At 47.3% G+C, this 72,089-nt stretch overlaps 1 protein-coding gene across 4 annotated transcripts; it reads right to left on the bottom strand.

The window, feature by feature from the left end:
• Positions 1–31,301: 31,301 nt before the first annotated feature.
• LOC149352193 (uncharacterized) lies at positions 31,302–71,607 on the bottom strand. 4 transcript variants are annotated; one of them, XM_089581334.1, is made up of 6 exons: positions 70,750–71,607; positions 60,960–61,082; positions 43,767–45,650; positions 38,462–38,707; positions 35,637–35,748; positions 31,302–31,593 (listed from the first exon to the last, which is right to left on the bottom strand). In XM_089581334.1, the coding sequence occupies exons 2-6, from the start codon at positions 61,004–61,006 to the stop codon at positions 31,402–31,404; spliced, it is 2,481 nt and encodes an 826-aa protein (XP_089437460.1). In that variant the 5' UTR covers positions 61,007–61,082; positions 70,750–71,607; the 3' UTR covers positions 31,302–31,401. The 4 variants fall into 4 exon arrangements, with proteins under 4 accessions (XP_089437460.1, XP_089437461.1, XP_089437462.1 ...); XM_089581335.1 differs by lacking the exon at positions 31,302–31,593 and adding an exon at positions 35,177–35,222; XM_089581337.1 differs by lacking the exons at positions 31,302–31,593; positions 35,637–35,748; positions 38,462–38,707; positions 43,767–45,650; positions 70,750–71,607 and adding exons at positions 49,641–49,904; positions 51,088–51,333; positions 56,460–58,126; positions 58,205–58,343; positions 68,991–70,559.
• Positions 71,608–72,089: the final 482 nt, after the last annotated feature.

Genomic DNA, 72,089 nt, shown 5'->3' with positions numbered 1-72,089 from the left:
GACCGTAAACTCTAAGGCCTATTAAACAACTCGAGGGCAGAATGAATGAGGGCAGAATGAGGGCACGCGGATAGATGCGTTTTAATGAAATGATTGAGAATAAATATAGAAGCAATCTGAGAACTTTTCGTTTCGCGGTGATGAAGCTTGCTTATGAAAGAAAAATTAAATGTTTTGAATGAGTACTTACGAGTGTCAGTAGAACCTCTTGTACCGCTCGTAGAACGAAGGGCTCAGAAATTGCAGAATCCAGAGGAAATAGAGCGTCGACATCATAACGAGCATGATCCACTTCAGGGTGTGAAATAGGTCCATTCTGCGCTGGCGAGTACAAAAATGAAAATTAAACGCGTCGGTTTTGAAATAGCTCCCACACATACGAACTGAAACGCCGGAGGCGTTTGATAAAAGCACCCATGTTCGTCATTTCAGCGACACAGAAGATCTCTATCTCCTCATCCGGAGAATGTCGAGTGCAGTAGACGCACTCGAACCAATTAATTGAGGCCTATCATCCAAAGATACACCCAAGCGCCGGTAAGTAATCTCGCAAGCGACTTCATGAGGTCGCTGCGTATACGACCGTCTGTTTCAAGACTGGCAGAAATGACAGCAGTTTTGTATTAATTTAAGAAATGAACTGAATAAACGCATGAACTTAAGATAGTTATGCGGTTTCATCTACGTTACACGGACCTCGGCACAGGAATCTAGCAAGAAGCTCTAACTTCGTCTGCAAAGTTCAAACACAACGCTCGAACAGTTCGCTAAACAGCGATACCGAACTTGCCGATTCGCAGGAACCCAGAAGTAATTAGTGCGAGAAGTTGGACGAGTAATTGGGTTACGGAAAGCTAGAGGCGAAACACCCGAAGTCCGGACGCGCAGTGCCTTCCCGTATACCTCTGAGTCCGCGCAGGAAAGCCTGAGCGCTAAGGCGAGGACTATGTACGCGCGTTCTGAGCCAGCTCAGCGCGGGAGTTCTTATAGCGTCTCGTAAGAAGCCGTACAAGCAGCCCGTCCGAAAGCACCGGGAAGGCTTCAGTCTGCTGTGGGTGCTGCTAAGCCGGTCTTCGATCGCCTCCAGCGACCGGTGCGTATTTATACTATACAGTCGCTGCGCGTCTGATTCGACATCGGGTCCAGCCGCCTCCACCTATGCGTGCGTGCCGACGACCCCGGCTAGCGAGAACAAAAACAAAAATCAAAGAAAGCACTATTCCACGTGCGACTTATACACCGAAGCTGCTGCCGGCTGTCCGAGGCGCTGTAACGGGAAGATCTCGGTTCCTAACTCGAACCGGACGAGTCGGTATTTGCGTGCATAAATTTTAATCAAAACCACGGCACGCAGACCATCGCGAATTTCGCATATCTAAATGTGGGTGAACCCTGGAACTCTCCTTAAGACGAATGTATGGATTCACTTTTGTTATCAGAAATCCGATGCGTATTGGCAATGATGAGCCATCAGTACTTGTGCGTTCTTGGCTAACATCGACCACTGTGATCTTCAGCGAATTCAGCGCGCATGTTAGCAAGCGCTTCCCCATAGTACGTATACTTTTGTAACCAAAAAAGTATGACCAATAAAGCGGGGTGAATTGCTTGAGAAATGACCCCGCTTTGTGTAGACGCAAACACCTTGTGCCATGGCGCTCTTCGGCCAAAGCTGCCCTTGCGCCATAAAAATAAAACAATCATCATCACAAATTAATACGCCGCTACGGTGGCTCAGTGATTATGGTGCTCGGCTGCTGACCCGAAACACGCGGGCTCGATCACGGCCGCGGTGGTCGCATTTCTACGGAGGCGAAATGCTAGAGGCCCGTGTACTCTGCGATGTCAGTTAAGAACCCCAGGGGGTCGAAACTATCCGAAGCCCCTCCTCTACGGCGTCCCTCATAGACTGAGTCGCTTCGGGATGTTAAAGCCCATAAAACCAATAAAACCAAACAAATTAATACGTCGACAGTGTGACTCGCATCACTGCCGTCCTTTCCAGACAAAGGTTTCCTGACCGGTGCCTTTACGAGCATGGCCTTCAACTGTTAACCAGGAGGTAGTGGGCTCAATTCCAGCAGCAGCGGCCGCATTTCGACTGAGGCGAAATGCAACCGTGTTCGCGTACTGAATCTCGGGGCTCACTAAAGAATATCCGGAGGTCGAAGTTAATCCGAGGCCCTCCATTATGGCGTGCCTTATGGACTATTCCTAAGCTTTGACGCATGAAAGTTCAATAATTATGATTAAATTTCTCAACTTAACACTCGTGTTCACTATTGGGTGTGGATAGCTTTGATCCGTATGGGGTAAGTCGGCGTGATATTATCGGACACTAAGTTATAAAAAGCAGCCTGGATCATTCTGATTGTTCCATCTGATGGCCATGCGCAGGATCACATTTTATGAATTTATTCTCTGGTTGACACTAGACTAAACGTCACGACCTTGTCAAAAGAATAATGATACTTTAGACAGCACTTCACATTTCACCGTTGCAGTGCCTCGGTGGACATGGCGATCAGCTGCTGAGTCTAAGGTCGCGAGTTCAGTTTCGGCCACGGCCACTTGATTTATGTGGAGGCGAAAAAAAAGCGCTAAAACGCTAGCGCACAGAGGTTTCAGTTCATGCTAGAGAACCCCAGGTGGTCTACAGTAATGTGGTCCCAGGTGTAGGATTTCTTTTTCCTGCCTCCTCTATTCGCAGAAAAAGGGGATCAGTGTAGTTTTTAAACTGACAATTTCTCACCTCCGCAGTTTTAAACTTGCCCCAGGCCGCAGGCAACATGCACTACGGTGTATTTTTTTTAAACAAACGAGTAAAAATTAAAAGCTTTCTTACATAATTCGTAGCATGCTTTGAATGTGGTATTTTTAATGCGATTTATAAAGCGAGTCATCATACCAAAACCCTGCGGATGTCGGAGACTAAATTCACTGAATGATTGAGAGAGGTCACGTGACTTTGGGACGCTAGCACAGCGCGCCATGATGGGTCAGCCTGATTGGTCAAGAGAGGTCACGTGACCCTGTGATGACATCACAACCTGCCCACTGTGGCCGGCGGCAACCTGGCCACCGGGTTGTGAGCAACCTGCCCACCATGGCAAGTGGCAATGAAATTAATGACTGGGCGAAGAGGTCACGTGACATTGTGACGTCATCACAACCTGCACACCAGGTTGTGGGCAACCTTGCTTATAGACAGCTACCTAGATAGAGAATTAAATCAAAAATCAGAAAAAGTCTGATATATGCCAACGTCAGCACCATCACAGCATGGTCGATACCTGCTACTGCAGCTAGCGCTTTAAGTATGACGGTTGATGGACCGAGATTTACAGAGAAACTGGCGGAAACGCACTCAGAAGTTGCAACAGAAGTTGCGACTGTTACGAAATCTAATGCTGTCGCATTCCACTCTTAAGGGGATTTAAGCGTCCCCATAGTTTTAGTTCTCATTCTTATCCGAATTGCGAAGTGCCTGCAGCAACTGCTTGCTCCTGCCCTGTACAACAGCACATGGACATAGTGAAACCAAGTTTGTGGCTTTTTGTCGCGGTCCTCAGCAGCGTTATAAAAATATGGAATTGAAAGGATACTCTGTGCTTACCTTCACCACATGCCACTATACTGTATGCGCCCAGAGGCTTCACCAAAATCTTAGATAGTGGTTTTGTGTTTTCTAGTGTTCGCGAGACAAACTTCCTGACTCATGAGTCATGACGCGTGACCTATATGGTATACGTCGGTGCGACACCGCTGTCGCACAAGTATGCCAAAAGAAACATGGTGGTCACAGAGGCGCTGTGAAACGTCTGTGTTTCCTACATGGGTACCAAAACTCACAACGTTTTGTTCCTTTGTTTTGCGCTAAGATATGTTGCCCGTCACTGTTGTCTACTGCATGTCTGTTCACTGCTGAAAGGCAGCCCCTATTTCTTGAAGCAATCTGCTGTTTATCGATACGACTTTGCAGTGCAACTTATTACATTAGCACTCGTAGATGAGCTGTTCGCTAAGCCTTCATTCTAGCGAGTGGTGCTAGCAGTCATTGTAGGACAGTAATTTTTGTAATCTTTCACAGGGTCAATGGAATGAAAGCTCAGCGCCACACACAAACGGATATAAGAGAAAGACAGTCACTGAGTGTGCAAGCACTAAAACCGGTAGCGTAACTGCGATCCCTCTAAAACACAAACAAGCGCACTGAAATTCAATAGGAGATGTACTGAAAGCAGGAAGTCGGTAGTGTGGCAACGAATATTTTTGAAAAGCACAAAATGCGCTGCAACGTGATAGCTTCAGGGTGGATATGACGCACCGACCGAAGCGGTGGGTATGGCGGAGGTGCGGTGTTCGATCCCCAGTGCCGCCAGGTGTATACACCCACCGGTTTTCCAGTGGTTATATGTTTTCTCCTGGCCCGGTGCTGGGCTTCTCTGGGGTGAAATGCTTGGGAAAATGAGTAAGCGATTACACCTCGGGTAGCTCTTGGGTCAAGCTGCCCGTGTGCAATAAAAAAATAAAATCACCATCATTATTAAGAATGACGCACCGTGTACACATACTACACATTGTCGGCCACGCCCACTGCACAGTTGGAGACCAGCACAAACGCTGCTCACGATTATGCTTTGCTGTACCCCAAGCCTCGCAACGTGAAAACTATAGCAGTATTGGTGGTATATACCCTCACGACACGCCCAACCTGCGACTTGCATTAACGGCCCCTGTAGAAACCAAGTTGTTTCATTTCGATGGATTCCTGGCCACATCGGAATACCTGAAAAAGTACGCGAGCGGACTGAACAGCAGAAGTGGCCCGCGGCAACATTTACAATGCGATGCTTAACCCTACCTTTATTTATTCTTTATTCACAGATACCCCTCTTTGCCCAAGGGCGTGTAAGCAGTAGGGGTGTTACAACTTGGAGAAAAAATTGCTGGAGGTTTAGCATTGCTAAGCACGAAATATTACGCGAAAACCATCTTTTTGCGGATGAACACCACCGCCGTATACCTGAGAGCGCGATTCAGGTGTCCACTGACCCATGGAGCCAGTTATGCGCGTCTTCAACTTTTCCATCGTCAATGACAATTTACCCAATGCACGCCGGCGGCATATGCTCTAGTGCCGTGTTTCTGCCACAATGTTGTCCGCGACAAAGCATGCAGCGCACATGCATGTTCTCTGTCACTACCGCCACATAGCTCAAAACGCGAATATTAGTTTGATAGTAGTGTTAGTTGATGAAGAAGGCGATGTGCAATGCACCGCGAGAGAGTGTGCTGCAGTTAACACGAGGTGTGTTCGGCTGTGGCGATAGCCTAGCTCTCGCGCAGTGCCCAGCAAAGCTGATCTGTTTTATTTATTTCACTTGGCACGAACCCACAAGCACCAAAAGCATACAAACATCGCAAGATCTTGTTCGGGATTTACCCATCTGAATAGTACTTTCGCACAAAAAACAGATCTTCATTAGCACAGCACACCTGGTTAAAAGACATTCAATTCCACTCTCTTATGGTTCTCTAAAAAAATGAATTAGTATAAAAGTTCGTTCTATTTCGATATTCTCGAATTTTAAAGTCATGCTCAGTTCTTTTAGATATATAGTGCGGTTGTTTAAGATAGGGTCTCCCTGTTATATGTATATTCGAAATAACAATTTTAAGCGCATTTTTCTTCAGGGATAGGAGAGCGTTTCCCATTACAGCTCACTTTTCATTTCAGTGCAGCTTTCTCCTCGCTTGTATACCGCCCCAGATGGAACCTTGTCGCTCTACTCTGTATTCTCACCTCCAGAAACTGGTTCAGGAAACCACCACCTGCACACTGCTCATTCCCAGCTAGCAATTGTCCCTGTTCTGTATTCTATCCAAGTGTAAACTTCCAGTCTACCTCTCCTCTTCGGCGTCTAGTGAACGTTTCGGCATCTCCTTCTCCTAGACATACACTGCAAGGCTGAATAGACGATATGCGAAACCGCTTGGTGGTCTGGCAACACCGCGCCCACAGCCTCCGGTTTCCATCTTGGTGTGGTCGAGCTGGTGGGTCGTCTGCTATGGGTACTTCCTTGATACTGGTGCAGCTGTCATGAATCTTGCGAGTGGAATTTCAAAAACCAAGCTTCAGCTGCTGCGCTGCCTGCACTGCTCATATTTTACCAAATGCAGGCTCTTTCAGTATGCACCAGCATGCTCCTGCCGCGTCCTCAGCTTCGCTTGAAGTTTGACGCTGACGATGGCAAGAAAGGGCACTGGGAAATGGGTTGGAAGGTTGAAGCCTGTGCCGTTGTCGTTTTAATGCGCGAATTTAAGCACCGGATCGAACATCGCGTATTATCGTCGCTATTTGATTTTCAAGTGGATGCAAATTCATCTCGTAAGGGTAGCAAGCGGTTATTTTGCGCTGAGTGCACAGATGTGTTGACCAACTTCTGTGACGGTGCGAACTATCGTTCGCGCCGACGCTAGCAGCTGTGTGCATTGCAGTATGATCCCACGAGGCACCCTCGACCAGCTGCGTAATGTCATTCCTTTACTGCAATATGCAATGCACATCCACGGCTTTTAACGTCACCAATTCAGAGCCCGGCGCCGGTGCTTGATTTTCTCCACACTTTCAACGAGGCAATCGCCCCGTTGAAACCGCGTCTTGCGTAAGACGCAGTTGGAGCGAATGTCGCGTTGTTAGCAGTCGATATTAACAAGAGGATAGTAGTCTTATATAATTCAAAATATTGCGAGCAAAGACGCGTTTTTTTGTTGTTTCACATTTCGTACTCGCGATATTAAATTGAATTATATCGTTATTTTGCGACAAGATGTTGCGAGGAAAGCCAGGAAAAAAGCTGTATAAATAGCTAGCTTGAGAGGTCCTGAATTCCTCTTTACACAAGAACATTGAAGGTAGCGCAGACCCTTCCCTGCTGCCATGAAGGGCGCGCTTGATTACAGTAAGAGCCTATAGAGCAGTACGTGCATATGCACGGACTCGATGCGCCGGTCAAGCTGTGAGTGCAGGTGTGAAATTCGCATGTCTGGTTGCTTCCGAAACTTAACTGGCTTGCTCCCGAAGCTGGACAAGTGGCTTTGTCGCGTAGCAAGCTGTTGCAGCTTGTCACAACGATAACATAATTTTCAAAGCACACCATCGGACGTACTTTGTAGCCTAGAAATGCGTCCCCCCTTCACGATAAGATAGCTAAATTATTCACTTTTTGAACAGACTTTCATCGCCGCGGATATCGATTGTAGGAATCCTGAAAAAAAATAAAACATTCACACATCAGTTTTTGTACATAGTGTGCATTGCATCACAAAGACGCATTAAGCATAACATACGCGGGCGCGATCGCACGACATTAGAGGAAAACAGTGCGTGGGACCTTGCAACAACTCCACGCTCGAGAGAGCTGTCTAGCCCTTCTAAAACTTACTGAACACGAGAAAAACTCGGTTGAACACGTGGGAAACTAAGAAGTAATCGGCGTATGGTTCTTTGACTACACTTAGTTCGCGATCGACGGCGTGATCGATCGAGATTTGTAGATGGAGCGCACTGGATAGTGTCTTCGCATAGTGCACAGTGCATCGACATTCTAAGTTTCAAACGAGGCGCAGCAGTTTTAACCCTACGCTGGGCAGCGATTTCATTTTCTGTACCGAACCAACATGGAGGGCGTAGTTCTCGTATCGCCTAGAGATGGCGCTGCGCATTTCGCATATCGTCTATTGCTGCACCGTATTAATGCGGATGTCCCAAGCTGAACATGAGGACATAAGATGAAGGATGTCGCCCATCTCCTGCCTGAATGTATCCGCTACGCGAGTGAACGACAGAGCTTGAGGTGGCGGCGTCAACGACTTTCAGAGCTGCCTTCATCTCTTCCTGTGCTCCGGGACCAGTGGGATGACCAGCATTCGGAGTGTGAAGCTTGTCTTGCTCTTGATGACTTTCTCTTCACTATAAAAATTTGTGATCCTTACTGACTGCCGTCTCCTTCGTATGTAGCGCGGACGATGATTACGGACTGCGCATGCAATGGACACACTGCGACTTGAGCGTTCGTGGTCTTTTTGTTGTGATGCAATCAACGAAGGAAACGCGATAATGCGTGTTCGTGTCTTTCGGTACATTCTGCGGCAGATGAAGGGTACATGCGCAGGGAGGTGCTCAAAACATTCACGACACTCACACCTTCCATTTGAAGCCTTGCTTGAGTGAAACATTACTCGACACACCATCACAACGAAAGGGAACACGGAAGCGCGTGGCAGAGAGCGTCGAGCCGACTCGAGCTTTACTTGTGGCGATACGCGGCGGCTGCTTTCAGAAACATAATGGAAAGAGAGGAGCGGCCCAGACGGCAAAACCCTTTCCGTCATGTTGTGCGGCCGTCCCGTGTCACCACGAGTAGGGTTCGAGGCTGTGTGCCACACACTGCCGTGTTCCCTATCGTAAAGTGTTCGACTGTACATCTCATACCACGCACTCGGATTACCGCGTTTTATTCGTTGATGACTGCATACACTCTACACAGCCTGCATAGCTTGAACAGTGTTGGTGGTAGTTCTAGCGCAGCCTGCCTTTGATGATGGATTCCAAGAAAACTCGTAATGTTTCTGTATAAGTAATTCGTATGATCCCCCCCCTTTTTTTTTTCAGAGCGACACATGAAAGGCATTGGTTGCTTTCTATATGCTGGGGAACCCTTTGTGCACAGCTGTATTGTGCTGGCGTTCTCTTTCAATTTCAATGCATTGACTCAATCGTTTCACTAGTGTGAAGGAAAACAGTTGCGTATCTGAGTTTGTGGAAGAAAATTTGCATCCCGAAGTAACTTGCGGCAACCTGTTCAAGAAATTTCTCATTCCTTGTCCAGAATGGCTTCAGACGATTTTGGCTGAATGACTATGACGTGTTTCAATAAATAAATAAATAAATAAATAAATAAATAAATAAATAAATAAATAAATAAATAAATAAATAAATAAATAAATAAATAAATAAATAAATAAATAAATAAATAAACAAACAAATAAATAAAGAGATAAATAAATAAATAAATAAATAAATAAATAAATAAATAAATAAATAAATAAATAAATAAATAAATAAATAAATAAATAAATAAATAAATAAATAAATAAATAAATTTGGTGCTGCAGAGCAGGTTCGGTCCGCCGCGGTGGCTCAGTGCATCGTTTATAGATCCTTTCTCTTCAGTGGTTATGGTGCTCGGCTGCTGACCCGAAAGACGCGGGTTCGACCCCGGCCGCGGCGGTCGAATTTCTATGGAGGCGAAATTCTAGAGGCCCGTGTTCTGTGTGATGTCAGTGCACGTTAAAGAACCCCAGCTGGTCGAAATTTCCGGAGCCCTTCACTACGGCGTCCCTCATAGCCTGAGTCGCTTTGGGACGTTAAACCCCATAAGGCAAGGCAAGGCAGAGCGGGTCCGATCCGGACGCGGCCCATCTCGATGAAGTTTAAAATGTGCACGTTGTGAAGTTTCAGTGCACGCTGAAGAGCCTCACATAGTCTTTCTCACTTGGGATACTTTCACTACGGCGCGCTAGCTTCGGCACATTGAAACTCATCAGTAATTAACACTTGGAGAATACAGATCAGAGCATAATTCATCAATATTTGACCTGAGGTTAAAAGCATTGTATCTATACTGTTTTTTGCCGTGCGTCACATATCCACACGGTGATCAAAATCTACGCACACGTTACAGCCAGCAAATAACATCATGACCGGAAACGTCCACGTTGTACACGCTGCTGGTTTAGATGGCAAGTCACTTAAAGCTGACAATGTGCCAGAGCTCAAGGAATCCCCAGTATCACCTTGTATTTCTTCAGCCAAGACGCACCGCGTTTGTGCGTGTCACGAACGGACGTCGTCACACACAATGTAAGGAAGCGCACATCGAAGTCTTGTATAGTCAGGTGCAAATTAAGGTGAGCTAATCTCTTGGTCTGCATATCCATTGAACGGGGCAGAAAGGTGGGAATTTAGTTACCATTTGCTCTATATTGAGCGACCCGAGTGCGCACGCGCTGCTGCCGTTTTGCTCGTTCGAGACTCCCGTGGGGTGCCCGCGAGCGGCATGCGGGCAGCCGTGGTGCTTGTCCTCCTTCTCAAGGGAAACGCTACCGAGAACTGCTGTCAGTGGCCCTCCCTTTTCTCAGCATTCCTGCTTTCCCTTCCGCTTCGAGAAATCGACCATTAGTGGCCCTTTTACGAGACCAGAGAAGGGAGCCGGGAGCACAGCAAAAAGAAAGAAAGGAAGGAAAGCGGAGAAAGAGGAGTTAAGAAACTGCGGTACTTTGAAAACAGTCATTATACCAGACTGAAGACACTCACCTGCGAGCCGATATATAACTCCCATTCTCGTGTTGCATCAAAGCGCAAGGACATCGTCTGGTTGAAGAAGCCATAGACGAAAGTTTGGCCGAGTGTAGCCGCAAGTATAATTCTACCTTTGCGTTAGTAGATGGTGTATTTGCCGGTATAAATAAAACTAGTTGCGAGTTAAGACGCTTCGATTGGTATGCGGATCTCATAGAAGCGCCGAAGAAATCTACCCTTTATAATCAACTGTCCTGCATGCGTGACTCGTGCACTCGTAACTTGACAGAGCCAGGCGTGCACGTCGAAAGGCGGAGTACGGTTCGCGGCATCTATAGCAGGTACGAGATCCTAAACCTGAAGACAATACGCGGGCTCTGAAGCCGGCTAAATGTGGTGAACGCTTCCAAATAAATGAATGAAATAATGATAAATTTAGGCATTTCTGCCATTCGACCCTGCCGAAATGTTAATATGACTATATCATGGCCGGGATCGAACCAACGCCTGGTACGTATCGACATTAAAACACCTTAGACATCGCGCTAACTCGATGAGTAGCATAGTGAGCGCTTTTCGCGCGAGCCACGAATAGTCAAATGAAGAAGAGTGTGACGCATTACGCCAGTTATCCAGTTATTTCCCTACATATCCCTGCACCCCCCTCCTCTTGTTTTTGTACTTTATTTCTTAATTAGAACCTTTTTCTAATTGCGCACACTCATTAGCATACATCAACAGGCATTCCAAACCACATGATACACCACAAGACACACAAGGTCTTCCTTTAGCAAAGTCGAACGAACATGTCTGACCCGCAACCCAAGGGTCATGGGTTCGATTCTAAACTAATTATCCCAATTTTCTTTCGAGGTAATTAATTTACATCCTTACATGTCACGATACGACTTCATAACCACAATTTAACTCGTTTTAATTATTTTCATTCCAGACCTCAACGTGTGACGTCACGGCCCTATCTACCAATCGAGATTTTCTCCGCACGACGACGCCAACATCCACGCTGTTTTCTGCGTTGAACGGGAGCTTAACGCTGTCGCGTTAAGAAGAGTACTTACCTGCCAAAACAAACTATGGGGCTAGTTGGTAGCACTTTTAATCTTACGGCGCAAAAAAAAAAAAGGACACGGGACAAATTTGAAGGACGACGAGCACACAACGTTGAGCCCGTCTAGGGGCGCTTATGCATGCGCGGGGCCAGCAGAGGCACACATGTAGCGATCCGAGGAGCGATACTAAAGCGACAGTGGTGCAGATGCACTCAGCGCAGGCAAAGCTGGCCAGTCCCATTACCAAGCACCGATAGGCCCCGTACTCCTGATTGCGGATTCCGAGCGATATGCGTAAGACCCCTTTCTGCGGCGGAAAATTTCGAACTCCGCGAGTTGAGAACAACGAATCCGCGAAATCACGCGGGAGACATCAAATAACGCTTCATAACGCACCTAGATTTATATTCTGAATCAAGGAACGAATACAGGGTCAATTTTTTTTTATTTTTTGCCGAGCTTTTCAAGACAGCTAAAGCGGCCTACGCCACCCGGCGTTGAAAGCCGCCAGGGGAAGCCAGCTTTTTGTTGCGAAAGCAACACTACGCGAGTCGCCGAGCCATTTCACAGATCTGAGGAAAGGCCATACTGCGCATGCGGGAGGCGCAGTGGCGTCACACGGCGCACAGCTGCCGCGCGCTCTCCATCGCCTCTCTCTCTCTCTCTCCTCGTTGCTTTCGCAATCCTCCAGGTTTAACCAGAGCTAAACCACTGCCAATTTTTTAATCACCTTGGAGCAAAGCACGCAGCGTGTAAGTGCGAAAAAGAAGGTGGCTATGGATACGGAAAGAAGTTGGTGTGGGTCGTGAGATAGAGAAGGCCCTGAAAGAGTTGAGTGGACTAGGGAGAGCAGTAAAGGGAAAACGGACACTGGACTGGGCAGCTCGAAACAGCAGCGGGGCAGGGCGGTGATGGTGGCTGCTGCTGTGTGGGAGGCTGCGTGGAGACTTTGGTTCGCTCTATTGTAGCGCGCGCATCTGAAGCATTGCCTCGTAAATAACGACGACGTATCCGTCCCTAGCGTATCTTAGCCTGCAGTCGGCGTTTCTTTGGAGGACCCTCGGCATTGCATGAATAGTTTGATTGCGTTATAACTGAAATAATATTTATCTAAAAATTCTCCTGTGTTGTCAAATTTCCATCTCGCGTTATATGCATATATAAATAGGTAAAAAATGGCTGGCGGTTTAGCATTGCTAAGCAGGAAATACTGTGTGAACGCAGTGTTTTGCCAGTGGACAGCACCGCCGCGAACGTGAAAGCGCGACATCTGTCCCAGGGAGCCAGTTATGCGCATCTTCAACTTTCTCATCGGCAGTGCCAATCTACAACGCCGGCGGCCTATGCTCCAGTGCCGCGTTTCTGCAGCACTGTTGTCAACGTCAACGCGTATTGCTCTAGTGCCGTGTTTCTGCCACAGCCTTGTACACGACAACGCATGCAGCGCACATCTCTCTGTCGCTACCGCCACAAGCTCAAATCGCGAAGGTTAGCTTGATAGTAGCGCATTAGCTGATGAAGACGATTATGTGCAATGCACAGCGCAAGAGTGCGTTGTAGTTTAACAGGAGGCGTGGTCGGCTGTGACGATAGCCTAGTGCTCTTGCGCAGTGGCCAGCGAAGCTCATCTGTTCTCGCCGCCGCGCTTTCGAATCCCAGTCACAGGTGTTTATTTGATTTATTTTTATTTACTTATTTCACTTGGCACAAACCCACTAACATCACAGGATGTTATTCAGGGTTTACCCACCGGAATAGTGCTTTCGCACTAATAGTCATTTTTCGATATACTGCCGTTCCTTCTGATGTCCAAAACAGCACTAGCATAAAAAAAAATGAGAATGTGACTGCTAACACACAATTCCACGAAAAATGCTAAAATCCGCGATTTTTCGCGGAATCGCAGGACACAAGGAGCCTCAGATATGCGGCGATCAAGCGCCTACACCAGTTCCTAGCTGCCCTGCAAATCCTTTCCACCGTACACTGTTAACAGAAAAACACCCAAAAGGGAGTAAATGGCTTGTCCTCTAACGCACACCCAAAAGGAGGTTTTTTTACTCCATATGTATGGTGTTTTTTATTTACTACCTTATATAAGGGAGTTATTTTGGAGTATAAAGGGAGTTATTCTGGAGTGAAAAGGGAGTAAATTTTTTACGACCCACAGAGATAGAGCCCAAAAATGGCGTCATGTTTATCCTCATTCAGACTCATTCTTACAGCAGTGACAGCGGCGGAAACGGGCAGTAGCTCTGCGGGCCGCCGGCAACCCAACTTGGGAAACTGCGCTGCCCTAACGTGACCCCGCGTCACGCATTCTTTCCGCCGTCTGCTAGCTCAGCGGCGGCATACGCGGCAGGAGTCGTCTGCTTGTCGTCTCTTTTTACTGTACGAGCTCGTTTCGTTGGCCATGTTCGTAGGTAAAGGGATGTAACATTATAATCAGTAGTTCAAAACTGAAAAGGAGACGCTGGGTAGTTTCCACGGTCATGCACAACGCTATATTTGACTCAAAACCAGAGCAGAAAAGATGAAAACACCCCTGATGGTAGTTTGGAATGGCAGTGTTTGCTTTCATATTCACTTCATTAAGGCTTGGATTTTAAACATGGCTGAAGAAAAATGTGGCCTCATGAGCTCAATCAAGAGCTCAGCGTTGACACTATGTTCTATCACAGTTCCATATTCATGAAACACATAATCTGCTGCAACACATTGCGAGAACCACACTGAAAAAAGCCTGTGAGAATTAGGCCTAAGCGGGGTGGCGACACAAACAAAGGAGTCAGGTATCGTTAGAGCACTGGAGGCTTCACAGGAGCAATACAGTTATGTAACGTACTGTAGCGGAAAACGGCGACAAGTCGATATCTTGTACCGCGGCAGGCGCCCGTGAAGGAGCAGAAGTCAGCAGAGATCCAGCGACGATGGTAACCAAGCGGTCGTCACTCATCGCCATTATCCGACAACTGACCAGAAGCAGACGAGACGCTAGGCGGCGGGGCGGATTGCACAAAATGGTGTTTTTTACTCCATTTCGGCACTGGTGGAGTATTTGGCACAATTAACTCCCTTTATAGACTGGAGTAAATTGTGGTAAATCCTCATTTTTACTCCATTATTCCCTCATGGGAGTAAAATGGAGGACAGTCCACCTTTTTACTCCCCACTCATGGAGTAAATGTTTTCACAAATGAAGTAAAAAGGGTGGCCGCCACCATTTTTACTACCTTTTGGGTATATTTTCGTTTACAGTGTAGCAGTAAGCACAAGTGAGGTCAGCACAACGTTGGGATAGCGTGCACGCAGCATGCCTGATACCCGCTCACGTCGCCTCTGAGCCTGGCAACCATTTAGAGCTCGAGAGATGCTGCTGTTGCTCCTGGGAAGTTGCGACCGGCCAGAAGCAGATCTTTGTGAGTATACCGCAGAGGTTTACAGCACTGGAGCAGCAACAAGTTTTATGCCTTCGGGCGGAGAATAAGTGCTTTTAACTGCGGCTGCGTGCCGGAAGCCGTTGTCACGAAAAAGAGCAACGTGTATAGCGACGTTCTTCATCGTCTAAGCATAGCGGTCTCTAACGCAACTGCAACGAACTCAGCATCACACAGCGCCAGAACGTGGACACTGGCGCTTCAACATACATGCTAAGCAAGCTGTTATACAGGGGGATTTTTTAAAACCATTTACAGATTTTTATATTAAACACTGTAACTCTGTGAGTGACACCTCGGTCTGGTCAGTGCAAGTGGACTGTACTGCAAGGCGGACATAAAGTGCTAGATAAGAGCTCAACATTTGCACTATTAATTAAGTAAAATTACCTAATCAACCTTTCATTTTAGAGCTTATGGGGTAAGGTTATATATTGCGCAACTGAAGGTTGTCAACACCGAAGGTTAACCCTGCTTTTAAATCTTCTTATTCGGCGATGTGGTTCGAAATGTCGAACGTCAAAAATACCCATTTCAAAGCTCGATGAGTTGGCTTTTCGTCTTCGCATATTTGTAAAATGGCATCGTTTCAAGTGGTGTCGACGCCGAATTCAAGGTACCTTCTTCTACATCATCAAATACACAAATGGCGTTCGTGCATGGTGCAATAAAAATTCGAGCGAAGGCATTTTAAATATGTGCAATGCGGGAGAGGCAACTCAACGAGCTCTCAAATGCGCATTTTTGGGGTTTGATAATTCGAATCACACTGTCGATTAAGAAAATATAAAACAAGGCTCACCTTCACGTTAACGACCTTAAATTTCGCACTATAACCATGACCCCTAAAATATTGCCACATGCATGGTGCGAACTGTGTCGGTGGTATCGGTGTTGCTCCCTCGCTGGAAGTCGAAGTGTGTGTGTGCACGCATACCATGTCACCTTTACTTTTTAACATCCTCATGCGAGACATACCTATTCAGGGTGATATCGAAGTTTATGCAGATGACATAGCCTTTTTTTGCATCTGTTAGAGATATTCATTCACTGTACCAGTTATTGCAAGCCTACCTCAATGCCCTGGAAGCAATCACGCCGTCCGTGGCGTTCGTGTCGCTGCGACGCTGGCACCCTCCATTGTTGGTTAAGGTAACTAATTGGGAAGACGCATCGCGGGGAAGCAAACCACAAGGGACAAGCGGGGCATGCCCCCACAGCCTGGAGTGGCTCCTCCCATTTTTTTTTTTGACACACCCAGCTTTGTTTCTAAATAAACATTGGCCGCAATACAAGCTGCTTCAATTTGTGTTTACAGAGTACATGTTATCTAGAATTGCAATCTCGCTTAGGTCCGTGCAATGCGTTAGCAATGTGCAGGCTGCTCCTGCTCTTTGCTTTGACCATACGCTGCCTCAATATGCAAAGAACTTCACTGTCAATGTGCTAAATGGTTTCCTGGAGTAATATCTGTTCCAGTATTCGAGCCACGCAGTTATTTTCACAGATGCCTCTCAACATGGCAAAAAGAAGCAGTAGAAGTTTATTCCTGGGCACTAGATTGGAGTTATCTCCGGGTCCCAAATTATACGCCAATTTTTGCTGCTGAATTTCTCGCTATTGGTTTGGCCCTCCATAAAGGTTCCCGTTCTATTTCTCACGTAATCATTCTCCCGGACTGTCTCTCAGTCTTGGCAGCGCTTGAAAACTCGGGGACTAGTCTCTTGTACCGATCCCTAATGTTCTTTGTGACCCTTTATATGCAAGAAGTGTCCTTTCAGTGGATTCCAGGGCACTGTGGCATTACTCAAATTCGATGGCCGATCTCTTAGCGAATTCAGCCATCAATGGGCCTGTTGCCCACGTCGTTCCAAACCCTACCCTGCTGACTGTGTCTCGTTTTGAACTTTTCCAATGACATCACAACCTAAGCCATGAGCCCACCCTGACTACGAACAATTAAAATTCCCATGGAGCGTTCGCTCATGTGCTTCCAGGCAGTGTGAGGTTTCCATGACGCTATTGCACTGCAGGATTCCTCGTCTCAGTCTATTTATGCCGTTCTGGGTTCACGCCATCGAATCTTTGTGCGTCATGCGATGACGTTGAATCCTTAGATCATTTCATCTTCTCCTGTCGACGGTTCGCACGGCAAAAAATAAGTATTTGCAAATTCCCCCCGCTCGATTAGGGATACCGTCTGCTATTCCCGTCCTCCTTTCCTTAGGTGCAACCGTCAAAGGGCATGCCCTTAAGCTGGTGTGACAGCTTCTTCACAAGCATATGTTATCGAGACCGGGAGCTTTTTGTGTTAACACTTCTTTTCCTTTACTTTTATCTCAAAACTTTGTTATTATTACTTTAAAATTATTTATTTTAACTCTGACCTATTTTGCTCCCTCGAATTTCATTCCTGTCTCCTCAAAATTTCTAAAAATTTGTTATTCGCTTTCCCAGATTCCTCAATTTTTGTTTATCAACAGTATGAGTCAATTCTGGATCATTTCAGCGGTTATGGTGCTCGGCTGCTGACCCAAAAGACGCGGGTTCGATCCCGGCCGCGGCGGCTAGAATTTCTTTGGAGGAGAAATTCTAGAGGCCCGTGTAGTGTGCGATGTCAGTGCACTTTAAAGAACCCAAGGTGGTCGAAATTTCCGGAGCCCTCCACTACGGCGTCTCTCATAGCCTTAGTCGCTTTGGGACGTTAAACCCCATAAACCAAACCAAACCATTTTTTTTTCCTGTTTGCATCTGCACCAAACTCTGGCCAATCCTCCAACGTGGGTGCGTGCCATTGCTTCAGAGTCAAAAACATCAACAACTTAGGAAATAATAACGACTACTGCCTAGCCGGCTGGCTGTGATCCCATATTTTACTCGTGACAAATTGGTACAGGTGTCGGGTAGATTCATGCAATTTGCCCCGGACGAAACAGAGCAGCGCAGGGACGATACAACCGAGCCTACAGCTCCCATATTTCACCCGTGACAATTAAAGTAAAAAAAGTTGATCAGTTAATTTTAGTTAATTAATCATACTTCTACATGACATACATTACATTAGAGGAATGTCTAATGCATGGAAAGTAGGAAAGGTAGGCCGGAGTAACACGTGTCTGGCCTGCTACTCCACCCTAAGGGAAAGTATAGGGCGGGGAAAGGGCAGAAATAGAGAGAAAGTGGAGATTAGAGGTGTTGATTGCAGAACACAGTGAGCTTTACACGTGGTATACCTGATCAACTGATGAAGCATCCTTTCGGTTTGGTCATCTGCTGACGCAGGGGCGGATGATCTTCAGCCCTATATTAGTACGCACGCGACGGCAGAGGAGGCCGCGCCGAATAGTTCAGATTAATGCTCGCCAGTCATCATCATCATCATCATTTATTTACCCTTAAGGGCCCTTGGCTTAGGGCATTACATAAGGGGGGGAAAGGTCGTTTCATAATCAGTGGTCAGTGAAATCAACAAGAAATACAAAGTACAGGGTACATGGTCAACATTAACATTTTCAAAATATTAACATGAGAAAGACACAGCAGCTCAAGAACAACTTGAGATAAGAAAAAAAAAAACAAAAAAAAAAACAAAAAAAACACATGCACACACTCAAAAACACGACAAAATAACTCAGCCCTTGAAATGTGATGATAATAACTGCCTGAATTTAATGGGTTCTGTTTCAATAACTATGAAATCGGGTAAGTCATTCCACAGTGTAATGGAGCTAGGTAAAAAAGATTTATTAAATGAGTTTGTGGAGCCGTGAATGCGCTGCAGACTTAAAGAGTTAAAAAGTCGTCGTGAGGTGCGAAGCGGCGGGTGCAATACAGAGTTTCTTAGCTGTGGGAAGGTGTAGTACAATTTGTGAAACAAACAGAGCTGTGAAATGTTACGCCGGAGTGCCAGGGGTTGCAGATCAAGGGATGCCTTGATGAGAGTTACACTGTGTTGTCTGCCGTACTGCGATGTGATAAAACGGGCCGCGCGATTTTGGATGGCTTCAAGCTGATCGATTAGATATTTTTGATGGGGATTCCAGATCGCCGAGGCATATTCGAGTTTGGAACGGATGAATGTTACGTAGGCGAGCTGTCGGACAGAATGGGGTGAAAAAGCAAGGGATCGTCTGATAAACCCAAGCATTTTGGAAGCGTCTGTACAAATTTTTGCAATGTGCTCACACCAGGTTAGTTTGTTGTTTATGATGATTCCAAGATACCGGTATGATTCTGTTTCGGAGAGTGATGTGGAACTTAATGAATACTGATAGCTGAGGTTATTTCGCTTTCTCGATACATGCATGAATTTGCATTTCGAAATGTTCAGTTGCATGAGCCATAATGTGCATGAGCCATAATGTGAGCCATAAGGGGGCACTTCACCGCTCAGAACACGGTCATGATTTCGCCCCTTCTTACGCAGGCTTTTATTCTACTTTGCATCACCGCACCGCCTTCCTGCTTCAACAAACCCCCCGGATTCTTCGACTTCATCGACTTACCTTGGTACCCTTCCGCCACCGACCACGAAGAACTCGAAACCTGCCTTGCACCGCCGTTCCCGCCCCCTGTCAAGTATAACGCCTGGCAACCTGGTGGAACTATCAGCGCGGGAGATACGCATCGACTAGAAAAGACGCATCTGCTCTGGAGCCACTTGGGGCACTTCACCGCTCAGAACACGGTCATGATTTCGCCCCTTCTTACGCAGGCTTTTATTCTACTTTGCATCACCGCACCGCCTTCCTGCTTCAACAAACCCCCCGGATTCTTCGACTTCATCGACTTACCTTGGTACCCTTCCGCCACCGACCACGAAGAACTCGAAACCTGCCTTGCACCGCCGTTCCCGCCCCCTGTCAAGTATAACGCCTGGCAACCTGGTGGAACTATCAGCGCGGGAGATACGCATCGACTAGAAAAGACGCATCTGCTCTGGAGCCACTTGGGGCACTTCACCGCTCAGAACACGGTCATGATTTCGCCCCTTCTTACGCAGGCTTTTATTCTACTTTGCATCACCGCACCGCCTTCCTGCTTCAACAAACCCCCCGGATTCTTCGACTTCATCGACTTACCTTGGTACCCTTCCGCCACCGACCACGAAGAACTCGAAACCTGCCTTGCACCGCCGTTCCCGCCCCCTGTCAAGTATAACGCCTGGCAACCTGGTGGAACTATCAGCGCGGGAGATACGCATCGACTAGAAAAGACGCATCTGCTCTGGAGCCACTTGGGGCACTTCACCGCTCAGAACACGGTCATGATTTCGCCCCTTCTTACGCAGGTTAGTTACCTGCCGTCCTCGGCATACTTCCGTTCAAATGACCCGTTCTTACTCGCGGTGTCGTGCCCCCCTGAAATGCTTGATTGTGTTCGCCGGATACTGCGCCTTTCATGTTTCCACTACTTTAATGCATTCCTTGTCTTTTTGATGCTCGTCCAGTCAGGTGATATTGAACTTAATCCTGGGCCCTCTGTATCATTAGAGTCTATTTCTGAAGCATTCGCTCGCCTCGAACAAACTCACGCCACAATAATTGCTGAGTTGTCAGCTATTCGCGGTGCCCAGTCTAACATACTAGAATCTGTGAATCATCTGTCTCTGCGTGTCGATGGCATTATGGCATTATGGAACCCAAAGCTTTGGCACAGCAGTGTGTTTAACTCGTTCTTCCGTAGCTTGTACAATGGCGGAGGTCGAGCTGCTTTGTCGCCACGGCGAAGAGTCCAGATTCATGTCATAACACGCCGCGACGGCTTATAGTGGCTATGGCACTCGGCAAGGTCGCGAGATCGAATTCCGTTCGCGGCGACCGCATTTCGATCAAGGTGAAATGCAAATAAGCCCATATGCTGTGCGATGTCCGCGCACATTAAAATGAGGTAGTCGAAATTATTCCCTAGCCATGTGCAGCTTGGGACATTAAACCGCTCATACCATACCGACTAAAAAACACCGCCGCTTGGTACCTGCCAAAGTAAGTGAGAGCCTTAAGGCACGCCGTTGTGGAATAATCGGGATTATTCCAGACCGCATGAGACTTTAACGTGGTCCAGAATCTCAGCACACGGGCGTTTTTCAATTACGCCTCCATTAAAATGCGGTCGCCGCGGCCGGGAATCGAACCTGAACCTTTGTGCTCAGAAGCCGAATGCCATTACTACTGCGGAGCTCTCCATAACGATGCATATCTCCATAGCAAGGGTGCAGCTCTGGTACGTAAAATGCGTTATATTTTTTTTATTCCGCGAACACTTCGGAAGCGCCTTCTATGTTTTCTCCTACCACGCTGCATTTATCGCGCACTTGCTCCATCGCCCGCTGCGACCACTATAAGCCGGTGTATGCACAGCGCCAGATCCCATGTTTCTGGGCTGTGGCGTTCTGAGGACATGCCTCGAAAGCGCTTTATCTCTGAACGTTTCGTTGATAGCGACTGCACGGGCACGTGCCCTTCATTGCTTCCCGGTTGACTGCCGCACAGCTATGAACGCGTATCAGCGGATCTCAGCAAAGAGCAAGGCGGCAGAAGTAGCACACAGCTCTCTTTCTACTGACTGTCGGCGAAGGTAGAAAGCGCACGACGATGCTCACAAAAACACAGGGCGCGACGTCCAGGCTGAAGCCATGGCCACATGGAGGTGCCAACATATGTACACCTTTCGTGTTGACGCTACGGTATGGGATATTGTTGAAGAGTAAGAAATACACGCGCTGACCACGGGCACGTTTTCTCACTTAGATGACACTTGATGCCGACTGAGCTTGCTCATCCGAGGTCGGGCTTGCCGACCGACAAAAGCAGTTTTTGTTATTGTAGGGTGGACCAGACAAGTACCCGTGCCAAGTGCGTTACAGTAGAAAGCAGATCTCAAAATGAAATGAAATAAAAATTGGTTTTGTGGAAAGGAAATTACGCAGTAAGTGTCTCGCATACCTCGGTGGACACCCGAATCGCGCTGTTAGGGAAGGTATAAAGGAGGGAGTGAGAGAAGAAAGGAAGAAATAGGTGCCGCAGTGGAGGTCTCCGGAATAATTTCGACCACCTGGGGATCTTTAATGTGCACTGACCGCACAGCACATGGGCGCCTTTTGCATTTCGCCTCCATCGAAACGCGGCCGCCGCGGTCGGGTTCGAACGCAGGAATTCCAGCTCAGTAGCCTTAACCACTGAGCCCCCGCGGCCCCTCCGTGTGAAATCTGAACCAACTCTGTACGAAGTAGAATTTTTTTATAGGTATGGAGATAAATTCGTCGTACGCTAAGGAGCGCTTGCGTAACACAATGGTATACCAGCATCACTCAGTGTAAGCACATATGTTTTGCATATGCATGTTATCCTGTACAAAGGTATCAGGAGTTACGTGACCACAAGTTAGAGCAAGGCTTCAAAAGGCGGCGAGCATTCTTACGGCATACGTCCGCCTGCAAAGCCTGGAGATTTCTGCTGATAAATGTTCCCTTGTTGCCTCTACACGCAAGAGCATGTCTCAATACCCCGTATGTATAAATGGCTCAACAATACCCTACGAAAGAAGCCATCGCTCCCTTCTGGTAATCATCGATCGTAATCTATCATGGAGCCCACACGTCTCGTACACGAAAAGGCGACTGACATCGATTGTTCACGTTCTCTTCATTCTCGGAGGGAAGTCGTGCCTGTCGATGCTCCAGCTGTACACCGCATTATTCATGGGATTCCTTCGGTGCAATTCTCCCTGCACTTGGAAACTTGAGGAAGACGAACATACAGTGTCTAAAAAGCATTCAAGCTCAAGCTCTCCGGACGTTCCTAGGACTGCCAAAATTAGCGTCTACAGCCGCAGCAGTACTCATCGCCCAGGAGAATCCAATGACTACCTATATTATAACAATCAACGCCTTGAGAGCGCATATTCGACAACTCTCTCGGATTCCCGCTCACCATCGTGCCAGTCTATCTGCTAACCGGCCGCGTACTTCTTTTGCGAAAATCATTGATGCCCATCGCGACTTCATACCACCATCCCAGCCTCTAGACCGCCCTCTCCATTACGGAGCCTGCGCCAACCTTGTGTGCTTCTTTCCATACTCGGCATCAAAAAGAAGGCTGATTTATCGCCGACAGCATTAAAACAGACCACTCTTGAATATTTGCATGAGAAGCACGGACACCGATTGCTCAGTGACCCCCTCCAGTTCCTCGGGCTCCGTGGTCATCCCCGTAAAGACCATAGTTAAGAAAGTGAAAACATCACACCAGACTTCATCGGCTGCTGCAGAACTTACTGCTATTCGCGTCGCCATTGAGCATATCAGTGAAGAAACACCCCAGCAATGGTCTGTATTCACTTCAAAAGCAGCCCTCCAAGTCTTACAATCTGCTCTTCGTCATGGGTCTCATGAACAACTGGTCGCGGAAATCCGAGAGCTACCACCGTCATCAATAAAGGGTACGGTATTGTCTACCAATGGCTGTCTGCCAGAACACAGCGGCATCGCAGGCAACCACCGCCCGGTCGAGGCCCGCGAACTGGTCACCACGAGGGCGATTTTGTGTCCATCCCCATCTCGAGAGCCGACGTAGCAAGTAGGCTTCGAACACTGGCGCGAGAAATCACGCTTGCCTTGTGGAATTCCGGCCAGTTTTCGGACCCGCATCTATTATCCCTGGATCCTGACTTGAAGCTACGGCTTCCATCCGGCCTACCACGACGTGAGGCAACTTTGCTGTGTCGCCCGTGGCTTGGTGTTGCATTCGCAAACCATTACTATACTATACTGAGATCGGCATGGCTGATAACCCTGCATGTGACATCTGTGACCGCGATGAGACCATATCTCATATTCTTTGTGAATGCCCAGCGTACAGTTCTGAAAGGCATTTTCAACGCCGTGCGCTGGAACACATCGATTCACGCCCGCTAACGGAGTTCAAGATTTATGGACACTGGCCGTGGCAATCGTCGGCTGTGAGGGCCTGCCAGGCCCTCCTGCGGTTCTTAAAGGGACTATGCAATAAATTAATTGAGATTATGTAAAGCAGACGAGAGGTAGGCATTCCATCACTCGTCACCTCAGCGCAAGAATTTTTTAGCTAACGTCAATAACAACGAAGATATAGACGGCTAAAAATTACGCCCTCCTCTCCCCCCTCAACTCGTACACGCGGGGCGCCAGAAAAAAATGAAGAAAACAGCTCTGAGACTGGGCCCCGCCCATGAATACGTCATACGCTGACGTTCGGTTTGCGACTTCCGGTTGTCGCACCCAGCACCCCAGCCGCAGCGTCGGCAGCGTCTCTCCGGTGTCTCTTCAGTGTCTTCACCGTCCTGGATTGCGGCACGCATCGGATTTCATTGCTTGTCACAGCGACAAAGACACTGCGAGTGGGTCCGGAACCTCCGACAGAAAGAGGCGGCAGAGGTAAATTGAAACCATATGCGCGAAGGCAATGTCCTGGCTCGCGCTTTCCGGGAGGGGGGGGGGGGGGTCGCGCGGCGGCACGAACAGACGATTTTCACGGCTACCGGAAGTGTACCCGTGACGTCATGGCTGCCGTGAATCCATCGAATGACAGCGTGTGGTGGCCTGCCGACGTTACGGGACTAGTGACGTCTATTTCCACGATTTTAGTTTTAAAATCGGTCACTACGAGCACATCAATCGGCCCGCGAATTTTAAAAAAACATGTTTTTTAAAAATAATTAATTGTCGGCTCAGTTCCGAAGACTCATACTTGGTGTGAATGCTTGTTAGCATCATTTCTAAGCATTGAAAACATTTACAAGCGACTTTTATTTTGTTACATAGTCCCTTTAAGGATGTCGGGCCTGCACGACAGGCAGTGACTTTGGTGAAGCCTTTTCGCCTTCTGCTTTTTCTCATCTCTCTTTCCTCCCTCACCTTTATATCCCCTCGTCCCTTTGCCCCAGTGCAGGGTAGCAAACTGGTTTCATACACCGGTTAACCCCCCCGCCTTTCCTCCTCCTGTTCCATCCTCCTCCTCCTGTACAAAGGTGTAATGCAGTCGTCACACACGCATTCCGCGCCATTCTTTTCAACACTACTGAGCGCCAGTTCATGTTTCTTTTCCTGCTTCACGACCCTTGACATTGCCGGTAGCTTTTTTTTTTCCTAGCGTACATCTCATGTCAGAGCTGGAACGTTCCTTTGTTTGTTTGTTTGTTTGTTTGTTTGTTTGTTTGTTTGTTTGTTTGTTTGTTTGTTTGTTTGTTTGTTTGTTCCACGGCGTTAAAGAATGGCGATCCAACTTGCCTGCATGGTGGGAACTCCGGTCAGCGGCGGTACCAAGAAAATGACGGCCAAACTCGATCCCGCTTTGCTGTCAAGCCTGGCAGGCGGCGGCTGACCTGATTTTGTGGACAAGAGTGTTCGTTCGCCCCTCTGACAAGAAAATTGTAATAAACAGGACAGGAATAGGAATAAAAATGCGCACGTGGTTAACTGTTATGCGAACTGTGTTGGCGCAGCTGTTTGTAGCTTTAGAAACCCAGTGGGAAAGCGATGTCGCTTGGGAAGTCTCGATACTTCTATAAGGGCAGACCTATCGCTATTGAATTCACGGATGCCCGCTTATTCTAGTTAAAAGTCGCAGCTGTTGCCAGAGGTGCGTTGTCATTGTTCGTACCGCGAATAATCGTGCCGAGGAACAGCGGTGGCTTCGCATCTTCGCGATATGAACCGAAGATTGGCAGCGACACCATTACACGTTCGTACAGGCGCTCACAGCGACACTAGCACTACTGCAACTGTGCATCCTCGAATGCAGCAGCCATTTTATCCTTACAGGTGTTTAATTTTGGAGCATTCATTAGTTTATTTTTATTTCTCCCTCAGGGTTTGCACCTTACAGAGGGGTTAGGGCACGTGAATCAAATAGCCAAAACAAGGCAAAAACAAAATTCAAGTGCAACCGCGATACGTAAGAAACTTTTTTCAAAACAGCTAAATACAAATACAAGAGCAATTCTAACGAGAAGTAAAATAATAGAAAATAGAAATATCTGAATCACAACTGAGGCGCGCAGAAACAATAGGTAAACTATTTGTCGGACAACAACAGCGTAGTTAAATTTGTTTTGAAACGCGTAGGATCCGAGATATATATTGCAGACTATGAGAGGTGATTCCAGTCATGGCATGTTCTGGGCAAAATGGAATTCGAGTAAGGCTGCACGAAAGTGAAGAACAATAAACTTTTGAATAAGGTGAGACAGAGATTCAAACTTTTGTTGCTTTTCAAATTCTGTTGCAGCAAAACGGTGTGAGGTAGCAGACTTTGTAGGTTGGTTGGTTGGTATATTGGGGTTTAACGTCCCAAAGCGACTCAGGCTATGAGAGACGCCGTAGAGAAGGGCTCCGGAAATTTCGACTACCTGGCGTTCTTTAACGTTAAAAGAGTAGAAAACTGAGCTAGTTGGTCCATACTCCTTGGTGGGAACAGCCGAAATAATAAAACGCAGACACAGAAAGGAACACCGAACAAGATTCAGCGAGTGTGTTAAAGGTGTGGTTTACAATATCCCTCTGGCCTGTGGCAAACAGTATATAGGGCAGACGGGAAGGTGCCTTAATGATAGGATAAGAGAACATGCATCATCGCTATCAGGTGCCCCAAGCAGCAATCTAGCCCTGCATTGCAGAGATTGTAAAGAAAACAAGAAAGGCAAAAAAGTGCACAAGTGTGAGCCCAAGTTGCATGAAGTTCAAGTCATGGAAAGATACGCAGACCAAGTGACACGTGAGATCCTTGAGGCATTGGCGATACGGGAAACAGGACAGCGGTGCGTTAGTGCACCATCAATCTCTCTATCAAGAAAAGAAATTTCCTTCTTGAACGAACCCCACGGGAGATAAAAGCAAGATCTTTTTGACAAGGAAACAAAAAGCGCGGGTTTTCCAATAAAATTTTAGTTGACAGTCAGCTTCGTCTACGTTCTGTGTGTTCCTTTCTGTGTCTGCGTTTTGTTATTTCGGCTGTTCCCACCAAAGGGTTCTTTAACGTGCACTGACATCGCACAGTCCACGGGCCTCTAGAATTTCGCCTCCATCGAAATTCAGCCGCCGCGGCCGGGATCGATTCCGCGTCTTTCGGGTCAGCAGCCGAATGCCGTAACCAGAGCCACCGCGGCAGGTAGCAGACTTTGTATTACATACTGCTATGTTAGGTGCAATTTAGGTGCAATATACTAATTTGTGCATTGGCGATTTTCACCAACTATAGGCGGCGTCGCAGTCGAGCCAAGATGGCAACCGTAAAGATCTGTCTGTGATCCGGCTGGGCGCATTAACGAGTTTCCTTGATTGAACGATTCAGTCACGTTTTTTTTTTTTTTTCACTAAAGCTGAGCGCTTAGTTTTAGCTAAACATTTTTGATTGGCCGGTGCAAAACACAGAACGGATGGTAAATTAGCAATCGTCGCCCCGTGTCTGCAAACGTCCGCAGTGCAAGCGGAACCACATACGATCGTCGCTCCCTCTAGGACGTTTTTAGCAATGTCAAGACTGGCAGCACTGAGTGTTCCTATAGACAGAGGGGAAGTCAGAAAAATGCAAGCAGGTCTCGGGGTCACTGTTGCGTTGTTAAGGTAAGCAGGGCATTGCGAACTCGTTGCATAACGCTGAAGCCAAGAATGGTTCGCGATAGTTTCGCTTTCGACTGTCGTGCGCTTGTATTACATTTCAGCAAGCTGAACCGCAGCGACATTTACGTGTGGCCATCACACGCGGCCAGACTTTTTTTAGAGCGCTGGAGTAGTGTGCTGCGCAACAAATCATAGCGCTCCAGCGCCGTGTTCAGGGGAAGCTAGTATGTTATAGTATGTGGAATTTACCCTCCCAAAGCGGATAGGAGGGAGCCGTAATGGAGGGCTCAAGATTCATTTAGACCACGTAGAGTTCTTCAACGTCCGCTGACATCATATGATACCTGGGCTCCTTGTGTTTCACCTGCACCAAAACGCTACCACAGCGGTCCATATCGAGCCCGCTTTAAGAAGCTCCGCAGCCTAGCGTCCTAGCCATTCCGCCATCACAGCGGTACCTCAAGAGAAGACCATAGTCACAATGCGTGGCTCACGTACGACGTTCCAAGAGCCTCACTACGCATACGAGACTCATGGAATCCACCTCATGCTTCGACTCTTCCACGAGAAGTCCATGACAGCTAAATTAGGAAGCACTTCCTTTTCTCCGCATGAAATCCTTCGCTGCTTTTCTTCATGCTCCGAAAGCAATATTTGGACAAACGGTGTTATTCAGTCTAGAACTGAGGCCTCATGAGACTCTAGACTTCAGAGCTCACACTTTCATCACTCCGCATTGCTCGTGTATGTTTTGCGGTCACAAATTCCACCGCATTAAATAATGCATATTCCTGAAATCCTTATACCTTAGCGTTGTGGAACCAAGTATTATTATCACACTCCCAACTGGCCCGGTATCCTGCGGCCCACGCCACAGATGCGCAGTCTGCTAAGAATTTACCCTCCGGAGACGCGCAGCTGTCTCACACAGCATGAGTGGGCTTGGGCTCTGAAGGCCCACATCCAACTCATTCTTTGCGTAAATAAGACTTTTTCCTTCGGGTCCTTTTCAATATTCGTTCAATGATCTTTCAGGATGATTGGGCATGTGGTGCTGCCGCTCTATCCAATGCGCTCTTCATAAAAAGGCGCCTATACTGTAGGCTGCTCGGCGCTATGACCATCAAAGCCACTGAACTGAGGGTCATTCGTGAGCTCCATGCAATACAAACATTATGTACAAAAGAATCTAATCTGGCACAGCTAAATCACTCGAAGAAAGAAATGCGCTTGACAAGCTCTATTTAAACATCGCAGCAAGACCCTGCTATAAGCTTGATTTCAGAGAACGCTGTTTTCACTCCAACTTCTTCCTAGAGTATATGAGGGCGGGGAAGGCATCTTTCGGCACTGCGCAAATTTCTCGGTACAGATTAGCGAAGCCCCCGCGAATCGTCCGAGCCAACCAAGGAAAGTCGTTTTATAAGCGACGGGTTTAAAGCTAATTGTTACTGCGCACGTCGAATGTGCCTGCGCGCCTTGTGTGTGCATTAGATAAATTTATTTTATTTCTTTCGCATACCCTCAATCGCCGAAGCATTGCAGAGGGGAGTGGGTTACAAAAAGCAAACAACAGAACATGAAAGCGGCAGGTATATAGTACAAAATACAAAAAAAAAAAATCACACAGCGTGAAAGGCTAAAAAAGCGAGAAAACGAACGTAATTGCACTAGAAAAGTAAATCGAAAAGCAACACAAGACATGAATAACAATAACAACAACAAAAAAAACGGCAGAAAGGAAAAGAAAAAAAGGCACTAATAAACTCTTAGGTGACATCACAAAAATGATTGGACAATGCTTGCCTGAAAAGAGTGTGGTCTGATATGGATGCGATCTCACCGGGAAGGTGGTTCCAGTCTTTAGATGTGTTTGGCAAGAATGAATAATAAAAGGTGTTAGTGCGGCAATTAGGAAGAGCAACCTTGTTGCGATGGTCGACACGTGAGGAGCGGTAGCTAGGCGACATAATGAATTCACTATGTAGAGACTCATGGTAGAAAATTTTATGAAACAAGCAAATGCGAAAAATTTTACGGCGCAAAGACAGACACGGCAAACCGACATTAGACCTCATTAACGTTATGCTGGCTGTTCGGTTATAGTTAGAAAGTACAAATCGAATAGCATTATTCTGCACCATTTCAACAGCATGAGATAAAGTGTTGTGATTAGAATCCCAGATGGAGGCAGCATATTCGAGTTTGGGTCGGATAAGGGTTTTATAAAGAAGAAGCTTTAATGACGTAGGGACTTTACTGAAATTACGTCTTAAGTATCTTAAGGTGCGATTGGCGTTGCTAATAATATGGTCAGTGTGAGCTTTCCAGTTTAATGTGGAAGAAATGGTTAGGCCAAGGTATTTATATGAAGGCACGGACTCAAGTGGAGTGTTGTAAAGTGTGTACACCGAGGTACATTCACCTTGTCGAGAGACACGCATTATTTTACATTTGTTAATGTTTAGTTCCATGCGCCATTTTCTGCACCAAAGAGCAATGTTACTTAAATCGGACTGAAGAATTAGTATGTCATCATCATTACGAACCTCGCGATAAATGACACAGTCGTCAGCGTATAAGTGCATGCAAGAAGAGACGCAGCTTGGCAAGTCGTTAATGTATATTAGAAATAAAAGTGGCCCTAAAACGGAGCCTTGGGGCACGCCTGATGTTACTTCGGTTAAGGAAGAATTACAATCGTTAATACAGACGTACTGGGAGCGATTAATCAGAAAATGTTCAAGCCAGTTTAGTACCGCAGGATCAAGATTCAGAGCAGACAGTTTAGTCATTAAGAGCTTATGATGTACTTTATCAAAGGCCTTGCAAAAGTCCAGAAATATGCAGTCTGCCTGGGAATTCCGATCAAGTATGCTGTGTAATGAATGCGTGAAATGAAGAAGCTGAGTTTCGCATGAGAAGGAAGGGCGAAAGCCATGTTGAACAGATGTAAAAAAGGAATTGGAATGCAAAAAATGATAGATATGGGAATAAAATATGTGCTCCAATAATTTACACGGAATACTGGTTAGTGATATGGGTCGATAATTTAAAGGGGATGATTTGCTACCTGATTTATGAAGAGGAACCACCTTCCCGACTTTCCAGTCCATCGGCAAAATCCATTGGACGAGCGACTGCTGGAATAGATTAGCAAGAAATACAGACGAGTACATTTTGGTTTGTTTCAAGAACTTAGAATTGATGCCATCACTGCCACACGAGGAGGAAACTTTTAATGAATCAATTAAATTTACAATTCTAGCAGGATCAACGACAATGGGAGGCATCGGAGGAAAATTATATTGTAAAGTAGTTTCAAGCGTACTTTCAGTTGATAAGGAAAAGTTCTTGAAAAACACATTATTCAATGTACAGGCACACTCAGATGACGACAGGGGTTCACCGTCGTCATTGTTAAGCGAAATTGCACTATTGTCGCGTGAATTAACAATATTCCAAAATTTTCCCGGACTGTTTCTTAACATTGAAGGAAGAGTGTTATTGAAGAAAAAGTATTTAGCGTCACGCACCGCTTTGAGGTAATGAACTTCAGCCATCCAGTACGCTTCCCAGCGATCGGCACTGTTCAGACGCTTTGCGGAACGGAAAAGTCTTTTTTTGTTGTTGTTGGAAAGGCGTCTGAGTGTGTTCGTGTACCATGGAGCATTTGAGTTAGACCGGATATGTTTTAATGGTACATGTGCATTCGTGAGTTCCTTTATTTAGAAACGGCAAATTATACCGACTTAACCGCTCCTACGAACAGGACGTGCGTTGCTCACACCTTCATTGTATCCACGCTCTGGACTTACAGGAGGCTTGTGCGGTAGGTATTTCTTAACAATTTTATTAGTGGAACGCACAATTTGGGAAAGGCATTTCTCGCGAACTTCGATCCACATTTTCTCAACACTAACGCCAGAAGCTCTACAGTGCTTTGAAGTTCCTGCCAGGAGAGCGACGAGGCATTCTTGGTCGGTGATTCGGGCCGCCGCGTACCGTCAGCTCAGCGTCGGTGCTCGGGGTGGCCTCCAGGTCGGAGAAGACGAAGAGCGGTAGGAGCGCCTCCGTCAGCTGCACGATGGACACTGTCGCCAAGCAGAAGCAGCAGCGGGACTTCTGCATCCACGGACAGTGCGACAGAGTACCGTGTGTGTTAGTACCTCTTGCCGACTCAGTGAACAGAACATAACTTTTACACCGTATCAATACTCAGCAAAAATCATCCCACCGCTTATGACAATAGATGACACATTGCCGAGATAGGGTCACATTATTCCATACCAATTGCGCCTGCCTACATAACATGGCAGTGCCTTCACACCAAAATCCAAAATGGAGCTGTGGGAGGAGGCGTTCTCCAGCAAGGCCCTGCAGGACCAGTTCGCCTTTATAGAACAAGCCTGTGCGGTGGCTATCTAAATGGAGGCCCTGGACTTGACGAAAAAATTCAGGAGCGACCTACACTGCAACCATTCATAAACCTTTCCGAATGTTATTTATTCCTATTCATCTTCTTTCACGCCGTACAATCGTTAACAGTCCAGATCTGCCAATACTGCTAGCACGGTACGGGCTGTAAGTTTTACCCCACAGCGCAGCCGCCGCGGTGGCTCAGTGGTTATGGTGCTCGGCTGCTGACCCGAAAGACGCGGGTTCAGTCCCGGCCGCGGCGGTTGAATTTCTTTGGAGGAGAAGTTCTAGAGGCCCGTGTACTGTGCAATGTCAGTGCACGTTAAAGAACCCCAGGTGGTCGAAATTTCCGGAGCCCTTCACTACGGCGTCTCTCATAGCCTTAGTCGCTTTGAGACGTTAAACCCTATGAACCAAACCGAACCAAACCGTCTTACCCCACAGCGCAATGGGCGATCTGAAGACGTACTTTAAAAATGAGCAGTGTTTAAATCATCGATTAGGTGCCACCAGCTGAAGTTCTGGACAAATACATCTTTGTTGCTTGTTTACTTATTGTTTATACAGTTATTCATCATGACATCGAACTTGAAGTCTTCCCCAACCATTGTTTTAACATTACTGATGAAACTAGGTTTCCTAAGCGTCTTCATCTGCTGCTTCCAAAGTTACGTACTACTTATGAAAAATCATCCGCAATTTTCATCGCTATAACGTAATGGAATTCCTTACCACATATTATTAAATCCTTGCCCAACAGCTCCACTTTTCTTAATAATAATAAAATATTTAGATCGCAAATCGTGATCTAATTTTTCCGTACTATGATGTCATTTTTTTATTCTTTTGCCACTGTCATACTCCATTCATATCGCTCCTAGTTGTGCTCTGTACGTATGTTATTTTGTTTCTTTACTAATGGCGTTATTGATGAGACCACTTTATATTCATGTCACAGACCTAGCGACCACTGCTTTTGTACTCGTTTAGGCTTTTACTTTGCATTAGGAGGTCCCCTGAGAGTTTTTAACCATGGGACCTCCTGCAGTACCAATTTATTTAACTTGTTTTGCTTCTATTCTTAATGCCCAATAAAACTTAAACTGAACTTGAGACGTAGCTTGCAGAGCTCGCTTGTTGCCGACTAAGGAGCCGTGGAAGCGGTATTAACCCAATCGTGATTCCGATACGCAGGCCTCATCTGCAAGCGCGGTTCTTGCGAAGACTACGCTAGACAGCGTCCTCTTCCTTTCAATGGCGAATGGGATGTTCGAAGGGAGGCGAAAAATGATACTGCGTTCAAGAACAATGCTTTTGGATATATGGAATGGACGTACGGACGCATGGAATACCAAAGTGAATTCGTGAAGATGAAAAGCCATTCGGTGTCTTGTACAGGGCGATATCGCGTACTTATCTGACAGTATGAAATTACTGGCAATACTTAAATTACTAAAATTACCAGTCCTGATTTGGACACGGTTGAGGGTGATTTTTTTTTCTGCCTGCTCAGTGCAAGTGTGACAAGAGCCGGCTCACATTTCAAAAAGGAGGTGTGGCGCGAAAGGAATCTCGTCCGCTTGGGCCGCACGTGAAGCTTGGAGAAAAGATCCCCGATCATCCACGGAGGGCGCATAGCCTCGCCCGTGCATTCTCCAGTCGCCGTGGGGGCGACGGTGCCGAGTGGGACAGAAGCCACTCGAATCTTCTGGAACCATCTCCACGCCTGACCAATGGCGAACCGTGCCTCGCTTAGAGGGTGAGAGAACGGCAGTGCTACTGATGATCAGTGTATCAGCGTACCTGCCTCGGCTCGATGTGCGAACAGACACGGCGGCGCCTATAAATAACCGACGTTTAGCGCCATTGGTCAGCTCATGCCGCAGTTCTAGCTTCGAAGAAGCGCTCCCGCATGGCTCCTGGGCAGGGGTAAGAATACAGGGTGTTTCACCTAAGACTTCTCACAATTAAAAAAAAAAGATAGACTTTTTGAGTTACGATTTTCGGCATAGAATTGCCTTCGGCGTATAGTACATCACAATATAGCTATAGGACGAGCTATAGCTAGCAGGCTGGTTAACTTATGTTCAATAGATAACTTTTTAACTATTACTGTTAGGCTCCCTAATTACTGAGAGGCGTGTAGCCCACCCTAAGTAATATCCACATCAGCTATTAGAATTTCGAAAGCGCGGTTACCCTCGGCGCTGAGGCCCAATAAACTGTGACCACTTCGACGAGCTACATGCATTGGAAAGGTTGCTTTGGATGCAAGCTTCTAAAAACGCATGTATTTTGGCACGAGCTAGCCAGAATTTCTAGGGCCACGGCGCCAAGGGTGACCCCCGTTTCGAAATTCTAAAAACTGATATAGATATTACTCACGGTGGGCTACAGGCCTCTCAGTAATTAAGCAGCCTAACAGCAATAGTTAAAAAATTAACTGGTCAGTATCAGTTAATCAACCTGCTAGTTAGCACATCTTGGCTGAATTCTTATGTACTACACCGCTGACAATGATATGCTGAAAAAAGCGCTCTTGTAAGTCAACAAGTCTATTTTTAAATATTGCGTAAAGTCTTAGGTGATACACCCTGTTTATTTAGGCGTTGACCCTCCTACAGACGGCCCGAACAGATCTTTTTCGCCGCTCCTTGTGCTTCTTTTCAACGTGCATAGACGGCACACGTAACATAGACTTGTGAAGTCGCCGAGATGGTGCGGCCATGCTGCAGGCGTAGTGGGATCGTTCGGTGCCGCGGCGTGCACGTGTAGCTGTTCAAGAGCGCTAAGATACGCAGGCACTCAATCTGCTGTCGACACCGAATAATTTAACTCTAATTCGTGTCCTCTTTGCTGGTACTGCATGAATGGGCCGAACAGCAGCGAGTATGTGGTCCTGAGGTCCTTCACAGTTCGCTATAGAAGTACGTTCACTACTAGATTTTTCCGTTCTTACGCAGCACTGCGGAGAGAGTGATCAACTATACCGTCTTTTAAAAAACGATCGACCTCAGTGCGCACGCTCCCACATTTGGGCAAAAGAGACTACACATTAATTTGAACATTCCTGGTGTAGTGTTAATTAACAGAAATTAGTGGAGCAGGTTACTGGTTAACTTCATGCACGTGTTTTATGATCTCCGCCAACACTTTTATTACGATCTATAGAAACCGTCGTCATACTGATGTCCAGCATTCTTGGAAAAAAAATTTTGAATATTGAAATACTCTAAGGTACTCCTTGGAGCCATTGAAGGTAATGGGCCATTCTTCCGATGAGCAGGAAAATATTTCTTCAAAAGCTGTTCGTCACTCCCAACCAGTAGTTAAGACTGCAACAGAAAACCAATGGGGAAAGTTTTTGACCATGGGCAAAATAATGCAAGCCTGCCGAAGGAAGATTTGCGGATATGCTGATTGTTGTAGTGAAATCTTAAAATATATGAAAAAATGCGTTCATAAACGCTTTCCCACCCGAGATGCTTTTGTCCAGAATTGCTCGAATGTTAAAATTTCTTGGAGTGTTTCCCAGAAGCACTTCATATATAGTTCTCGCGTTTGCGCTTCATTATCGTGTCCCACACTTTGTCTATACAAGAGTTCTCAACGCTCAGCTCAGTTGCCCACAATGCAGGATGCAAACACGGATTTCAAAACGCCGACATTCATACGGAATGCAGCATTCGGGATCTTGATACAACATTGTCCTTTCGAAATTTCCAATCTCATCTTGCGTTTCAGCCCACCTTGCTTTCCCGGAAGAGCATGGGGCTGAGCAGTAGTGGACAGGCGACGCCAAGGCATGTCAGGAAGCGGGAGTAGCGCCGACCACCGATGTGCTGCTTGGCAGTCATCTTCCTGCACGCAGATCATAGCAGAGTTCAATTCCCGCTGCGTGGAGTGTTGCACCTAAACGGGCGGCCTGCGAAATTGTTTCTGCTCGCAAGAGAAACCACATGCTGTTTTCAGCTTAAGCAATGCAGAGGCTTTCCCTCCCCTTTCGAAGCGAGTGTCCGTGCACCGAATACCGAAACATTGACGTGCTGTCTCTCAGAGGCCTTTGTACGCTACGAAGCACGCATGTTTCCCTGAGTCATTCTGCATTCTATACTAATGAAAACATGATGAACTCCGCAAATACTCTGCACAACCTCCACTTTCAAATCAACTGCTCAAATAAAGAAACTGAAAGCAAGAAAGAGCAAATGGGATGTAAATAACTGCAGCCCAAGAAGCAAATTCACATTACATAAACACACCCGTACACACACACAAACGAACCTTGCGTTTTTTTCTTTCTCAGTATAACAGCTCGTCTCGAATGCGCGCACCGAATACAAAGAGCCAAACGCAAAGGCACGGGTCAAAGTCAAATCTAGAGCTGACATACGCCGTAAGGATCATTTTGCCTTGCGCAAGAGAAAAGTTTGTAAAATTTCGATGTATAGAAAATATTTTATACACTGGTTATGTGGTTTGTGTCTTCGCAATGCCAGTGTGATCCCTCCGCTGCTGTTGTGTTTCGAGCATGCGATCAAATCGCCCGAGAGATCACTTTTCGACAACTAGCAGTTTTCATTTGAGGATTGGAGAGAAATGCAGCGCCTAAACTGCCGGCGTATTCGCTGGTCAACCGGTGACATGATGCCGGCTGAGGATAGACATTTTTCTTGAGGAACAAGACCCTTTATTCCGTCAAGGCAAACAAAATTGAAAAACAATACAGCCCTTCGAAATCAGCTACCGCTGTGCTTTTCCTCTCTTAACTCTTCCTCTGCTGTAGATAACAACTTACTTATAAAAGCATTACCCTCATCGTGGCATCCTCACAATAACTTCACTAGAGCTCCTAAGCATTACATTATTGCCAATACAAAGTGCGTATGGGCCGCCGAAATTAGACGAATCTAACCGTCTTATTTCTTCTGGCTCGCAACAACTGCTCGCCAAGTGCATACGCAGTTTACAACACGCGGCGAAGCCGTCACCAGCGTGGAAAATGCCCTCCCGAAGGTTCTTACAGTGTCGGCGTGACGAGTAAACGATTAAGGGCGCAATTTATTATTCGGTAGAAACTTCGTGCTACAAAGGCCACCTTCAAATGGAGCGAAGCATCAGGCAACAGCTATACTGACAATCGGTTATGTTTCTCGTAGGATTGAATTGTCAGCCCATCAAAAAGCTCCCATATGGGTTGAGGAATACCAGGCGTTCTTTAGTCTAACGCAACGAATGAGAGAATGACCACCTCAGAAGCAAACGCTGTTATGCCTAGGGGTACGAAATTCAGGCGAATCCTGATTTAGGCAAAAACCACTTCACAAAGCCGTGGTTCAGAGGTATTAGTTTTTCGAAGCGACTGTGTAGCCACTTGCCTGTGATGCTGAGCCCCCAATAGGATGACGTTACAGATCCACAGGGGTACAGCTGCAATAGATCCGAAGACGTGAAGTGGGTGGGACTTGTACGTTCACCGCCTTGCAGGAACGGAACAGCTCCTTCGTGATGGCGCAACACATAGCTAGTTTACTCTAGGTCTGCAAACTGTATTTATGATCCTTTCCAACTTCCTGGCAGAAGCTCATCATCATCATTATCAGCCTGACTAAGCACACTGCAGGGCTTAGTTAGGCTTAGTCTCCTATGCCTCTGCAATTAACCCTGATCTTTGCCAGCTGCGCCCATCGAGTCCCCACAAATTCTTTAATCTCATCCGCCCACCTAACTTTCTGCCGCCCCTGCTACGCTTGCCTTCTCTTGGAATCAACTCTGTTACCCTTAAGGACCAGCGGTTACCTTGTCTTCGCTTTACATTCCCTGCCCACGCACATTTATTCCTTTTTATTTATGTGGAAGCTACAAGCATTCTACTGGCTGCCCAAAAATATTCTCAAAGTTTCTGTGACATCCAGCAATTAGTGCATTTCTTAATGCAATCAACTTGTTTCGCGAAGAACCTTGTGCAACGGCTTGCGAACTTACAATCGGGCGTCCATTTTTTACCGTTAACAATCTTACTGGCGAAGGGTTCTGTGATGCCAAGAATGAACAAGTACGCCCGCACCTGGACCCATCGATGCTAACTGTTCCACATTCAACTTTCTCATTTCTCTTTGGTTTGCTTGTACGCCTATCATAAACTGTCGACCATGACCCCATTGACATCATCGGCACATGACCACCATTTGATAGACATTCCTTTGCCGGTCATATGAGAGTTCTCCAGTTTCACCCCCCTCACTAGAGGGCGTCCTAAAATTAGAATACGAGCCACATTTTCTGAAGAGCAATTTAATTTTCTATTAACTTTTGTTCCATTTATGCTAGATTGCGACCACAATGTCACTAACCCGCTTTTGTTCCCTGACGCACTGTGGCCTTTGCACTCTCTGCAAGGAAGCATTAGTCAACAAAAATGCACGTCTAATTCGAGTTTAAAATTTATTTCTGCAGGGTGATACGGACTCTCTCATAGCCTCAGTGCACCAAATGCGGGCAAGGCCTATGTCGTCACGTCCAGGCGGGCTTGGGCACAACTTCGGAGTCCGAGACGTCATCGAGCATCAGGTACCGCCTGACTACTGTCCAGCAATCCCCCAGGTTGTCCAGCTGCGCAAGCCCGTCTTCCCGGGGATGGCACTCCACACGCTCCCTGACAACGCCGGCCAGCCTCATGAAGTCGTGCATGTCCTGGAGGCTCCTCCGGGCATCCCGAATCAAACTGGCGGCTTCGACCTCGCTTACAGGAGCGAGCTGTCTGATGCGTTCAGGCAATTCGACGTGTCCAGACACCAGTTCCAGAGCTTGGCCGCCGTACCTGCGGGCGTTGGAAAACGTGTTGTGTTATGGTTTGCGGCGTGCAAGCAACAAGCGCTTTCATACTGAAAAAAAAAGAAATATCTATGCACTCTTTTTTTAGTGCACTCTTTTGAGGCATTATCATACACCTATATATCATATATCATATCATATCATATATCGTATCATACACCGATCTTTTCAGGCGCTTGATCGAGGCGAAGTGAGATTTGTGGAAACGTAAATACCCCGAAAACCTCGTCGTGGAAGCCCGACTGTAAATTACTGATGTCTAGTCCTTATCGCTTCTGTTTCATTAGTGAATACAGAAATTTACAGAAAGAGTGCAGATGACTGACTGAACTGAACAAATGCTTACGCCGGGGACTTGCAGTTCCGAAATAATGAGTTCAAAAAAGGTGCCTCTAGCGTGAACATATCACAACTGTCACATTAAATTTGAAAGCACGCAATCCGCATCTTTTTGAGAGAACCATTGCTACCCACCCCCTTGTGCGACGCCACATACGGTAATGGTGACTGCTTGAAAACATGAGCGTAATACCGTGAATCTTTTATGTTCGTTTTCTGAATGTTTTTCCTTTCTTCCTGCCGATAACCTTCTCGTCAATTTGTTCGCTGCACCTTGGTAAGTCTGCAGGAGCACCCGAGCAAGTCCATGATTTTCCTATTAAAAACGCTGGCAGTTCGATGCCTCCAAAGTCGCCTAGTCGTCTTTTCTGCAAAAAGCGATGGTTATTTAGGCGAAAGCCTTATAGGGCTCGGCAGCTACGAAACCCGTCGTTGTCGTTGTTGGCCGCTGAAGTGATCCCGAAAATTCGGTGCGCCCTAACCATGGTCCCGGAGAAGGAAAGGGACATCATGAGACCGGATGTGACGTCCACCATACCGGAGGTGACGTCATCAGACCGGGGGTGAAGTCAGCTAGACTGAAGTGAAGTGCCGGAAGTAAGGTGGCGGCTCGGTTACAGCAGACCTTTATACATGTATACATACACGGATGACGTGCGATATATCCTTAAGGCCTTCGCCCTAAGGTCTTTCACCGCAACGGACTTTACTGGAAGGGACTTTGAGGCATTAGTATTAGTTACTAACTAGTAACCAAACAGTTAACAAGTAGTCCACGATGACACACAAGTACTTTCGCATTCACTGAACGTAAGTATATAGTCTTAAGTGCCCTTCGGAATTTGTGCGACTTCAGTGACTGACGGATGTACGTTACACAGTCGCTGACCATCTAATTCGATTGCACAAGCTAAGAAGAATAAAGTATCACTTCGCCTTTGTGAACGCGTGATCGTGCTGAATGACAATAATGCCGCCCATCAAAATCTGTTTTCTGTAAAGAAACAACGGTGTTTTGTTTCTCCGGAGAAGTTTTCTCCGGATGCATTCTTTTAGGCGTTTTTCTTGGCTCTTTGTAGCCGAGTACCAAAGTCGTTTTCAAATGCACACGATTGGCATTTAACATTCTGTAGTTTGCAGTTATGTTTACAAGTATTTGTAATGCTAGTGCGCCGAACAGCAAACTGAACAAAGGCATTTGTCAGGCTCCCTGTCTTTTTGGCTTTGCTCCGGTTTCTGCATGTAACTGGAATGAAAAAAAAAATGAAATAAAATAAACGTTGCGATGGAAGATCTTAATCTGCTTTCCCTTTATCATCAGCAGGCGCGGTATTCGTACATACACTTTCTGTGAACCTCGCAACCAGACCAGTATCTGCGGCGGGTGCTACCTAGTAGTCACTGATAGTCAAGCAGAGCTAGATAATTTCCCGCTACACTCATTAGCCGGCGCTCTTCTTTCAAACATCACTGGTATCGTGGACAAATATTTGGCAAGCGGCCCCACAGTGGCTGTTCACTCGAACTTTGTACTGAACTATATATTTTAGTTATTTTAGGCTACCCGCATTATTAACGACTCAAAAATGTCATTCTTTATCAGCAGCACAATTCCGAGTGCTCAGCTTAATTTTCCCATAGGAACAGCCAGATTGGCTTTGTGTAACGCTCCTGCTTAATGTTCGCTTAATGTGGCCGGGTATGCAGCCGGGCAAGGAAAAATGCCAAGGTTCTTGTCCTCCCCATTATTTATGGCTTATGGTTTACGGGGTTTAACGTCCCAAAGCGACTCAGGGTATGACGGACGCCGCAGTAGAGGGATCCGGATAATTTCGACCATCTAGGGTTCTTTACCGTACACTGACATCGTACAATACTCGGGCCTCTAGAATCTCGCCTCCATCTAAATTCGAACGCCGTAGCCGGGATCGAACCCACGCCTTCCGCGTCAGCAGCAGCGCGCTATAACCATTGCGCTAGCGCCGCGGCTTGCCCATTATTTATTCAGACTAACGATGATTAATGCCTCGTCTACCTTACTTCTTGTAATGAAAACTTTAGTGCCTCAAACTGAAAGCTAAAAAGAACCAATTTAAGGCCTACCTAAAGGGCACGTGTTGCTGCCGGGCATGCGCTCTCCGTCAACAGGTGTGTAAATGCGGAATTCTGTGGGAATCTTGTCCAGGTCATAGCTGCGCCTCTTTTGGAAAGCTAATTACTTTCTGCGGATGAGATTAAGAAGTTTGCAGGTATACGGTGGCCTCAGCTGGCAAAGGACCGGGTACGTTGGAGAGATGTGGGAGAGGCGCTTGCCCTGCAGTGGGCGTAAGTCAGGCTGATGATGATGATGAGTTACTTTCTCAATATTGCGGCGGGTGCACGGCACAACAGAGCGCCTGAACGAACAGACGATTTTAAATGTGATATCATGCGCAGTCCCTAAGCCGGTTGGGGAAGGGGTTTTTTGCATCGCGTGTTTCAGAGGAAACAAAAAGAAACCGAACACAATTTACAAAGGACAAGTATTTAATGTAGGGGTTGTAAAACATTCTTCACAAAATGTTGTGTTGAGTTGGGTTTCTTGGTGCGTAACTGGTTAAGGCTATCCGGCGCCAGAAACCAGATCATGACGTCTGTAGTCTGCTAAAAGAAATAAACCGAACTACGTTCACGCAGTACGGTCTCTCCCATGTCTCTGAAACTGACCCTGTCCAGTGCCGGCCGCGGCCACCTCACCTCCGCAAAAGTTCCCAATTTTTCCCTCCCACATGACATTCGCCGCCATTTCCTGCGTTTGCATCCTCTTCTAAACAAATAACGCGTCTAAGGTTAATCGTTATCAAAGAAATTTCCCTCCTTTGAGTTCATAAAGGCACATGGCAAAAACAACATTCGTTTTACCTTAAGAAGAAACAAAGGTGGAAAGAAATGTGTTTTTTTTTTTTTCAGAAAACAGTGTAAAAAAATGTTTCAGTATGATATGCTTCACACAGAAAATTGTCTTATTAGATGAGCATGAAGCTTCGTTTAATACTGGTGTCAGGAATGCCAAGACAGCACACCGCAATTCTGATGAAACACCCTTCATGCCTATATTACAAATTCACCCAACGTCGACATTATTAAGTGGAGTTGGTTCGTCAGTTGAGTGTTCCGCTCGGTTTGCAAATAGCTTCTAAGTTTGCTTTCTACAGGCTTTATGCCATTTTTGTCAGATATGTTTAATTTACCGAAACTTTTAGCTCATGTACACGAAGTCCGATAGAGAATTTGGAGAGCAATACAAAAAACCACCTACGTGCAGCTGCGAGAATTTCAGCGTTAGGAATGCGACGGAGCCAAGGAAGTTAGAGGTTAGATAACAATCTAAATTACTTCATTTAATAAATACAATAGCGTCTAGAGCATTTTTGGGTCAAATATTTAGAAAAAGTTTCGCGTCCTCACAACCAGGATTTAGTGAAGCTAAATCTGTGATCATTGGTTTGATGTTAAACTGGCCTTTAGCGAGGAAAAAATTCTCGAGGGCGAAAAGTAAGTCGCAGAAAGACGCGATTCCTACACTCCGCAAGACCGAGTGTGTGCCCAGGGCTCTCGGATGTGAGCAGTGGGTTCGCGGCTTTCATATTCGTTCAGCTTCAATTAGTAGGGCTCTTTGCTACTCCTCATGCCATTAGGAGCATTGAAGAGTTGTACTTGCCAGGGGATGCTGACCTGGAAGAGTTGGAGCAGCTTCATACTGAATAGGCAAATAAACGAGAACGCGCTCGCCGCTTAATCTAACTTTCTATAGAATTCGTCTGTCCGCGCTCACGAGTGGTACTTACAGTTGTGACAGAAGAGAAGGGAACTGCATGACTTCTACTGCCGAAATATGCGCACGTATTCTTTTTCTCTATCCTGACTGGGGAGTTTTTGATTGCTTTCTATTGATGTATGCTTGTACCACTTCAGCCTTGTCTACCAACAGGGCGGATGGATGTTTTGAATAAATTAAATAAATATAAAGTGGCTGACATAAGTTCTCTTCTCTCTTATATCAAGCGCCTCATATATAGCCCATATGCCTTCTGCAGCAAATTAATAGCAATTGTAGTAGTGGTGGTGATTTATTTTAAGAGATAATAATAATAGGAAGTAAAAGATTTTAGCTAGCCCCGGCATCTGCCATCGCTACGGGAAGCACCTGAGCTGGGGCAGCGGAAATAGAAGGATAGCAGGAAGACTGGAGATATGAAATGAAAGAGGGAGAGCTACACTGTACAAGTAATCTATTTACACCATGATGATCTATGTACAGGTCGGGCGCGCGTGATGTCCATAATCAAAGCGGAATCGGAATAAGAGCACGTCAAATTAAGAGTAAGAAACCAAAAATGTCGCTATATATATATATATATATATATATATATATATATATATATATATATATATATATCTGCGTGCGTGTGCGTGCGTGTGCGTGTGCGTGTGCGTGTGCGTGTGCGTGTGCGTGTGCGTGTGTGTGTGTGTGTGTGTGTGTGTGTGTGTGTGTGTGTGTGTGTGTGTGTGTGTGTGTGTGTGTGTGTGTGTGTGTAAGATGGATAGTAAACTTTGGCGCTTCGTGGGCGCTTTCAGCAGACATAAGCCCATTTCGGTTCTGTGAACCCTCAAACCTGAACGATGCAGTTACCAAGCCATGCATTGCTTTCGACGCCTGTGCTCACCTGTTCCGTCGAACACCGCTTGCAAATTCAGCAGCTCGCGCGACCAGGTCAGAATTCCGGCGGGCCGTGTCTCGAGCCACGAACCATTGATTGCTCAAGTCGACGCCTCCAGCCAGGCTCACGTTGAGCATGACGTAGTTATCTTCGATTCCGGCGTACAAAGTTTCAATGAAGGCGCTGTAGTCCCCGATAGGCTGGGTCGACAAATCCATGCTGTGGATGTTGTGACTAGTCTTGAAAACGCGGGCAAGAGCCTGCAGGTTTCTAGCATCGATGTTTCCAGAGTAAATTGACAGCTGCTTAAGGCTCGTGTTCAGAGATAGCGACTGAATAACCTCACTCCAGAATTCTTCCATACTGAAAAGCTCGTCTATTGGCGCGCCCACAATGCGAAGATGCAGGCTCGTAAGCGCTCGCGAAGTTCTGATGCAGAAGGAGACCGCTGAACAGGTCACTCTATCTAGGTGGTGTTGCCAGATGACTAATTTTGCCGAGGTGATGTAGGGCAGCGTAGGGAAGTGTTGCGCAATTTCTAAAAACGCGCCCCGGTCATTTCCATCTGTCAGAAAACCATAAAATTGCCACGATTCGTCCCGTTGTCTGTGTTCGTAGAATAGAGAGGTCCTAAAGCAAACCTTTGGCCCTGCTCCGCTTTCGATGACCATTTTCTGCATCGCTTGCAACAGGTTGTACGATTCGGAAAACACTTCGGGATTACCGAACTCGATGGTTATCTTCGGAGAACCCTCGGATGTTAAATACTTAAGAAACTTTCTCCACTGATGTCCACTCCAAGCATCGATGGGAAGAGTGAATTCTTCAAGTGTCCTGCTCATTGTCAGCGCTTGAAGCCAGCTGTCAAACAAAACGCTACGTCTTAATAGATGATGCCCTTTCACGCCCTTTAGATTGAAGCAACGTAGAACATGATTACGTTCTATAACTGTTCGTACTGCCAACGAAATTTCCTTGTCGACCACAACGTAGTGTAGAGTAACACAAGTGAGCGTCCTGTTTTTTTGGAGGCAATCGAGGAGAGGCAGGACGACATTTTTTTCAATTCGCACCTCTCCGACTACGCTCAAAGATGTTAAGGTGGTTTTGTAGAGCAGGTACTCCTGAAACATTTCTCGCTGATTGATCGGGGCATTGTTCAAAACCGATGCGCACAGTGAGAGCTTTTTGAGCTCGCTGATTTTCATGACGGTTGGCAAAAGCGCCATGGAATCGCGGTCCGACACATATACGGAAGATATGTCAAGAACCGTCAGGGAAGCCCTCCTCCTCCTCCTCAGCAGGATCGACAGCGGATACAGGAAATGTGCAAAAGGTTCCAAGAACAGGTCGAACACAAGTTCATCCACGGGCCGTAGAAAAGGTAAAATATCTAGACATGTTTCGGCAATACTATTGTCCCAGATTATCTTCAACCTGTTCAATAATGCGTTTCCTCGGAGGGCTTCGAAAACAATTCTCGAGTGCGTGCCAAAGACGTCTCCATTTATCTCGACTGCCGCTACACATTTATGTATCTTCAAAAGGCAGTGCACGAAGGTGGCACTTCGCCGCAACAAATCTTCGTCGGGGTTCACCCGGAACGACTCTGAGGTGTCTACCAAGGAAAGGAGCGTGCTTCGTTTTGGATGCTGGCGCAGCTCCAAGCACACCTGCGAGAGGAACTCGTTCAAAAGAGGAAGATGGCGGAAGATATGACAAGTTTGACTTGTTCCCATTGTGCATGGTGCCTTGCAGTCAACAATGGCCGCTGTGAAAGGGCTCCGGACGCCTTTTAAGCTGGCCAAGAGAAAGCCGAGCTGATCATCTGGCTGAGGCCCTACGGGCAGCACCACGTCGCCTGCCGCACCTTCGCCAATGGGCCTTTCTCTGCGCAAGGAAAAGCAAGGTGTTAATTTTAGGGAGTCATAAATATATTTGGCGCTAAGCGAGCGGTCTAGGGGTCGAAAACTCCCGATAGTTTCTATTTCGTCTGCTTTAGTTCACCAAGGGACGGCAGGAGACCGCGTGTTTAAAAAGGTATGACAGGCACTCTAGCGTGGTTGGGCCCAATACGAATGCGGCGTGCTAGCACTTCAGTACCCAGTTCACTTTCGGTTACTGTTCGAGGCTCGGTAATGCAAAGCAGGCTTCAAAGAACGGCGATATTGGTGAGTGAAGGCCTTGGTACTATCCAGCTAAAACTGGAGTGGACAGTTAAGCTCCGCCTTAAGGGCATGACGAGATAGCGTTAACGGCAATGTATGCGGAACTGGTGAATTGATCAATTAATCAAGCAAGCAAGCAATAAATCCTGTGTTCCACTTTCGTCTTAAAATGATGAAAGTTGGTCCACGCTAAAAGAGGAAACAATTTCCACTTGAAACTCCGTGAGGCAACCGTCCAAAACATACGCACAGATCGTTTGCACTTAGGATTTACATACTGTAAGTTTCTGTGCACAACCGAGCCATCAGGACACATGTCAAGTATGGCAGTCAGTAATTCACAAATATACGAGAAAAAAAGTACGTCAAAAAATAATTCGTAAATACTCCTGGATCCCGGGGGTCCTCGTACCTCGCTTGGCGCGGCGGTGTAGGAGTTAAGCGATGCGCCATTGCCCTTCGATGACAGGTGCTGCTACTGGTGGAGCTTGTAAGACCGAGCTTGGTGCGTACACTGGCTATACATTACGTTTTCTGCATATTAATTTTACAACTATCCATTCTGCATTGCCTCCCTAAGTCAATGATCGTGCTTTGTAATTCGTCTCCTGAGTTACTTAGCAAGAGAATGTTATCAGCGAATCGCACATCGCTAAGATATTCTCAGTTAACTTCTATCCCTAACTTCTACTCCAGATCTATGAATATCGCGTGTAAAAACCATAAAGTTAATGTAAAAACACGCTGAATAGTACTGGAGAGATCGTGTCTCTCTTCTAGACACCCTTTCTTACTGAGATTTCATTACTTTATGGCGGGATAAGGTGGACGCAGCTGCTGTTGATACTTTATTCCAGTAAGTGCCATCTTAAGCGTGTTTTTGTCTCGACAACGTGATGTCATTCCTCGAGGCTTAGGTCGTAGGTAGCAGCGATGAATGCCAAAAGCCCAAATGTAACGAACAAGAAACAAAATGTATGGGCTGCTCCACTTCTATGGCAAACACTCACGTGGCTTATTTTGGATATTTGAGAACTAACGCGCATGTGGACGCAATTACAGGAGCTCCAGCTATGCAACGCTTCTTGCATGTGTGCAGTAACGTGTGCATTGTTCTTATCTGGCACAAATTTAACTTGGTCATGCACCCCTGTGTTAACTTTAGGTGTGGGCGACGCTGTACAAAAAACGGCTCAGATCTTTTAACGCGAGAACGCTAGTACCCCCATGTCGGAAAAAATTTTCCGCTGTCGGCGCTGGCGACCGTCAGAAGCCTCGGCCGCTCCGGCAACTTAGGTGGGTCACCTAGGTCACGTGACCATCTGGCGTCGTCACAACCTGCCCACCGAATTTTCCGGAAACTGATCACCGTGGCAGGTGGGAGCGCAATTATTGATTGGCCGGAAGAGGTTGCTCCGACAGAGCAGCCTAGGTCGCACAAGCCCCACCTATGGTAGCACCTGCCATCGCAGGGCAGTGGCGCATCGCTTGACCGATGCACCTTTGCACCAGAAGTAGGGTCAGGACTCCAATGGATTTATAAATGTAAAGTAGAGAATTACCAATTCAGCATATATGGGCATTAGTCCATTAATGATATCGCGCGATTTCCCATAAGGCGGAATTTAAGTGACCGCTCCAGTTTTTTGCTTGAAACGATCGCACTAGAATGAGCCGGCCCTAGCATGCCCAGCTCAATCAGTCAAGCATGCCTAGTTCCAGCAGTAAGTTTCTCTCAGTAACTCCCTGTAAGCCGGCTTTTGCTTCAAAAAGCCTCCGTGCACATTGCCAATAACGGCAATTTCTATAGTCCACAATATTAAGGTTACAGCCAATTCGTAGAAAGGTCCCCGAGACCACCACCTTTTGTCCGCTGCAAGGAACGATTGCTGATGTTTTCATACACACGGTATCGCACGCCCCACAGGCACGCTGTAATGGCCCTCTCATACGTGTGCAAGCATTGTAAGAACACTGACACTGATCAGAAAGAAGCAGATAGGGCTTAGTGGCCACTTCCTTAATGCTTTTGCCGGTTACAAGGAAAAGTCCTCCAACTGACATGGCGGAACTCAGCAAGCGCCTGTTTAAAAGGTTTATAGATGTTTCCAACGACGTTTCCTAGGCTTAGCTATATGATCGTTTGATTGTTTTCTCACATGGTGCTAGCTCTCCTACAGCCACGGCGCGACTTCATTGAAGAAACCACAACTGCCACCACATTCGACCGCCCTGTTGATATATGCCCATGGTTACACAACGCAGGCACGTCAGGGAGCAGACATCACCCGAATAACATCTACTACGAGGGTGCAGCCTTCGAAACTACGTCCACATCCTAGAACACGCACCTGTCGCGCTTGTCTTGTGCCACACACCAGCTGACAGGCCGAGCCATGGCCAGAAACCTCGAGGAAGTCTTCTGGTTGGTCTTAAAGTGAAGCGCCCATATGTCCAACGTAGGAGCTGTATGCCTGCAGGCGCACGGTCAGACATTACAGCACTAAATTAAAGTTTCAACTGTTGTTGCAAATGAAAACCGTATCCCAAAATTCTGCGTTCGGTGCATCACCACGAAATAAATTCACTAAACAGCTCTATAAACACGCAAACCGAATTTTCAATGGTTGATGGCTGTGGTCGACGAGGCCGATTTTGGTTTGTGTGTAACGTGAAGCTTTCTTGCGGCGCATCTTTGATGTTGCGAATAAATAGCATGGTTGAATGTCAGTGCTTATGGCGTTCGATTATTCTCTGTTGTCATTTTGGAGTGCAGGCAATGAGCAGGCATGCAGGCATTGCGCCGCCGGGGTATGGAAGAAGCATGCGTGAAGGATCTAGAAAACAAACCTAGCGGCAGCACCATACCAGCAGACCTCTAAAGGAAAGGTAATAAAACACCTATCAGGAAGGGTGGCAGGCAAGGCAATCATCTCCACATCGCCATTCATCATACGCTTAAGAGGGCTTCAGCTTGTCGGACTGAGAGGTTTGGAGTCATCAGCAGCAATAATAAGAGCAATTACGAAGGATATCAGGCAAGGAGACCACTTCCAAGCAAGTATTCATAGCGTGTGTACAAATGATACGATGTCCGTAGCTCCGGTCAAAAATTACTTCGCGACATCCAGTTCACTGTCAAACAAGCTTTGAACTCGCAGCCAAAATAGCTCTTAACTCTTCCTCTGCTGTAGATAATAACTTACTTATAAAAGCATTACCCTTAGCGTGGCATCCTCACAAGAGCTTCACTTGAGCTCCTAAACATTACATCATTGCCAATACAGAGTATGGGCCGCCGAAATTAGACGAATCTCACCGGCTCATTTCTTCTGGCTCGCAACAACTGCTCGCCAAGTGCATACGCAGCTTACAACACGCGGCGAAACCGTCACCAGATTAGAAAATGCCCACCCGAAGGTTCTTACAGCGCCGGCGTGACGGGTAAACGATTAAGGGCGCAGTTTGTTATTGCATGGGTAGAAACTTCGTGCAACAAAGGCCAACTTCAAATGGAGCGAAGCACCAGGCAACAGCTATACTGATAATCGGTTCTGTTTCTCGTAGGAATGAATCATCAGCCCATCAAAAAGCTCCCATTTGGGTTGAGAAATACCAGGCGTTTTTTAGTCTTACGCAACGAATGAGAGAATGACCACCTCAGATCAAACGCTGTTATGCCTAGGGTTACGAAATTCAGGCGCATCCTGATTTAGGCAAAAACCACTTCGCAAAGCCGTGGTTCAGAGGTATTAGTTTTTCGAAGCGACTGTGTAGCCACTTGCCTGTGATGCTGAGCCCCCAATAGGATGGCGTTGCAGAACCACAGCGCTATACAGCTGCCGTGGATCCCAAGACGTGAAGTGGGTGGGGCTTGTGCGTTTACCGCCTTGCAGACACGGAAAAGCTCCTTCGTGATGGCGTCTTGCGCGAGCTTGACGACCAGCGCAGCCTTGCCTGCCTTGTCGTTTTCTTTCTGCTAATAGAATACCAGCTACACTTGAAATATTATTTTGCGGGCTTTCGATGGCTGCTTTCTCTCAAATGTGTTTGTAGGAAATTGACTTGGCACAAACGATCGCAAAACATGGCTAGTTTAGTCTGGGTCTACAAAATGTACTTATGATCCTTTCCAACTTGCTGGCAGAAGCTCATCATCATCATTATCAGCCTGACTTAGCACACCGCAGCGCTTAGTTAGGCTTAGTCTCATATGCCTCTGCAACTAACAATGATCTTTGCCAGCTGCGCCTATCGGGTCCCCACAAATTTCTTAATCTGATCCGCCCACCTAACTTTCTGCCGCCCCTACTACGCTTGCCTTCTCTTGGAATCAACTCCGTTACCCTTAAGGACCAGCGGTTACCTTGTCTTCGTTTTACATTCCCTGCCCAAGCTCATTTATTCCTCTTGATTTCGACTGCGATGTGGAAGCTACAAGCATTCTACTGGCTGCCCAAAAATATTCTAAAAGCTTCTGTGACATCCAGCAATTAGTGCATTTCTTAATGCAGTCAACTTTTTTCGCGAAGAACCTTGTGCAGCGACTTGCAAACTTACAATCGGGCGCCCATTTTTTACCGTTAGCAATCTTACTGGCGAAGGGTTCTCTGATGCCAAGAATGAACAAGTACGCCCGCACCTGGATCCATGGATGCCTGCCTTTCTAAATGTTCCACATTCAACTTTCTCATTTCTCTTTGGTTTGCTTGTACGCCTATCAGAAACTGTCGACCATGACCCCATTGACATCTTTGGCACATGACCACCATTAGAAAGGCATTCCTTTGCCGGTCAGATGAGAGTTCACCAGTTTCACCCCCCTCACTCAAGGGCGTCCTAAAATTAGAATACGAGCCACATTTTCTGAAGAGCAATTTAATTTTCTATTAACTTTTGTTCCATTTATGCTAGATTGCGACTACGATGTCACTAACCCGCTTTTCTTCCCTGACGCACTGTGCCCTTTGCACTCTCTGCAAGGAAGCATTAGTCAACAAAAATGCACGTTTAAATCGAGTTTTAAAATTTATTTCTGCAGGCTCATACGGACTCTCTCATAGCCTCAGTGCACCAAATGCGCGCAAGGCCTATGTCGTCACGTCTAAGCGGGCTTGGGCACAACTTGGGAGTCCGAGACGTCATCCAGCATCAGGTACCGCCTGACTACTGTCCAGCAATCCCCCAGGTTGTCCAGCTGCGCAAGCCCGTCTTCCCGGGGGTGGCACTCCACACGCTCCCTGACAACGCCGGCCAGCCTCATGAAGTCGTGCATGTCCTGAAGGCTCCTTCGGGCATCCCGAATCAAAAAGGCGGCTTCGACCTCGCTGACAGGAGCGAGCTGTCTGATGCGTACCGGCAACTCGACGTGTCCAGACACTAGTTCCAGAGCTTGGCCACCGTACCTGCGGGCGTTGGAAAACGTGTTTGTTGTGTTATGGTTTGCGGCGTGCAAGCAACAAGCGCTTTCATACTAAAAAAAAAAATAACTATCTATGCACTCTTTTTTTTAGTGCACTCTTTTGAGGCATTATCATTACACCTATATATCATATCATATATCGTATCATATACCGGTCTTTTCAGGCGCTTGATCGAGGCGAAGTGCGATTTGTGGAAACGCAAATACCCCGAAAACCTCATCGTGAAAGCCCGACTGTAAATGACTGATGTCTAGTCTTTATCGCTTCTGGTTCATTAGTGAATACAGAAATTTACAGAAAGAGTGCAGATGACTTACAACTGAACAAATGCTTACGCCGGGGACTTGCAGTTCCGAAATAAGGAGTTCAAAAAAGGTGCCTCTAGCGTGAACATATTACAACTGTCACATTAAATTTGAAAGCACGCAATCCGCATCTTTTTGAGAGAAGCATTGCTACCCACCCCCTTGTGCGACGCCACATACGGTAATGGTGACTGCTTGAAAACATGAGCGTAATACCGTGAATCTTTTATGTTCGTTTTTTGAATGTTTTTCGTTTCTTCCTGCCGATAACCTTCTCGTCAATTTGTTCGCTGCGCACAGCTCGCTGTCTTTGTGCGCGTATGCGCCTTGGTAAGTCTGCAGGAGCACCCGAGCAAGTCCATGATTTTCCTATTAAGGACGCTGGTAGTTCGGTGCCTCAAAAGTTGCCTAGTCGTCTTTTGTGCAAGAAGCGATGGTTATTTAGGCGAAAGCCTTATAGGGCTCCTCAGCTACGAAACCCGTCATTGCCGTTGTTGACCGCTGAAGTGATCTCGAAAATTCGGTGCGCCGTAACCATGGTCCCGGAGAAGGAAAGGGACATCATGAGACCGGATGTGACGTCAACCATGCCGGAGGTGACGTCATCAGACCGAGAGTGAAGTCAGCTAGACTGAAGTGAAGTGCCGGAAGTAAGGTGGCGGCTCGGTTGCAGCAGAACTTTATATACATACGCGGATGACGTGCGATATATCCTTAAGGCCTCCACCCTAAGGTCTTTCACCGCAACGGACTTTATTGGAAGGGACTTTGAGACATTAGTATTAGTTACTAACAAGTAACCAAACAGCAAGTAGTCCACGATGACACACAAGTACTTTCGCATTCACTGAACGTAAGTATATAGTCTTAAGTGCCTTTCGGAATTTGTGCGGCTTCAGTGACTGAAGGATGTACGTTACACAGTCACTGACCATCGAATTCGATTGCACAAGAATAAAATATCACTTCGCCTTTGTGAACGCGTGATCGTGCTGAAGGACAATAGTGCCGCCTATCAAAATCTGTTGTCTGTAAGGAAACAACGGTGTTTTGTTTCTCCGGAGGAGTTTTCTCCGGATGCATTCTTTTAGGCGTTTTTCTTGGGTGTTAGTAGCCGAGTACCAAAGTCGTTTTCAAATGCACACGATTGGCATTTAACATTCTGTAGTTTGCAGTTATGTTTACAAATATTTGTAATGCTAGTGCGCTGAACAGCACACTGAACAAAGGCCCTTGCCAGGCTTCCTGACTTTTTGGCTTTGCTCCAGTTTCTGCATGTAACTGGAATGAAAAAAAAAAGCGAAATAAAAAAACTTTGCGATGGAAGATCTAAATCTGCTTTCCTTATATCATCAGAAGGCGCGGTATTCATACATACACTTTCTGTGAACCTCGCAACCAGCCCGAACAGAGCTTTCTTAAAACGATAGCACGTATCTCGGCAAAGTTGACCGACTAAGACCGCTTAACCTGAATCCGCCACGCTCTCCCGTGCATCCTCCTCTCGTAGTATCTGCGGCAGGTGCTACCTAGTAGTCACTGATAGTCAAGCAGAGCTAGATAATTTCCCGCTACACTCATTAGCGGGCGCTCTTCTTTCAAACACCACTGGTATCGTGGACAAATATTTGGCAAGCGGCCCCACAGTGGCTGTTCACTCGAACTTTGTACTGAACTATATATTTTAGTTATTTTAGGCTACCCGCATTATTAACGACTCAAAAATGTCATTCTTTATCAGCAGCACAATTCCGAGTGCTCAGCTTAATTTTCCCATAGGAACAGCCAGATTGGCTTTGTGTGACGCTCCTGCTTAATGCTCGCTTAATGTGGCCGGGTATGCAGCCGGGCAAGGAAAAATGCCGAGGTTCTTGTCCTCCCCATTATTTATGGCTTATGGTTTACGGGGTTTAACGTACCAAAGCGACTCAGGGTATGACGGACGCCGCAGTAGAGGGATCCGGATAATTTCGACCATCTAGGGTTCTTTACCGTACACTGACATCGTACAATACTCGGGCCTCTAGAATCTCGCCTCCATCGAAATTCGAACGCCGTAGCCGGGATCGAACCCACGTCTTTCGCGTCAGCAGCAGCGCGCTGTAACCATTGCGCTAGCGCCGCGGCTTGCCCATTATTTATTCAGACTAACGATGATTAATGCCTCGCCTTCCTTACTTCTCGTAATGAAAACTTTAGTGCCTCAAACTGAAAGCTAAAAAGAACCAATTTAAGGCCTACCTAAAGGGCACGTGTTTCTGCCGGGCATGCGCTCTCCGTCAACAGGTGTGTAAATGCGGAATTCTGTGGGAATCTTGTCCAGGTCATAGCTGCGCCTCTTTTGGAAAGCTAATTACTTCGGATGAGATTAAGAAGTTTGCAGGTATACGGTGGCCTCAGCTAGCAAAGGACCGGGTACGTTGGAGAGATGTGGGAGAGGCGCTTGCCCTGCAGTGGGCGTAAATCAGGCTGATGATGATGATGAGTTACTTTCTCAATACTGCGGCGGGTGCACGGCACAACAGAGCGCCTAACGAACAGACGATTTTAAATGTGATATCATTCGCAGTTCCTAAGCCGGTTGGGGAAGGGGGGAGCATCGCGTGTTTCAGAAGAAACAAAAAGAAACCGAACACAATTTACAAAGGACAAGCATTTAATGTAGGGGTTGTAAAACATTCTTCACAACATGTGGTGTTGAGTTGGGTTTCTTGGTGCGTAACTCGTTAAGGCTATCCGGCGCCAGAAACCAGATCATGACGTCTGTATTCTACTAAAAGAAATAAGCCGAACTACGTCCACGGCAGTACGGTCTCTCCCATGTTTCTGAAACTGACCCTGTCCAGTGCCGTCCGCGGCCACCTCACCTCCGCAAAGTTCCTAATTTTTCGCTCCCACATGACATTCGCCGCCATTTCCTGCGTTTGCATCCTCGTCTAAACAAATAACGCGTCTAAGGTTAATCGTTCTCAAAGAAAATTCCCTCCTTTGAGTTCATAAAGGCACATGGCAAAAAAAAAACATTCGTTTTACCTTAAGAAGAAACAAAGGTGGAAAGAAATGTGTTTTTTTTTTTTTCAGAAAACAGTGTAAAAAAATGTTTCAGTATGATATGCTTCACACAGAAATATGTCTTATTAGATGATCATGAAGCCTCGTTTAATACTGGTGTCAAGAATGCCAAGACAGCACACCGCAATTCTGATGAAACACCCTTCATGCCTATATTACAAATTCACCCAACGTCGACATTATTAAGTGGAGTTGGTTCGTCAGTTGAGTGTTCCGCTCGGTTTGCAAATGGCTTCTAAGTTTGCTTTCTACAGGCTTTATGCCATTTTTGTCAGAGATGTTTAATTTACCGAAACTTTTAGCTCATGTACACGACGTCCGATACAGAATCTGGAGAGCAATACAAAAAACCACCTACGTGCAGCTGCGAGAATTTCAGCGTTAGGACTGCGACGGAGCCAAGGAAGTTAGAGGTTAGATAACAATCTAAATTACTTCATTTAATAAATACAATAGCGTCTAGAGCATTTTTGGGTCAAATATTTAGAAAAAGTTTCGCGTCCTCACAGCCAGCATTTAGTGAAGCTAAATCTGTGATCATTGGTTTGATGTTAAACCGGGCTTTAGCGCGGAAAAAATTCTCGAGGGCGAAAAGTAAGTCGCAGAAAGACGAGATTCCTACACTCCGCAAGACCGAGTGTGTGCCCAGGGCTCTCGGATGTGAGCAGTGGGTTCGCGGCTTTCATATTCGTTCAGCTTCAATTAGTAGGGCTCTTTGCTACTCCTCATGCCATTAGGAGCATTGAAGAGTTGTACTTGCCAGGGGATGCTGACCTGGAAGAGTTGGAGCAGCTTCATACAGAATAGGCAAATAAACGAGAACGTGCTCGCCGCTTAATCTAACTTTCTATAGAATTCGTCTGTCCGCGCTCACGAGTGGTACTTACAGTTGTGACAGAAGAGAAGGGAACTGCATGACTTCTACTGCCGAAATATGCGCACGTATTCTTTTTCTCTATCCTGACTGGAGACTTTTTGATTGCTTTCTATTGATGTATGCTTGTACCACTTCGGCCTTGTCTACCAACAGGGCGGATGAATGTTTTGAATAAATTAAATAAATATAAAGTGGCTGAAATAAGTTCTCTCCTCTCTTATATCAAGCGCCTCATATATAGCCCATATGCCTTCTGCATCAAATTAATATCAATTGTAGTAGTGGTGGTGCTTTATTTTAAGACATAATAATAATAGGAAGTAAAAGATTTTAGCTAGCCCCGGCATCTAGCTGCCATCGCTACGGGAAGCACCTGAGCTGGGGCAGCGGAAATAGAAGGATAGCAGGAAGACTGGAGATATGAAATGAAAGAGGTGAGGGGGCAGGTAGAAAAGGAAAGGGGGAGAGCTACACTGTACAAGTAATCTATTTACACCATGATCTATGTACAGGTCGGGTGCGCGTGATGTCCATAATCAAAGCGGAATCGAAAGAAGAGCACGACAAATTAAGAGTAAGAAACCAAAAATATCGCTATATATATATATATATATATATATATATATATACATATATATATATATATATATATATATATATATATATATATATATATATATATATATATATATATATATATATATATATATATATATATATATATAAGAGGGATAGTAAACTATGGCGCTTCGTGGGCGCTTTCAGCAGACATAAGCCCATTTCGGTTCTGTGAACCCTCAAACCTGAACGATGCAGTTACCAAGCCATGCTTATCTTTCGACACCTGTGCTCACCTGTTCCGTCGAACACCGCTTGCAAATTCAGCAGCTCGCGCGACCAGGTCAGAATTCCGGCGGGCCGTGTCTCGAACCACGAACCATTGATTGCTCAGGTTGACGCCTCCAGCCAGGTTCACGTTGAGCATGACGTAGTCATCTTCGATTCCGGCGTACAAAGTTTCAATGAAGGCGCTGTAGTCCCCGATAGGCTGGGTCGACAAATCCATGCTGTGGATGTTGTGACTAGTCTTGAAAACGCGGGCAAGAGCCTGCAGGTTTCTCTCATCGATGTTTCCAGAGTAAATTGACAGCTGCTTAAGGCTCGTGTTCAGAGATAGCGACTGAATAACCTCACTCCAGAATTCTTCCATATTGAAAAACTCGTCCATTGGCGCGCCCACAATGTGAAGATGCAGGCTCGTAAGCGCTCGCGACGTTCTGATGCAGAAGGAGACCGCTGAACAGGTCACCCTATCTAGGTGGTGTTGCCAGATGACTAGTTTTGCCGAGGTGATGTAGGGCAGCGTAGGGAAGTGTTGCGCAATTTCTAAAAACGCGTCCCGGTCATTTCCATCTGTCAGAAAACCATAAAATTGCCACGATTCGTCCCGTTGTCTGTGTTCGTAGAATAGAGAGGTCCTAAAGCAAACCTTTGGCCCTGCTCCGCTTTCGATGACCATTTTCTGCATCGCTTGCAACCGGTTGTACGACTCGGAAAACACTTCGGGATTACCGAACTCGATGGTTATCTTCGGAGAACCCTCGGATGTTCAATACGTAAGAAACTTTGTCCACTTATGTCCACTCCAAGCATCGATGGGAAGAGTGCATTCTTCAAGCGTCCTGCTCATTGTCAGCGCTTGAAGCCAGCTGTCAAACAAAACGCTACGTCTTATTAGATGGTGCCCTTTCACGCCCTTTAGATTGAAGCAACGTAGAACATGATTACGTTCTATAACTGTTCTTACTGCCAACGAAATTTCCTCGTCGACCACAACGTAGTGTAGAGTAACACAAGTGAGGGTCCTGTTTTTTTGGAGGCAATCGAGGAGAGGCAGGACGACATTTTTTTCAATTCGCTCCTCTCCGACCACGCTCAAAGATGTTAAGGTGGTGTTGTAGAGCAGGTACTCCTGAAATATTTCTCGCTGATTGATCGGGGCATTGTTCAAAACCGACGCGCACAGTGAGAGCTTTTTGAGCTCGCTGAATTGCATGACGGCTGGCAAAAGCGCCATGGGATCGCGGTCCGACACGTATACGGAAGATATGTCAAGAACCGTCAGGGAAGCCCCCCTCTTCCTCGTCAGCAGGATCGACAGCGGATGCAGGAAATGTGCAAGAGGTTCCAAGGACAGGTCGAACACAAGTTCATCCATGGGACGTAGAAACGGTAAAATATCTAGACATGTTTCGGCAATACTATTGTCCCAGGTTATCTTCAACCTGTTCAAGAATGCGTTTCCTCGGAGGGCTTCGAAAACAACTCTCGAGTGCGTGCCAAAGACGTCGCCATTTATCTCGACTGCCGCTACACATTTATGTATCTTCAAAAGGCAGTGCACGAAGGTGGCACTTCGCCGCAACAAATCTTCGTCGGGGTTCACTCGGAAAGACTCTGAGGTGTCTACCAAGGAAAGGAGCATGCTTCGTTTTGGATGTTGGCGCAGCTCCAAGCACACCTGCGAGAGGAACTCGTTCAAAAGAGGAAGATGGCGGAAGATATGACAAGTTTGACTTGTTCCCATTGTGCATGGTACCTTGCAGTCAACAATGGCCGCTGTGAAAGGGCTCCGGATGCCTTCTAAGCTGGCCAAGAGAACGCCGAGCTGATCATCTGGCTGAGGCCCTACAGGAAGCACCACGTCGCCTGCCGCTCCTTCGCCAATGGGCCTCTCTCTGCGCAAGGAAAAGCAAGGTGTCATTTTTAAGGAGTTATAAAAATATTTGGCGCTAAGCGAGCGGTCTAGGGGTCGAAAACTCCCGATAGTTTCTATTTCGTCTGCTTTAGTTCACCAAGGGACGGCAGGAGACCGCGTGTTTAAAAAAGTATGACAGCCACTCTAGCGTGGTTGGGCCCAATACGAATGCGGCGTGCTAGCACTTCAGTACCCAGTTCACTTTCGGTTACTGTTCGAGGCTCGGTAATGCAAAGCAGGCTTCAAAGAACGGCGATATTGGTGAGTGAAGGCCTTGGTACTATCCAGCTAAAACTGGAGTGGACAGTTAAGCTCCGCCTTAAGGGCATGACGAGATAGCGTTAACGGCCATGTATGCGGAACTGGTGAATTGATCAATTAATCAAGCAAGCAAGCAATAAATCCTGTGTTCCACTGTCGTCTTAAAATGATGAAAGTTGGTCCACGCTAAAAGAGGAAACAATTTCCACTTGAAACTCCGTGAGGCAACCGTCCAAAACAAACGCACAGATCGTTTGCACTTAGGATTTACATACTGTAAGTTTCTGTGCACAACCAAGCCATCAGGACACATGTCAAGTATGGCAGTCAGTAATTCACAAATATACGAGAAAAAAAGTACGTCAAAAAATAATTCGTAAATACTCCTGGATCCCGGGGGTCCTCGTACCTCGCTTGGCGCGGCGGTGTAGGAGTTAAGCGATGCGCCATTGCCCTTCGATGACAGGTGCTGCTACTGGTGGAGCTTGTAAGACCGAGCTTGGTGCGTACACTGGCTAGACATTACGTTTTCTGCATATTAATTTTACAACTATCCATTCTGCATTGCCTCCCTAAGTCAATGATCGTGCTTTGTAATTCGTCTCCTGAGTTACTTAGCAAGAGAATGTTATCAGCGAATCGCACATCGCTAAGATATTCTCAGTTAACTTCTATCCCTAACTTCTACTCCAGATCTATGAATACCGCGTGTAAAAACCATAGAGTTAATGTAAAAACACGCTGAATAGTACTGGAGAGATCGTGTCTCTCTTCTAGACACCCTTTCTTACTGAGATTTCATTACTTTATGGCGGGATAAGGTGGACGCAGCTGCTGTTGATACTTTATTCCAGTAAGTGCCATCTTGAGCATGTTCTTGTCTCGACAACGTGATGTCCTTTCTCGAGGCTTACGTCGTAGGTAGCAGCGACGAATGCCAAAAGCCCAACTGAAACGAACAAGAAACAAAATGTATGGGCCGCTCCACTTCTATGGCAAACACTCACGTGGCCTATTTTGGATACTTGAAAACTAACGCGCATGTGGACGCAATTACAGGAGCTCCAGCTATGCAACGCTTCTTGCATGTGTGCAGTAACGTGTGCATTGTTCTTATCTGGCACAAATTTAACTTGGTCATGCACCCCTGTGTTAACTTTAGGTGTGGGCGACGCTGTACAAAAAACGGCTCAGATCTTTTAACGCGAGAACGCTAGTACCCCCATGTCGGAAAAAATTTTCCGCTGTCGGCGCTGGCGACCGTCAGAAGCCTCGGCCGCTCCGGCAACTTAGGTGGGTCACCTAGGTCACGTGACCATCTGGCGTCGTCACAACCTGCCCACCGAATTTTCCGGAAACTGATCACCGTGGCAGGTGGGAGCGCAATTATTGATTGGCCGGAAGAGGTTGCTCCGACAGAGCAGCCTGGGTCGCAAAAGCCCCACCTGTGGTAGCACCTGCCATCGCAGGGCAGTGGCGCATCGCTTGACCGATGCACCTTTGCACCAGAAGTAGGGTCAGGACTCCAATGGATTTATAAATGTAAAGTATAGAATTACCAATTCAGCATATATGGGCATTAGTCCAATAATGATATCGCCATAAATGATAAGGCGGAATTTAAGTGACCGCTCCAGTTTTTTGCTTGAAACGATCGCACTAGAATGAGCCGGCCCTAGCATGCCCAGCTCAATCAGTCAAGCATGCCTAGTTCCAGCAGTAAGTTTCTCTCAGTAACTCCCTGTAAGCCGGCTTTTGCTTCGAAAAGACTCCCTGCACATTGCCAATAACGGCAATTTCTATAGTCCACAATATTAAGGTTACAGCCAATTCGTAGAAAGGTCCCCGAGACCACCACCTTTTGTCCGCTGCAAGGAACGATTGCTGATGTTTTCATACACACGGTATCGCACGCCCCATAGGCACGCTGTAATGGCCCTCTCATACGTGTGCAAGCACTGACACTGTTCAGAAAGAAGCAGATAGGGCTTGGTGGCCACTTCCTTAATGCTTTTGCCGGTTACAAGGAAAAGTCCTACAACTGACATGGCGGAATTCAGGATGCGCCTGTTAAAAAGGTTCATAGATGTTTCCAACGACGTTTCCTAGGCTTAGCTACATGATCGCTTGATTGTTCTCTCACATGGTGCTAGCTTTCCTACAGCCACGGCGCGACTTCATTGGAGAAACCGCAACTGCCTCCACATTCGACCGCCCTGTTGATATATAGCCATGGTTACACAACGCAGGCACGTCAAGGAGCAGACATCACACGAATAACATCTACTACGATGGTGCAGCCTTCAAAACTACGTCCACATCCTAGAAAACGCACCTGTCGCGCTTGTCTTGTGCCGCACACCAGCTGACAGGCCGAGCCATGGCCAGAAACCTCGAGGTAGTCTTCTGATCGGTCTTAAGTAGATGTGCCCATATGTCCAACGTAGGAGGTGTATGCCTGCAGGCGCACGGTCAGACATTACAGAAAGTTCCAACAGTTGTTGCAAGTGAAAATCGTATCGCAAAATTCTGCGTTCAGTGCATCACCACGAAATAAATTCTCTAAAGAGCTCTATAAACACGCAAACCGAATTTTCAATGGTTGATGGCTGTGGTCGACGGGGCCGATTTTGGTTTGTGTGTAACGTGAAGCTTTCTTGTGGCGCATCTTTGATGTGGTTGCGAATAAATAGCAAGGTTGAACGTCACTGCTTATGGCGTTCGATTATTCTCTGTTGTCATTGTGGAGTGCAGGCAATGAGCAGGCATGCAGGCATTGCGCCGCCGGGGTATGGAAGAAGCATGCGTGAAGGATCTAGAAAACAAACTTAGCGGCAGCACCATACCAGCAGACCTCTAAAGGAAAGGTAATAAAACACCTATCAGGAAGGGTGGCAGGCAAGGCAACCATCTCCACATCGCCATTCATCATACTGTCACGTTGTAGTGACGGCAGTCCAACGGTCAGGAAGACACCAGAAATACTTGCAAACGAAGCTCTTTATTTGGGCTGACTTGCGCCCTCAAAAGAACTGAATCACTCGGCGGCGGCGTAAGCAACAGGCGTGCTCGGCGGTCGTCGAACTACGAATGCCCGCTGCTCGCGGCATCGCTCAATTTAAAGGCGGCAAGGAAATTTCCAGATAACAGGAGAAGATTATCTACAGTAATCTAGAAAAACCTAGATGCAGTCTTTCATGGCTGCGATCAATCGAGATTAGTCTGGTCGCTTCTCTCGTCACGAACAAAAGTGATAACTACCTTTTCCTGCAGCCTTGAGCGTGAACGAACTACAATGATACGTGGCATTACCCCCCTTCCAAAGAAGCATCGTCTCGATGCTTTAAAATGAAATTAAACACGGAGAATGCTTCGAGAACTTAGAGTCATTTAGCGTTCCTAATAAGGTGGAAGGGCAGCGGTAAAAGCTTCAAGTCTGGCCGTGTCGTCGTCGTCGGTGTTGTCGTAGTTTTTGTCGTCGTATTTGTCGTCGTATTTGTCGTCGTATTTGTCGTCGTATTTGTCGTCGTAGTAGTCGTCGTATTTGTCGTCGTAGTAGTCGTCGTATTTGTCGTCGTAGTAGTCGTCGTATTTGTCGTCGTAGTAGTCGTAGGGAGCGTCGTCGTCTTAGGGAGCGTCGTCGTCTTCTTAGGGGTCGTCGTCTTCTTAGGGGTCGTCGTATTCTTAGGGGTCGTCGTATTCTTAGGGGTCGTCGTCTTCGTAGGGGTCGTCGTCTTCGTAGGGGTCGTCGTCTTCGTAGGGGTTTTCGTCGTCGTAGTGGTCGTCGTTGTCGTAGGGGTCGTCGTTGTCGTAGGGTTCGTCGTCGTTGTAGGGAGCATGGTCTTCTGTTTTCGTTGATGGAGGATCTTAGTTCTTGCGCTTAGAAGCAACCTCACCTCCAGAGGCTGCTTTATTTAGTTTAACCTTCGTGGGCTGGGGGAGCGTCCACGCACGGCGTAACCTCGGCTAGGAGAAACAAAGCGCTGGGACGATGGCGACGGGGAACGTGATAGGCGGCTCGGCGATGAGTATTCTTCCCGACGCAAAAACTCCTCGATTTCGGCTGGTCGCTGGCCGGGTCGGGGTCGTGGAGCGTCGTAAGAGAACCCTCGGATGCCCAGTCTCCTGTATGGGCAGTGCCGGAGGACGTGACCGGCTTCGCCACAGTGGAAGCATAGTGGGCGGCGCTGGTCGGGAGTTCTCCACTCGTCGCATTTCCTCGGCTGCGCGCGTCGCTCGTAGGATGGGCGGGTTGGGGCGAGTGGGCGGCGGTCCAACGCAGCTGGCTGAGGGCGATAGGGGCTTGGGTCCCGTCGTCGAGGTGCAGGACGGCGCACAGCTGCGGCGTAAGTCATGGCTGGGGGCTGCAGAGGCTGCGTGGGTGTCGGCGTCACACCCAAGGCCTGTTGAACTTCGTCCCGGATTACGTCAGTAAGTGGTGAAACCTGAGGCTGCGTTCCATTTGGCAGCAATCGTCGGAGCTCTTCTCGTACTACTTGGCGTATAACCTCCCGCAGTTTATCATTGTTGGCGGTGTCCATGCAGCTTGCTGACAAAAAGCGCTGCTGGCGGTCATACTGGCGGGCTCGGGCGTCGAGAGTTTTCTCCATTGTGGATGCCTCTTCTACGAATTCAGCGACGGTTTTCGGTGGGTTGCGAACGAGGCCGGCAAATAGTTGCTCTTTAACTCCTCGCATAAGCAACTTCACCTTCTCTTCTTCCTTCATGTTCATGTCGGCACGCCGGAAGAGACGCTTCATCTCCTCAGTATACACTGCAACGGTCTCGTTTGGGTGTTGTATGCGAGACTGTAGCAGCTGCTGGGCTCTCTCCTTTCGCACGACGTTTGTGAAGGTCTTCAGAAGCTGTTCCTTGAAGGTTTCCCAGTTGGCAAGGCTGGCTTCCTCATTCTCGAACCAGACTCTTGCTGGTCCCTCCAGGGCGAAGAAGACGTACCTAAATTTCATGGCGTCGTCCCAGTTGTTGAAGACAGCCACACGGTCGAACTGCTCCAGCCATTCCTCGGGGTCGGCGCCAGGCGAAGCGTCGAAGGTTGGTGGCACCCGGGGCTGCTGCAGAATGATTGGAGTGGTCGTCTGGGGCAAGGTCATGATGGACGTTGGTACTTGCTTTCGCTTCCGGGTAGGGTCCGGCAGGGTCCCGAACTCAGGTGCGTCCCCTTGCAGGCGTCGGCTTGCGCGGTGGACTGGACTCAGGTCCTGCGGTAGATGACTCAAAGGGCTGGCGTCTCGACTTGTAGGGGGTGTCCGGAACATGGGAGGCTACCCAGCACCTCCACCAGATGTCACGTTGTAGTGACGGCAGTCCAACGGTCAGGAAGACACCAGAAATACTTGCAAACGAAGCTCTTTATTTGGGCTGACTTGCGCCCTCAAAAGAACTGAATCACTCGGCGGCGGCGTAAGCAACAGGCGTGCTCGGCGGTCGTCGAACTACGAATGCCCGCTGCTCGCGGCATCGCTCAATTTAAAGGCGGCAAGGAAATTTCCAGATAACAGGAGAAGATTATCTACAGTAATCTAGAAAAACCTAGATGCAGTCTTTCATGGCTGCGATCAATCGAGATTAGTCTGGTCGCTTCTCTCGTCACGAACAAAAGTGATAACTACCTTTTCCTGCAGCCTTGAGCGTGAACGAACTACAATGATACGTGGCAATACGCTTAAGAGGGCTTCAGCTTGTCGGACTGAGAGGTTTGGAGTCATCAGCAGGAATAATCAAAGAGCAATTACGAAGGATATCAGGCAAGGAGGCCACTTCCAAGCCAGTATTCATAGCGTGTGTACAAATGATATGATGTCCATATAGCTCCGGTCAAAAATTACTTCACGACATCCAGTTCACTGTCAAACAAGCCCCGAACTCGCAGCCAAAATAGCTTAGACCACACGTCTCAACCCACCTCACAGCTGTACGCAAATCTGCGATCGCCCTAGATTTCTAAGCGCTAGCTTTTTCGATCTTCCTTAGCGAACGCACCATGCAGCTACGCGAATACGTTCGCGAACAGCTTTCTGTGGCACTCCAAGAGGGGTTACAAGAAAGCACCTGCCGCACACAAGAACTGCACTTTTATGCAATAGCACACTTGTGGTCGTCTCGCACTCGTAACATCTATTAAAGTTATCCTCAAAATTCCGTCAAGGCAAACAAAATTGAAAAACAATACAGCCCTTCGAAACCAGCTACCGCTGTGCTTTTCCTCTCTTAACTCTTCCTCTGCTGTAGATAACAACTTACTTATAAAAGCATTACCCTCAGCGTGGCATCCTCACAAGAGCTTCACTAGAGCTCCTAAACATTACATTACTGCCAATACAGAGTGCGTATGGCCCGCCGACATTAGACGAGTCTCACCGGCTCATTTCTTCTGGCTCACAACAACTGCTCGCCAAGTGCATACGCAGTTTACAACACGCGGCGAAGCCGTCACGGTTGTTTCAGTAAAGGTTTATTGACGTTACATTCGACAAGCCAGAGCGGCCATGGAGAGTCCCCGCGCTTTTTGTCCCTGCCCGGTTCCCCCCAGTGTCCAAGCCCTGGACACCCACACAGACACTGCACAGCACACGTAGGGGGCGCTAGCTGCTAGTATAAAAATGTTATACCTAACCCCCCCCCCCTTTTTAAAAAAACAAAGTTCACAACACAAGGCGGTGTTCAGGCTTTCTGGGTTTTGTCATTCACGAAATCTTGCTGGCTTAACCACCCGCCGACCTGTGCGAGTATGGTACACGCTAGAAGAAACTGCTTGTGTAGGTGATGATGCTGCTGGTGGGGGGGATGTTGGTGAAGCCAGCTGAGCAGGTGGAGGCTGAGGTGATGCAGGCTGAGGCCATGTATATTCAGAGGATGGAGTTATGTCATAGTTCTCTGGAGAAGCCAGTGGCACCAGAGCAAGGCCAAATAAATGTCTAACGTGGTAACGGTTCCGACAATACATGGCACCTTCTGGTGTGACAACCAGATATGATCGATGCTGTGGGCCAACTCTGTGTATACTTCTACGCATCCACTGACCTTGGCGTCTGAACCACACCTTCTGTTTTTCCTTCAATACAGACAACGGCTTTTTCTGTCACCGTGGCGATGCTGTCGTTTTTGGTGAACACGAAGGCGGCTTCTTGCGTCGGCACAGTTGTACTGCGGTTGGAGCTGGACAGGATGTATAGGTACTCTTGTACGCATTTTCCTGCCCATTAGGAGTTCGGCTGGTGACTTCAGCCCATCCATTGGTGTACTTCGGGCATCCATCAGGACCACAAAAAGATCCTTTCCATCTTGCATTGCCTTTAGAAGGGAGTGCTTTATTGTTTGTATGGACCTTTCTGCCAGTCCATTAGACCTTGGGTAATAGGGAGAACTAGGATTGTATGTGATGTCCCAAGTAGCGAGGAACTCCTGGAACTGGGTCGCAATGAATGGAGGTCCATTGTCACATACGAGTTCTTCCGGGATGCCAAAACGGGCAAATGCTGCTTTGAGAGCAGTTATAATGGCTTCAATGCTTGTTGATGCCATTTGTTGCACCTCCACATACTTGCTGAAGCAGTCGACAATTAGCAGGTAGGTAGATCTGTTGAAATGAAAGAGGTCCATTGCAACCTTCTGACACGTACGATCGGGCAAAACATGATCAGCCACAGGTTCATACGGGTTTTGTCGCTGGCAGTGATGACAACGTTTGATCCTCTCCTCAATGTCTGCGTTCATGGATGGCCAATACAGGCTTTCTCGAGCCTCATTCTTGCATGAAACTATGCCACGGTGTGCGTCGTGAAGCCTCAGTAAGGCATCTTGCTGACACGAGATAGGCAAGACAAGTCGCTGCCCTCTCAATATGAGGCCATCAAATACGTGTAATTCATGTTTGCAATGGGCAAAAGGTTTCACTGCTGTTGGGAGCAATGTGTCACGTGTAGGCCAACCTTCCTTGATGTGTTTCAACACCTGTTGCAAAGTGCTGTCCTCAACGGTTGCTTTTCGGATATGTTCCAGCTTTGACGTTGAAGCGTTGACTACCGCACAACTAGCCAGACACTCAGCAGGCTCATACTCCTGCAAAGAACTTGCACAGCCAGGCGCTCGTGAAAGCGCATCAGCTACTATGAGTTCTTTCCCTGGAACATATGTTAGCTGAGCATCATACCACTGGAGTCTGAGTAGAAGACGCTGAAGCCTTGGGGTTATCTTGTCAAAGTCCTTTTGTCCAATCAGAGGCTTGTGGTAAGTTTGTACCGCAACACTCCGTCCAGATGTGTATAAATGGAAACGTTCACAGGCGATGACTATAGCGAGCAGCTCTTTTTCGATCTGGGCATATTTTTGCTCTGCCAAAGTGAGTGCAGCTGAGGCATAGGCTACCGGATGATTTTCCTGTAGGAGTACCACACCAACTCCGTACGAGCTTGCATCCGCTGAGACCACAACCTCCTTTGATTTGTCAAAGTGAAGGACAGGGGTCTTAGAGATGAGGTGCTTGATTTTGCTGAACTCTCGAGTCAGGTTGTCATCCCAGTGCCAAGGAACGTCATTCTTTAACAGCTGCCTGAGACATGTTTCCTTTGATGCATTTGGCACGAACTTGGTAAGGTAAGTCACCATACCCAAAAATCGGAGGAGTTCAGTCTTGTTTGTTGGCACTGGCATTCCTAAGATAGCACTCACTTTTGCAGCATCTGCTTGCAGACAGACCCTCTGCAGTGATCTGATGTCCCAGGAACTGAAGACTAGGCTGTGCTAGCTGACCGTTCTTCTCATTAAGCTTGAGATTGTGGTTAATAAGGACGGAAAACTGGGCGAGTTGGTGGGGATTCATACTTTCAACTGCGCAAAAAAACTTGGACACAAGGTAGAAGGCACGACACGAGCGCAGACTATCAACTAAATTTTTATTTAAGGAATCAGGTGCATATAAACGCTCAAAAAAACCCAGGGTACAGACACATAGAAACAAACGCAACACAATCACGAACTTTGACGCGTGCACTGTCAATTACTTCAACAAAACAAACCCCCCCCCCCCAAAAAAAAAAAAGGAAAAACCAACAGGTGGCATCCGGTCAGGCCAACGTTCCGTACTTCCTACTCGTGCAGAGATAATTGCGTAGAAAGCGTAGTGGAAGCATATCTCATCAAGAAAAAAGGAGATACATGCGTCGCTTCGCCTTCCGTTGGACTGCTGGATGAGGATACCTTTTCTACGCAATTATCTCTGCACGAGTAGGAAGTACGGAACGTTGGCCTGACCGGATGCCACCTGTTGGTTTTTCCTTGTGTTTTTTTTTTGTTTTTTTTTTGGGGGGGGGGGTTTGTTTTGTTGAAGTAATTGACAGTGCAGGCGTCAAAGTTCGTGATTGTGTTGCGTTTGTTTCTATGTGTCTGTACCCTGGGTTTTTTTGAGCGTTTATATGCACCTGATTCCTGAAATAAAAATTTAGCTGATAGTCTGCGCTCGTGTCGTGCCTTCTACCTTGTGTCCGTGTTTTTTTTGCGCAGTTGAAAGTTTGAGATTGTGGTTGCGAGCTGTTAACATGACGAGCTGCAGCTGCTCCATGTGTTGCTTCATAGTCTTAGACGCTATCAGAATGTCATCAAAGTATGGGTAAACACTGTCAATGTTTGCAAACATTTCATCCATGCAATGCTGCTAAAGTTCTGGAGCATTTTTCAGCCCAAATGGCAACCGCAGGAAACGGTACCTGCCCCAAGGGGTTGCGAACGTACACAAGTAAGAGCTTTCTTCAGAGAGAGTAAGCTGCCAGAATGCAGATTTGGCATCAAGCAGGCTGAATACGGTGCACCCACATAAATTAGCAAACAGTTCCTCTTGCGTTGGTGTATATACGGTAGTGCTGGCACTTGATAGCACTGTTTAGATGCCTGGGATCGAGGCAGATTCGTAAGCTGCCGTCTTTCTTGGGTACAATTACCAATGGATTGACCCAGTCAGTAGGCTTCGTGACTTTTGTGATGATAGCATCCTGCTCCATCTTCTCGAACTCTGCTTTAACTTTGTCTTCAATGGCCAAAGGGATCTTGCATGGTGCTGCAATAGTAGGAGTTGCACTATCTTGCAGCACAATGCTGACAGTTCCTGGAAGCTGGCCCATCCCAGTGAACACATCTTTGAAGTCCTTAATGATGTCTTGAGCTGTGACACCGTCAGAACCACGCAGAGGAGTACCGGCTGCATTTCCTGAAGAGGCGAGATGATGAAGTCGACGAATCAACTGTAGCTGCTGGCATGCCTCAGCACCAAGCACAGAGGTCACATCAAGGTCTACGAGAAGGTACTGCAAGTTAAAGCTGAGGTTTTGTGTTTTTGTCTGCAGAGTGCACTCACCGCTGACCGGCAGTCGATCACCTGTATATGTAGACACCCTGATGCAAGTCGAATGCAGCATTGGTTGATCACTCCACTGTTGAAGCACATGCTTTGGAAGAATGTTCACGTCAGCCCCGGTATCAAGCTTAAACGTCACATTGTGGTTGTGGACGGCAAGTGTAGTTGTCCAGTCCGATGTTTTGAGAGTACTGCCCGCTGTCAGCTCCCTAAGAAAGAAGTCATCCCGATCAAGCGTCGACACGTTGTGCAGTGGTCTAGTCTGCGTCTGTTGATCATCACAGTCAGCATGATGCGCTGGTCTTGCTCTCCTCTGACGGCACATTACTGCAAAATGTCCAAACTTGTCACAGCAAAAACAGTGCGTTTCATATGCCGGACAGTTGCGCGGCGGATGATTGCTCCCACACCTCGAGCATGAGAGTGTAGTCGGGGTCGGCGTGCGACCTTGTTGCGGCGGTGGCGGACGTCGGTCATTCACGGGCTGGTGGCGTTGAAAATTACCGGCCCGCCGACTGTTGCAGCGAAGTGCGTCGACCTCTATCTTTGGTTCAGTCGCCTGAAGATCTTGCAAGTGCTTTTTAGAAATCTCCGCAGCTTTGCAGATTGTGATGATGCGTTCCAACGTTGTCATTTTCGCGGAACAGACGCTCCCGAAGCGCAGAGTCCCGAATGCCCACGATGATTCGGTCACTAATCAGTCGATCCGCTATGCTGCCAAAATTGCAGCGCTTGGCTTGAATTCGCAGTTCAACTACGAAGTCGTCGATTGACTGTCCCACCTGCTGGGTCATGGAGTTGAAAATGGCGGTGGCTTGAGTAGCGATCCTGGGCTTATAAAGGGCGTCGAACTTGTCAAGAATGTACTCGACTTCACCCACTGGTTGTCCGTCTAGTTGCCGTTGGAGGCGGCGGGAACGTTTGATATATTCGTCGTGCTTGTGGGCCAAGAACGTGCAGAAGTAAGGCTTTCCTAGCTGCGTTTGGCTTAGCTGCGTACTCACAAGCTTGCTCATATATGCTGTATGACGAACGCCATTCTTCCCAGGTCGTCGCTGGGTCGTCTGTCGGCTCAAACGGTGGCGGTTGCTGCAGAAATACGCCTGCCATGTTGCGCTGCTGGTTGAAGAGTCGTTGCGGAGACTAGGCGTTGACTTTCACTTCTGACACCATGTTATGTTTCAGTAAAGGTTTATTGACGTTACATACGACAAGCCAGAGGGGCCATGGAGAGTCCCCGCGCCGCGCTTTTTGTCCCTGCCCGGTTCCCCCCAGTGTCCAAGCCCTGGACACCCACACAGACACTGCACAGCACACGTAGGGGACGCTAGCTGCTGGTATAAAAATGTTATGCATAAGTCACCAGAGTAGAAAATGCCCTCCCGAAGGTTCTTACAGTGTCGGCGTGACGGGTAAACGATTAAGGGCGCAATTTATTATTCGACAGAAACTTCGTGCTACAAAGGCCTACTTCAAATGGAGCGAAGCATCAGGCAACAGCAATACTGATAATCGGTTATGTTTCTCGTAGGACTGAATTGTCAGCCCATCAAAAAGCTTCCATTTGGGTTGAGGAATACCAGGCGTTTTTCAGTCTTACGCAACGAATGAGAGAATGACCACCTCAGAAGCAAACGCTGTTATGCCTAGGGGTACGAAATTCAGGCGCATCCTGATTATCCTGATTTAGGCAAAAACCACTTCGCAAAGCCGTGGTTCAGAGGTATTAGTTTTTCGAAGCGACTGTGTAGCCACTTACTTGTGATGCTGAGCCCCCAATAGGATGACGTTGCAGATCCACAGGGGTACAGCTGCCGTGGATCCCAAGACGTGAAGTGGGTGGGGCTTGTATGTTCACCACTTTGCAGGCACGGAACAGCTCCTTCGTGATGGCGTCTTGCGCGAGCTTGACGACCAGCGCAGCCTTGCCTGCCTTGTCGTTTTCTTTCTCTACTGCCAATAGAATACCAGCTACACTTGAAATATTACTTTGCGGGCTTTCTATGGCTGCTTTATCTCAAATGTGTTCGTTCAGTGCAGCGTTCGTTCAGTGCACAAAGAGAGCTTCGCTCGTGCATCGGGTCTTCTTCTTCTTCTCCACATGAACATGGCACATACCCACGCGGGGGGATTGGTCAAGGTACGTTGTTGTTGTTGTTGTAGCCTATGACAGAATGGCACTGTCGTGTCCGGTCGCTGTGTTGAATGCAGCGAAAGACGCACACGGTACTTTAAGACTTCGTTTATTTAAAGCCGATGAGGGTGCGACCAGCGTCGACCGAGGCAGGAGCCGAACTGGCCGCCCGAAGAAAGGAGGGAGCGGAGAAGCGTCCACGGGAGGGAGTGGCTTCCCAAAACAGGAGGAGGATGCGGGGGCGCACCATGGGGGGGCATCTGGCGACAGCGTGCGACGAGGGGCAAGTGGTCGTTAGGAGGAGGATGCGAGTGGTCGTTAGGAGGAGGATGCGGGGGCGCACACACACAAAAGCAATAAGGGGACACAACACTTCCTTCCCCCTTAGAAAGTTGCCTGGTATCGTGCAGGGGGTCGGCGCTCACGCGTGGAGGCGCGCTGGCTTTGTGCGCTCGGGGGAGAAACACTTGTAGGCTGGCTGTTGTTCGCTGTGTCTCCTAGGTCTGTCCTGGGCGAAGTCTCTTCTTCCGGGAAGAGGTGCCAGGCTATGTGGGAAGATGGTGCACGTGTTCTCTCCGCTGGCGGACAGCTCTCAGACGGCGTCGTAAATCTACGCAGCTGGTTGAGATGTCGGCGTGCTACTGTGCCATGTATGTTGACGAGCCAAGAGCGCAGGCCTATGCGTCTGACAATTGTAGCTTCCTCCCAGCGTGGCTTTTTCAGAAACTGTCGGGCGAGGACGCGCTGCCCCTCATTAAGCGTGCCGCAGCGCGGAATTGCTTTTTCTTCCCGGAACGTCTCTGCCTTTGGCTCGGGGAGGATGGCTGTGAGCTGGGTTCGCATTTCACGCTCGAACATCATTTTCGAGGGGGTCTCGCCTGTTGTGCTCTGAACCGTCGTGTGCTGCTTGAAGAGAAAGCGCGCAAGGCGGCGCTGCAGCGAGCCTGTCTGATCTCTTTCAAGGG

Source organism: Amblyomma mixtum, chromosome 3 (genome assembly GCF_055824585.1).
Source record: "Amblyomma mixtum isolate Tamu chromosome 3, ASM5582458v1, whole genome shotgun sequence".
NCBI classification, from domain to species: Eukaryota; Metazoa; Arthropoda; class Arachnida; order Ixodida; family Ixodidae; genus Amblyomma; species Amblyomma mixtum.
The sequence above is the reverse complement of the archived record's forward strand: the minus strand, read 5'-3'. Positions and strand labels throughout refer to the sequence as shown.

Bases quoted from the DNA above. Each gene is read 5' to 3' on its own strand.
- LOC149352193 (XM_089581334.1), bottom strand. From the start codon at position 61,006: ATGGCTCGGCCTGTCAGCTGGTGTGCGGCACAAGACAAGCGCGACAG. The intron at 45,651-60,959 runs GTGCGTTTTCTA...TTCCTTGCGCAG, and splicing joins GCACAAGACAAGCGCGACAG to AGAAAGGCCCATTGGCGAAG. The intron at 38,708-43,766 runs GTGAGCACAGGC...CAACGCCCGCAG, and splicing joins AGCGGTGTTCGACGGAACAG to GTACGGCGGCCAAGCTCTGG.